Source organism: Lactuca sativa, chromosome 7 (genome assembly GCF_002870075.4).
Source record: "Lactuca sativa cultivar Salinas chromosome 7, Lsat_Salinas_v11, whole genome shotgun sequence".
NCBI classification, from domain to species: domain Eukaryota; kingdom Viridiplantae; phylum Streptophyta; class Magnoliopsida; order Asterales; family Asteraceae; genus Lactuca; species Lactuca sativa.
In genome coordinates, this window is record NC_056629.2 from 80,140,906 (window position 1) to 80,212,994 (window position 72,089).

At 36.1% G+C, this 72,089-nt stretch overlaps 1 protein-coding gene and 1 long non-coding RNA gene across 3 annotated transcripts; one reads left to right on the plus strand and one right to left on the minus strand.

Moving 5' to 3' along the window:
* The first annotated feature begins 35,098 nt into the window (after positions 1-35,098).
* On the plus strand, positions 35,099-56,840 carry LOC111914015 (homogentisate phytyltransferase 1, chloroplastic). Of its 2 annotated transcripts, none has more exons than XM_023909766.3 (12): positions 35,099-35,233; positions 35,515-35,774; positions 35,901-35,984; positions 36,087-36,161; positions 36,323-36,406; positions 42,508-42,600; positions 42,691-42,792; positions 53,701-53,802; positions 53,908-53,979; positions 54,188-54,283; positions 56,336-56,440; positions 56,593-56,840. In XM_023909766.3, the coding sequence occupies exons 1-12, from the start codon at positions 35,149-35,151 to the stop codon at positions 56,632-56,634; spliced, it is 1,200 nt and encodes a 399-aa protein (XP_023765534.1). In that variant the 5' UTR covers positions 35,099-35,148; the 3' UTR covers positions 56,635-56,840. The 2 variants fall into 2 exon arrangements, with proteins under 2 accessions (XP_023765534.1, XP_023765535.1); XM_023909767.3 differs by having other exon boundaries at positions 53,701-53,796.
* Positions 42,326-52,993, minus strand: LOC122194945 (uncharacterized). The gene is made up of 2 exons (XR_006184788.1): positions 51,714-52,993; positions 42,326-42,832 (listed from the first exon to the last, which is right to left on the minus strand). It is a non-coding gene; the product is annotated as an uncharacterized LOC122194945 (long non-coding RNA).
* Positions 56,841-72,089: the final 15,249 nt, after the last annotated feature.

The following is a 72,089-nucleotide window of genomic DNA, read 5'->3' on the forward strand; positions in this document are numbered from 1 at the left end:
CGTAATGTTTTTTATAGAGATTTAATAGCGTACAAGTTCTTATCTTTTGTAACCCTAGAATCCTCTACAGCGGAAGTTCTTTATCGAGCTCTACTGAGGATTGAGTTAATCAAAGCATTCGACACATTCAGATCCATACTTGTGTTTTTGTTTAACTGTTATTACTTTCTTATTCGCCTGTTTTAAAGATCTAATTAATCAAAGAGTTTTATAAACTCATCAATTGGTATCAGAGTAGGAGGCTGTGTAATTCATACACATCTCTTCTGTGAAAGAAGTGATTAGGGTTATTCCGTATTAACTGATATTTATTGAGCCGTCACTCCATAATTAGCATATCTCTTTATTTATTCGTTTTGCCCTAATATTACATATTACAAGTCTGATCTTTGAAACAGGTTAAACAATCAAGCATGGACGAGTCTCAATCTAATCCTATCAACATCTCAAACAGTATTGGATCAACGATAAAGATTCCTATTCTTTACACCCAGGATTACAAAGTTTGGGCGCATCATTTTGAAGATTATGTTATCGGATCTAAAGATAATGGATATCTTATTTGGGAAGCTATAGTGTCTGGACCATTTGCTCAATCAGGAACATCCAAGATCATTAAAACTCAGAAAGAGTATAATGATCTGCTAAAAGATGTAAAAGACGTTGCTCAAGACGAAAAGGAAAAGTTTCAATGCAACACTAAAGCATTGAGACTGATCCGATTCGCTCTTCAATCTGATACATTTAGGTTGGTGAGTTCCTACAGTACCGCTAAAGAAATCTAGGATAGGTTGCGTGAGCTGTATTCCACAGATGAAGATTTAGAGCACTCTATTCAGACTTTGCTTTTGTCTGAGTTTGGAGAATTTAAGCAAAATTCCGATGAAACCGTAACTCACACGTTTGATCGCTTCAATCATCTTCTTAGCAAGATGATCAAACATGATATCGAAAGGAAGCTGATTGAACAGAAGGTTACCTTCTTGAATGGCTTAAGATCTGAATGGAGAGCTGTCGTGTCTACAGTTAAAGCTCATGAGCAGTTCAAGTCATATTCATTGGCAAAACTGGTGGGAATTCTGAAATCCCAAGAAAAGATTGTCATGCAAGAGAAGAATGTGGTCTCAAGTTTGGGGTCCTTGGCACTCCTGTCTAAAAGCAAGAATGTGGTAGAAGATAAAGATCTAAACCTGGAGGACTACGATCTTACTTCAGAAGATTATGCTATGATGGTGTCCAATCCAAAAAGGTTCATCAAGAAGAAGTTTCCTACCAATAAGAACCAAAATTGGCAGGGAAGCTACAGTTCAGAAAAGGTAAGGGAGGAGCCGAAAATTGAGGAACCAAAGAAATAGCCAAAGGTTGAAGGAGATTCTAGAGTTAGCTGCTATTACTGTGGAGGAAAGAATCATTATGCCAAAGACTGTGTTCTGAAGAAAATGGTAGAGAAAGATGAGGAGAAAGATAAAGAGGCTGTCTTGAAGAAAAGGATGGAAGAGATCAAGAGGAAGAAAGCTGCTACTAACCCTTCTATGAATGCTCTTATTGTACAGGGTTCGGCAGAGGATGACGAGTTCGGTGGCATGCAGGTGTGGTCAACCGACTCAGAAGATGATGAGGTGAGAAAGCCTTCACATGGAAAGGCGTATGTCGCAAGAGACGGTGAAAGCAGTGGAAAGTGTCTAATGGTGACTGATGTATCTCACATAAGGGGATACAATACTGATGGTGGAAACGAGGACACCAAGGAGCGAGAGGACTTATGTTTCATAGCAAACCTCTCAGTGTGCAGATAAATGAGCTTGATGAATTGATCAAGAAGGTATAATCTCTTTTTATCTCGTTCAAAGTTCCACATAAATCATATGAAAAAGAATTAAATAACTTAAATTCAAGAATCTCAAATTTGGACAGTTGTTTAACTCAAACACGGGTCACCAATTCTAACCTAACTGACCAAATAAGCAGGGTGTCATCCAAGAGTGAGGAGCGAAGGATGTGGATTGAGCAGAAAGAGTCGGAGCTGATTAAGTCTAAGGATGTAAACATTTATTTACAAAGAGACAATTTGAAACTTTTAAAACAAAGAAATGTTTTTTGTTTGATTGCTAATAGACTTTATGCCAACATTACTCAACTGCATCTAAATTGTGAAATAGGGCAGAAAATACATCGCATGATTTTACCCTTCCTTGAGTTTAAGGAGGATGAAATCGATGCTGAAGCATACAACTGTGAAAGTGTTGTATCGTCTGATGATGTAAATCCGACTTATATGTATGGACTGGACAAAATAGAATCTTTCATAAAGTCCAAAGACCATAAGGACATGCTGAAAAATTCCTTGGATGAAAACCATAAGCTGAAACTAAGGACCGAAACCATACAAAAATTCGACTCACTGAGTGCCAATTTAAGTTCAGAAAATAAAATTGATGTTGAAAACGCATCTGAACTTAATGAGGACGATGATATGAGTGAAATTTCTGTAGAGGATGAAGTCGACTGTTCTGAGTTTGTCAAGAGAGAACCCGAAAACCACAAAAATCTTATTTCTGAAAATTCTGTGGAGTTCGCTCGCTTGTCCCAAAATAAGTCCCCGATTCTTGAAGAAAAGGTTGTTGTGTACCAAAAAGTGAGAACAACACCAAATCAAGTATATAAGGTCACAGGAGTAACCGAGCATCAAACAGCCAAACTCACTACCATAGTGAACGAAGATAACGCAGATGGTTGTGATGAGTTTTTCTGGTATGCTCCTATAGATAATGCCGACGAAACAGTTGGACTGTCAGAGCGGACGTCCTAGAAAACCAAAGGAAGATATGTACCAGAGCCGCTGAACAAGCCTGACAACTTTGACGTGCCAAGCACTAGTGGCACAAAAGAAGTTCCTGTAGAAGAAGTCACTTCCACAAGCGAAACATCATCTGTGAAAAGTGAACCAGCTGACAAGAAGCAGAAACAAAAGGCTAACATCCACAGACAGCCGAAACAAGTGAAAGATCAAAAACAACAGAGGAATCTGAGATATAAAAAGAACCTCTCAGAGCGAAAGCAGTTTTGGCGATCTCAAAACGCCCATTTCTCCTATCATGATAAAAATTCAAAGCAAGAGAAAAAGACTTTCAGGCCGCATGAGGAACAGAACCGAAAGGATAGGTTCGGTTCAGAGAGCAAAAGCAACCAAAAGGACAGGTTCGGTTCAGAGAATAACAACAACCGAAAGGACAGGTTCGGTTCAGAGAGCAAAAGCAACTGAAAGGACAGGTTCAGTTCAGAGAATAACAACAACCGAAAGGACAGGTTCGGTCCCGAGAGCAACAGCTACCGACGATCCAGGTTCGGTCCCTCTGATGACCATAAACAAAAGGGTCACTTAGAATCTAAAGTCAGGAAAGACTCTCAGTCCAAATTCTCTCATTCTAATTCCTCTCATTCTCGATCCTATTCTGTTCCCGCACGAAACTCAAAATCTTCAACGGATTTGAAAGGAAAATCAAAGGTTTCCTCTGTCAAGAATGACCGAAAGCAGTCTAAGGCCCAAATGCCAAAACCTGAAACCAAAACGACTGTAACTAACCCTAAAAAAATCAAAGTTTTCACTATTAAGAGGTAAGATGAAACAACATTAATAAAAAGAACATATCTTGTTGATATTTCTCTTACTATTCCTGTTCCTGTGAAAGGCTCACGTGGACCCAAGAAACTTTGGGTTCCTAAATCTGCTTAATTTTTGCAGGTTATAAGTGACAAGCAGTTCGACGAAGAATGATACATTGACAGTGGCTGCTCACGTCACATGACAGGAAGGAAGGAAGAGCTAAGGGAGTTTCGATCTCTTCAAAATGGTGGGAATGTCAAGTTCGGCAACAACTCCTATGGAACGATAAAGGGTTATCGGATGATAACTAATGGAGACTTCACAATAAGAAAGGTGGTGTACGTTGAAGGGCTACAACATAATCTCATCAGTGTATCTCAGCTGGTAGGAGGTACCGGACTTAAAGTTTCATTTGACGATGAAGGTTCAGAAATCATAGAGAAGAAATCAAAAAGGGTGATTCTCAAATCAGAACGCAAAGGCGAAATGTTTCCTCTCAATCTCAAACCAATCAAAGGAAATCCAGCTATATGTCTTTTATCTAAAGCTCATTCTGACGAAAGTTGGTTGTGGCACTGAAGCTCTCACATCCCAACTTCAAAGACATCAACAAGCTTGTCACAGGAGGTCATGTTAGGGGACTCCCATTGCTCAAGTTTGATCGAGAACATTTGTGTGCTGCGTGTGAAATGGGGAAGCAAAGTCGTCAAAGTCATCCATCTATTATAAACACAAAATTTGTTGAACCACTTGAGCTGCTTCACATTGACTTGTGTGGTCCATCATCAATCGAAAGCATTGGCGGTAGCAAGTATATTCTTGTTATTGTTTATTATTTCTCATGTTTTACATGGGTGTTCTTTCTGAAGCACAAATCTGAGGCTACTCTTAAGCTAAAGATGTTCATTAAGCAGGTTGAAGTGCAACTGAGAAAAGTCGTTTGCAACATCAGGAGCGACAATGGACTGGAGTTCAAGAATAAAGAATTTGAAGACTTTTTGGCAGAAAAAGGAACCAGTCACAACTTCTCAGCCCCCTACACGCCTCAATAGAACGGAATTGTCGAAAGACGAAACCGATCCTTGTGTGAGACGGCCCGAACGATGCTAAGTTTCGCTTCTCTTCCTTTATATTTCTGGGCTGATGCAATTGCTGCAGCATGTTTTACACAGAACAGGTCTTATCTCAACAAGCGCTTTTCTCTTACTCCTTATGAGATCATCAACAACAGGAAGCCGAATGTGAAATTCTTCCATGTATTCGGCTCACGATGCTTCATCTTCAATTCCAAAGAACATCGTAACAAGTTTGACGTTAAAGCTGATGAAGGAATTTTTCTGGGATACTCTCTTACTTCAAAAGCATACATGGTTTTAAATAAGCGCTCTAGGAAGATCGAAGAAACGTATTATGTGACTTTCGATGATAACTACGTCAAAAAGCTAAAGGCTACTGAAGAAGCAATTGGAGAGATTTTCACTCAAACAGGTCAAGTCACGGCCTCGATTGCTAATCTGTTCGATCAGTTTGTGGAATTATTCGATGAACCTGAGAAAGCTACTCTCTCGGAAGCCAAGGCAGCAGACAACAAAGTCGACCATCTGAAGCAAATTGTCAAAGAAGCAGCCAAACGAATGGGTGAAAAAGAACAAGTTCCAAACAAACCACCTCAACAAGGTGCTTCAGTTGAGGGGGAGAATTCACCTTCTTCAAAACAACCGAGCACACAAGTTGAGGGGGAGAACTCTATTCCTGTTACACCCGAAAGCTCAACTACACCCGAAAGCTCAACTGCACCCGAAAGCTCAACAGCACCCGAAAGCTCGTCAACGCCCGAAAGTCCTGTAGCACCAGAAAGTCCAACTACACCAGAAAGCTCATTAGTCGAGGGGGAGAACTCTGATATGTTCTACGATGATGATAGTCAATCTGAATTGGAAGAAATGGTCAATGCTAAATTAGATCCATCCTATGATCCAAATTACCCTCCTCTTGTTAAATGGACCAGAGATCATCTGGTATCTCAGATAGTGGGTAATGTCTCTGAAAAGGTCCTGACCCAATCTCAACTGAAGGCAAAACAAACATCTTTATTCTCCAAAGTAGAGTTCTGCATGTATAATTCTTTCGTATCAAAAGTTGAACCGAAGACAGTAAATACTGCTCTTGATCATTTTGACTGGGTTCAAGCTATGCAAGATGAACTCAATGAGTTCGAAAGAAACAAGGTATGGTGCCTTATTCCAACTCCTAAAGATGCCTCAGTTGTTGGTCTCAAATGGGTATTCAGAAACAAAATGTACAAGGAAGGTAATGTGATCTGAAACAAAGCTCGTCTCGTGGTGAAAGGATACTGCCAGGAAGAAGGGATTGATTATAAAGAAACTTTTGCTCCGGTAGCGAGGCTGGAATCTGTTCGAATATTTCTGGCCTATGCTGCACACAAGAACTTCGAGGTCTACCAAATGGACGTGAAATGCGCCTTTCTGAATGGAGAACTTGAAGAAGCGGTTTACGTGGAGCAACCTCCGTGTTTTGTTAATGAAAAGTACCCCAATCACTGTTATATTCTGGACAAGGCAGTTTATGGTCTGAAACAAGCACCTAGGACATGGTATGAAACGCTAACCAAGTTCTTAAAGATGTCAAAATTCAAACAAGGTTCGGTTGACCCAAACTTCTTTCGTAAGAAGGAAGGTATCCACCTTATGATAGTTCAAATCTATGTCGATAATATCATCTTTGGCTCAACGAATCCTAGCTTAACAGCTGAATTCAGAAAGCTGATGGAGACTAAATTTGAAATGAGCTCAATGGGTTCGATTAACTTTTTCCTTGGTTTAAATATTAGACAAGGACCCGAAGGCATCTTTATCAACCAGGAAGCATACACCAAGACACTTCTTGCTAAATTCGGCATGATAGGAGACTCAAAGGTTAAAGTTCCAATGACATTCGGCACCAAGCTCACACCATCCTTGGAAAAACCGGCAGTCGATATTACGTTATATCGCCAGATGATTGGTTCTCTAATGTATCTCACTGCTAGCAGGCCTGATATAATGTTTTCTGTGTGTTACTGTGCTAGATTTCAGGCGGATCCTCGTGAACCACATATGCTTGCCGTGAAAAACATTCTCCGGTATCTGAAACGAACCACCTCTCTCGGTTTATGGTATCCATCAAACTCAGGTTTCTTCATTCAAGCCTACTCAGATGCAGACCTTGGAGGTTGTGGTTTAGACAGGAAAAACACCACTGGAGGCTGCCAATTCCTAGACGGGAAGTTGGTTAGCTGGCAATCAAAGAAACAGACATGTGTTTCACTGTCTACAGCCGAAGCAAAGTACATTGCAGCTGCCTCCTGTACATCTCAAGTGATTTGGATCCAAAGCCAGCTCCGGGACTATGGACTCAATATGAAAAAGATCCCACTATATTGCGATTCAGAAAGTGCTATTAGGATCTGTCATAACCCAATGCAACATTCCATGACCAAGCATATAGCACTGAGGTATCACTTTATTAAGGATCATGTGGAAGATGGGAACGTCGAAATTCACTTTGTTCGAACCACTGATCAACTGGCTGACATCTTCACTAAAGCTCTTCCTAAAGCATCTTTCAATAAAATTCTACAAGGGCTAGGAATGATGGAATCGGAGTCAGTACCAAAGACTACTTCTCAAAATTAAAAGTTGGAAGCGAAATGTACCGAACGTTCGGGTTCGGGTCACATGTGTGCCGAAATGAACCGAACGCTCGGGTTCGGGTCATGTTCTGGTATACCGAAATAGATCGAACGCTCGGGTTCGGTCCTATCGTCTGATCTTCGCTTATCACTCAAAGGTAGTTTCTTTGGTCGTAAACCGTTTGTATCCTTTTCTCAAATTCATCTCTCTTATTTTCAAAGTTCTTTTCTTTTTCAAACTTATTTTTTTTTTTGCAACCGAAATAGACCGAACGCTCGGGTTCGGTTTCAATTTTTTTTTTAACCGAAATAGACCGAACGCTCGGGTTCGGTTCCAAAAATTTTTTTGTGTCTATTTTTTTAAATTTCTCTTTAAATCAAAAATTCCAAAATCCTTTTATTTTTTTAAATCAAAAACTCCACAAACATTTTTTTTTTATTTTATTTATTTGATCGATAATTTTTTTTGTTTTATTTTGTGTTTCATATTTTTGTGTGGATCTTTGTGGGAAAAATTCTTTCATTAGTTAAGTGTCCCTAGAAGCATGCTGCTGTATGTGTCCAAAGCCTCACCTGACTCTAAATAGTAGCCTTACTGACTTGGTACATACAAACCTTGTCTTCCCAATTAGGCTTTCATATTTATTCTAATCATTAGCTACCTAACTCTCTTCTCACATGAAATACGAGTTTTCTGCTTGGTCCTTATTTTAAACAGCAGAGGTACTTTGGTTTCTTTACACCATCTACACTACTTTTCTCCATCTCATTCGCTTCATAAACGTAACCCTTGAGACTCTTAGAAATTACCACTGAGGTTTATGGTTACACACTTTCTGTGTTTATGATCTTAGCTTCATGTCACTACGTACTAAGTGAAACCCACAATTCACTACCTTCTATGCATTGACGGTGAACAATCAACTTTGTTCTAGCAATCACTAACGAATTGACGGACTTATCCATGGGGATGGAAAGTAAAATCTCTAATTTTCTTTTGAGTCATTCCTATGAAATTGTTAAATCCCATAACATTTCTTCCCTTAGAATCCAGTTTTAATTTTTTTTTTTTTTTTTTTTGAGATTTTACATAAATTATTTTATCTTGCCACTTAAATTATTTCAAACCTACTTGTTCAACAGACTACATTGGTCTCACAAGTACTTCGTTCGATTTCTGTCTTATGTCAAGATCTGGAATTCTAAACTGAAGCGAAAGCCACCCAAATTAGCCTGATTAAAAAGAAGCCTTTCAACACTTCTCAATAAGTGTATGATCGTTATTCAACGGGAAACCACACAAACACTTTAAAGTCTCTCTTGACTTTGAAGGAAGAGATTTGTGCTCGGGATCCATTGTTTCGTGTCTTTATTGACATCACAAAATCCCTCATATGTGTTGCTTTATTTCTATTTCTTTTACACACTAAGCACGAAAATCTTTGATTTTCCAAAATTCTGGTTTCATCAGTTACAAGGCATAATTTTTAATGGGATTTGAAGTTATAAAAGGGTTGTGGTTAATATTGATCCACGTGGTCAATTTTGCTTTAAGATGACGTTTAATCTAAAAGGATAAGATGCTGACTCAGGCGGGAGTCTAATCGATTTGATTTTCAAACGGCGCTTGAAGGCCAGGCGTGCGAAGTGGAACCGTTTCGTTTATAAACGGCACCTGATGGGAAGGCATGTGAATCGGGACTGACATTCTCTCTCATGCGTAATCATCGGTGCTACCAACTGTCACACATCAATCACTTCCGAAAAACCCTTCGTATTTCCCTCGAAGATTTGGGACAGATTCTTCTCTCTCCTCTACCCACAGTATAAAAGGTAACTGCAACCATTGTTTACCTCTTTACTGCACCCAAATTTCAGAGAGCAAGAAAACCTTCACGTATTCTACTGTTCATCATCTCTCCCAACTTCTTCACAACAATGGCGGATTCATCATCAGTTCATGCCACTTCCCACATCTTGCCGATTTGTCCCCAACAGATTTTGATCATCGATCTTACTCCCCAGGTCTACGATGCCTTCATGTTCCCAATCATCGAGTGCCTCAAGTACTCGCCGCTTGCACCTGCACTCACCAAAGCTGAAGCAGTTCCTATGGAGTTCTTATCTCAGATTTTCGCCATTGCTCATTACGACAAGTCAGTCGATAGGATCTTCTTCGACATGCTTGATCACAAGGCATCAATCTCCAAGCAACGATTTTGCTCACTTTTAGGGTTTGAACCTGATTCATCTAGGGTTAACCCTAAATCGGTTCCGGTGGGTCACATGTTCTCAATGTTCTACAATATGGGGTATACTGAGGTGCTGACAACAGTCACGAAGTTCAAGAAATCGTTCCTGCCTCCTCAGTTGAATGGGTTGTTTATAGTGCTGTTCAAGGGGTTGTCTGAACGCAGTGCTGGATCGGACGGAGCGAGTCGTCTGTTCATCTCAATTCTCTATGGGATCTACAATGGTATCAACATGGACTATAGGTCGGTCCTATGGCAGCAGCTCATTCAGAGTCTGGCTTCTACTTCTCGGCATTCCGAGATTTCCTATGCTCGTTTTTGGACTCTCATTACAAAATGGGTGATGGACAAGTACCACGTCCCCATTGTCGTTGGTTCTCCAATGTCTTCGATTGGTACTTTCCATACCACGAAGATCATTGTCTCTGATGCCTCAAAGTTTCAATTCATTGGCTCTATCCCTGAGTCGATGTATGGAGATGTTCCTGCCGACAGCCGGATCATTAAAACCTACAAGGAGTTTCGTTGCTCTGGCCCTCGAGAGCTCACTCCTGAGATGATCAAGTCCATCCATGAAGCTGACAAGCCTGCTCCAAGGGGAAAGAAGACTGAAAAAGCCAAAGACAAGCAGGTTGGCAAGGGAGCGAAAGGCCCTTCTCCCAAGAAACGAAAAACCACCAAGGTTATCCAATCCCCTCCACTGAAGAAGAGAAAAACCCAACCAAGGCGAAAGCTGATAATCGCTTCCTCCTCAAGCGAATCTGAGGAAGAGAGTTCTGACTCTGACGACTCTCCTCGTGGTAACACTCCACCACGACCGCCTACTCCAGAAGTTCATGTTTCCACTTATCCAATCTCTTCTCCACCTGTCACCATTCCTATTTCCATTCCCCCCATAACCTCCACCACTCAAATACCATCTACCTCCATCCCAGTACCCCCTCCCATCTTTACAGCAGCAACCACAACAACTGCAGAAGTAAGAACCAACATATCTGATATGGGGGCTCCTACTGACGCACCCGAACCCACACCAACTACCAAACCTACTTCACAACCCGAACCTACTACAACTACCGAGCTTCCACCCTCACCACCACCCTCATCTCCTGCTCAGGCAGCAGAGGACGAAGAACCATTCCTCGGTGGGGAGGACATGACCTTTGATTCGGTCTATTATAGTCCGTATCAAGTTCAGAGTGATGAAGATGATGATGCTCCGGTCAAAAAGAAGCATCTCAAGGAGCTTCACGACAAGATAGATTCGCTCATCGCCTCCTCTTCTTCATCCAAGTCTACCATTTCTGAAGCGGCCATTCAGAAGATTGTTGATGCTTTTTCCAACGCTCATCAAGTCTCTCTAGACTCAGCCACTGTAGCAATTGATGCATCCACCAAAGCCTGTGAGGCTGCGACCGAAAAAGTCGAAAAACTATTTTCTAATGCTTCCTCTCTGTTACAATCTTTACAGGAAACTGCCGAAGCCACCAAAACAAAGCTGGAACCAATTGTCAACCAGCTGACTACTTCGGTTGCATCAGAACTGAAGTCGTTTGCTTCTCTTCGTCAAACTCTCTCAGACGACAACTCAGCTTTCAAGACGACCATTGAGGAGCGACTCACCAAGCTTCAAGAAGATCTAGCCGCTGAGAATTTCCTCATGAACGCTCTCGCCAGAAAGACCACTGCTCTGAAGGTCAAGAGACTTCAACTCTCCAATTCTCAAAAGGAGATTGAGTCTCTTCGATCTGAAAGAGAGGTGATTTCATCGTGTGTTTCGGATGTCCACATAGCCATATCAAACATCCTGGAAGCACATGATCCAATTCTTAACTATTCTGTGAGGCGAGATCTGGCAGAAAAGCTTGCTCCTGCCCTCTCTCTCCTGAGCAAGATTGAAGGGCTCCTTGATTTCGTGTCCATTCTTAAACAAGGGGGAGAAAAAGAAAATGTGTCTCAACCGCCTCCTACTTCAACAGCAACAAAAGCAACCGAACCTCCTTCAACAGGCCAAGCCTCAGGTTCGCGTGTAAAAGACAAGGGCAAGAAAATTGCTGAAGAGAGCGACGAAGACAAAGAGACGATTGCTGATCTCTTGAAAAAGCAAGGCAGAGACAAAGATGCCGACATCAGCGCTCGTGTGGCTAGAGAAGCTGAACTAAGACAGAAAGAAGCTCACGACCTTCTCGAGAGCAGGAAAACTCTTTTTCCTCCTTGGACTCTTGAGAAGTTTCTGAAAGAAGCAATCGAAACACCGAGCATCTTGTGGCTAGAACCAGTGATCTCTCTAGATCGTAGTAATTCTGTCGATTCGCAGTTCGACATGCCACTGACCCGAAAGGCGTTTGTTTTCCATGCCTTTGACAACATTGCTGAGTTCCCTCATCCTCATCCAAAGTTTGACAGGGACTTAGTCGAATTCTATCTGAGGGCCGCTCAACCACAATATCAAACATGGAGCGCTCAGAAGATTATCAATGTTCGGGTTCTAAAGCCGTATAGGGAAGGAAACTTCACCAACGCTCGGTTTAAGGTGCTGAGAGGATCTGCCAAGACCGAACATGCCATCTCACTTGCTGATCTTCCCAACTTGAATCCACACGACTGGATCATTTTGCACAACATCCTTCTTACAAATGAAGCAGAATATGGTCCGGTCATTGACCACTTCAAGAGGATGCTTGTCTGCTACATCATGGAAGTCGCCAAGATGGATTAGGAGATAGCGAGCGTATTGAAGAAAAATCCTACTATATCTCCTGTTGGCTCTGCCAGTGATCTCAACATGATGCAGATGGGGAAGATAGACCCGAAGAGAAACTCAGTTATGTTTACCAAAAACGAAGGCCAAAAATGCCTGTTCGCTTTGGCAGACAAACATCTCTACACTACTGCATGCCTGGAACACATCTTAGGGATCATTCATCGGTGCAAGCAAAATTCAGCGGATCACAAGAAGTACTTTGATGATATGATTCAATGGTACATTCGCTTCAGACAGACTATTCTCGCTCTTATCCCACGTTTGTTTGATACAACCAAGAAGGTTCTGGCAGCTGGTCCAAGCAAGAAGAAGTAATAGTCTCGCTCCAAATTAACGCAAAGGGGGAGATTGTTAGGTCCAGTTTAGTGTTGCGTCTCTTGGGCTCGTTAGCTAGTCCAAGTTTTGTCTCCGGTATGGGCCTGTCCATCCGTGAGTTCCGTATAGGGTTTATTATATATAGATGCTTGCATGAATTCTTGAACGTAATGTTTTTGATAGAGATTTAATAGCGTACAAGTTCTTATCTTTTGTAACCCTAGAATCCTCTACAGCGGAAGTTCTTTATCGAGCTCTGCTGAGGATTGAGTTAATCAAATCATTCGACACATTTAGATCCATACTTGTGTTTTTGTTTAACTGTTATTACTTTCTTATTCGCCTGTTTTAAAGATCTAATCGATCAAAGAGTTTTATAAACTCATCATTTCCATATAAATCAGATGTGATTAGATACATATAATCACATGTGATTAGATGTATTTAATCACATATGATTAAAGTTGACAAAGAACAATTACTAAATCGAGAATGTGATAATGAATCTTATCCACAAAAATCATATGTGATTAGATACATATAATCATATGTGATTATATGTATTTAATCATATATGATTGATGTAGACAATATTTATTTTTGCGGTTTCAATAAAGTAATTGGTTTTGTGTATTAAATCACATGTAATTATATTTATATATAATCACATATGATTTGAGGTGGACAAGATTTATTTTTACCTTCTCGATTCAATAGTTGTGCTCCTGTACTTAATCGCATGCGATTATACATATAATCACATGTGATAAAATTCATGAGAACAACTATTGAACCGGAAAAGCGAAAATGAATTGTGTCCACATAAATCATATGTGATTAGATCCAGATAATCACATGTGATTAGATGTATTTAATCACATATGTTGACTGTGGATAAAGATTTGTTTTCGCGTTCTTGATTCAATGTTTGTTATCGTGTATATAATCACATGTGGTTATATGTATCTAATAACATATGATTAGATACATAAAAATGAATCTTATCCACATAAATCATGTGTGATTAGATACATATAATCATATGTGATTATATGTATCTAATCACATTTGATTTATGTGGACAATATTCATTTTTGTGTTCTTGATTAAATAGTTGTTCTCGTGTATTTATTCACATGTGATTATACGTATCTAATCACATATGATTTATGTGAATAAGATTCAAATTCGCGTTCTCAATTGAAAAGTTGTTATCATTTATTTGATCAAGTTGCTATTATGTATTTAATCATATTTCCTTTTATGTATTTAATCACATACGATTAATATAGACAAAGAACAACTATTTAATCGAAAACATAAAAATGAATTTTGTGCATATAAGTCATATGTGATTAGATTATATAATCACATATGATTTAATACACGAGAACAATTAACAAATCGAGAACGCGGAAATGAATTTTGTCTGCTTATCTCACTAGAGAACAAAATACATTCTGTCTTTCCTTGTTCACTCTACCGGATTATGGTATCCGTGGACAATAACATAAAAATAGTAATGCATACATAATATGAGAGTTAGTGTAACTCACCTCCTTGAACTTGAAAATTAGCTAGCGTGAGCTAGTTGGATCATTTCCTTTCTGAGAACCTACACAACAATTATAACATTATTTAGCTTATGATTTGTTGTATTACTCTTATAAAGCTTATGTACATATTTCCTTATTTTCTCGTTGATTGTAGTGATCTCTTTGGGATCTGTTTTCTTACCTTTCAACCCATTCTTAAAATTCAATAAAATAATATTGGTAAATATCTCATTCTAACGATTTTTGGTTGATTTTATATTAAATTTACAAGTTAGTAACTTTAAGTTGTCACTTTCTGGACAACTCAACACTCTTGGAATAAACTGTATCAATCTACTAAGAATTACATCAGTTCCTTTATATGTAGGAAACTATACATCCATATAGGCTTTGGAATTTTAGCATTTGAAGTTATGATGAATTTATTATGATTTTTGAAGACAATGCATGAAATCTGTGACAACATGGACCAGCCTGAGAAGATTGCCAATTTTACCCCTCAAGGATTTGGAATTTCCAAATGTTGTTCAGAGTTTGAAGAAACTAGACACACTAAGATTTCCAAAAAACTAAGTTTCATGATTTTTAGATGTTCTTATTGACCTGCACATATTTTAGAAGTTGGAGGACAGATTTGGGAAAATTGATCATAATAGCTTCTAAATCACTTTTGGTGTTCTATTAAGTACTTAATGGTTAAGCCTTAAATTTATCACTTTTAACATGATTTTTGGTTACTTATTAGGCTATAGAGATGTGAAATTCAATTTAAACTAAGGGCCTTAATGTTTGGCTTAATGAGGGTTCAAAGTTAAGGATTTTCACATAAAATGCCACTTTCACACTTATTAGGTTCTTTCATACAATATGACAAACACCTGGTGTGCATGAAATCCTACAGTGACCATGAACTCATTAAATAGACTCCAAATCATCCCTTAGAGCTTACAATTTTCAATAAAAACAATCCTACTGTACATATAATTCCTCACATAAGAAAACAAATGAACAAGAAAGTTCGTAATTCATCAACAACAGGAAAACATAAGGGAATTTTTCAAGTAGAACATCTTTTATGATATGAAATCAAGTATTAGACATCGATTAGTCGTTCATTATAAGCTTAATTTTATGAATTTCGTGAGAAATCGAGACAAATTATGTTGATAAAACACATGTGTATAGACTGAAAAATTACTACCTGGAAGCTCTCATAGACCGCCTTTGTAGAGATCAACTTCACTCTCGATTGAGACTTGCGGAAGAGATAGTTAACGATGAGCTCCTTTAATGGTGATGTTGGTTCAAATTACCCAGAAAGATGTGTCGAGAGAGAAAGATATGTAAAGAGAGAAACGGGAGAGAGATATGCAGAGAGAGAAATAAAAGAGAGATATTTAGAGAGAGAAAGATATATAGAGAGAGAGAAATAGGAAAGAGATACATAGAGGGAAAAAGATGAAAGAGATATGTAGAGAGAGAAAAAAAGAGAGAAAATATCTATAAAAATTAAAATAAAGCTCTAATTATTTTTTAATAAAATTAAAATATTTTTTTTAACATATCATTAAATTTTCAACATTTAAAAATTAGTAGTCAAAATTTGTCCTCAAATGTTCTCGCAATAAGAAATGTTCTCGATTGAATATATATACATATATATATATATATATATATATATATATATATATATATATATATATATATATATATATATATATATATATATATATATAGGTAAAGGTTCAAATGAGAACCAAAAAATAATAAGAACTCTAAGAACCTCTAATTTTAGCTTATAAAGGGCATTTTTGTCACAAACACATTATTTCATCTAAAATTTAAAATACCAGATCAAAACATCAGATCTGGAAAAGCTCATTCTCCCTCTCTCTCTCTCTCTCACCAAACATCACTTCCTCTCCCTCTTACCTCCCGTGACTTTCCACCACCACCTGCTACCTCCGATGCCGCCACTAACCACTGCCACCACCTACTTTCGGCGGAAGAAACATCTACCACAGCAACCCAACCACTCTTATGATGTTGCTCTGGTTACATATCTCTATCCGCCTTCTTTTTTTTCTCAATCTCCTTGAAACACCACAAAAATTGTTCAGATCTGGTGCACCACCACCTCCACCTACCATTGACACGTGTCTTCGACCTCCAAAAGCTTTCGTTTTCATCAGATTTGTGTTGATTCTTTATAGATCTATGATCTCCAGCTGTAGATCTATGATCTTTGACAAAATATCTCTGATTTTTGCTTAGAAATCTATGATTTACACCTCCAGATCTTATGTGTCGCCTCCTTCCCCTTTATTACTCGTTTTCATCTCTGTCTCTCTTATTTTTGGTCAAAACACCACCAAATCGACATCTGATATGATGTTTTTGTCCATTTTCAGGTTAGATCTGGTGTGTGTATGGTGTTTACATTGATTGTGTTTACAAAAGGAAGTTCTGATAAAAAAGATACACACAAGGTGTTTGATGAAATGCCTCAATGAAATTTGGTAAGTTATTAAGCTGTGAATTAAGTTGTGAATGCATATTTTTTGTATATTAAACTATAAAGTTTGTGTATTTAGCTGTGATATTTGTGTTTAAAATTGCGAATTGAATGCATTAAGCTGTGAATTTGTTGTTTAAACTGTAAATTGACTATATTAAGCTGTGAGTTTTGTATATTTAACTATGAATTAATTGTATTAAACTGTGAATTGATTGTATTAAATTTTTTAGTTGAAAATATGCTTTTGAATGCATATTTTTTTGGGTATTAAACAGTGAATTTTCTGTATTTAACTATGAATTAAAAGTTTTAAGTTGATATTATGTTTTTCTACTTGCATTTGTTGTAGATCTCTATTATATTTTGGTTTTCTTTTTTTTCTTTTTTTTTCTGTTAATGTGTGAATTTGATATTTTAATCTATCATTTGTCATATAATTTTGTTAATCTTAGTTTTAACTGCTATTAACTTGTGAATGTATAAACTTTTTTTAATTAAACTTTAAACTTATTATACTAGTTTGTGAATTTTATATATTAAATTGTGTATTAATTGTAATAAGTGTTTTAAGTTGATAATATGGATGTGAATACTACTTTTTGTGTATTAAAATGTGAATTTAGTCTACTAAGCTGTCATTTTTGTGTTTTAAACTGTGAATTGATTACATTAAGCTTTGAATTTTCTTTTTAAACTACGAATTGACTGTATTAAGCTGTGAATTTTCTATTTGAACTGTAAATTGACTAGATTAAGTTGTGAGTTATGTGTATGAAACTATGAAGTTACTTATATTAAGCTATGAATTTTGTGTATAAACTTTGTATTGACTATATAAAGAGTGTTAAGCTGAAAATATGGTTATGGATGCATACTTTTTATGTATTAAACTTTGAATTTTTTATATTAAACTATGACTTTTGTGTTTTAAACTGTGAATTGACTGCATTAAACTGTATATTTTCTTCCTAGACTATGAATTGACTATATTAAGCTGTAAATTTTGTGTATTAAATTATGAGTTGATTGTATAAAGCTGTGAATGAATTGACATTAAGCTGTGATTATTTTATAATTTTTTTGTTTGCTTTTGAATAATGTAAATTTTATTCACGACTTAATATATTAAATTCACAATTTAAAATATTAATGATTTATGTATAAATTTTTTTTTCTGAATATATTTATTTGTTGTGTTGTATAAGTATATAAGAATACATCAGTTTTAATAATAATTTTGCATTAAATTCAAAATGAGTGAAATAAATGGTTTTATTAGACTGTGACTGCAATATTTATGTTATTAATACATGACTTTGTTTACAGATATAATTTAGAAGAAAATAATGGTTGTGATGCTGGTATAGGTGGTTGGTGGCAGCGTGTGGTGGTGGTAGTAGTAGGGTTTGAAATTTTGATTTCTTTAAGTTTGTGGTGAATTAGTATAAAATGGTTTGTATTACATTGTGAATTTTGCGAATTAAATTACGAATAGACTGTATAAACTTGTAATTGATGAGATTAGAATAACCTTTAATCTATGAAGATCGATTAGATCTTGAACAAGTATGTAAATATAAAATTATAAGAACATGAAAATAAGAACGAAACAAGATTGGATCAAACGTGTCGAATGATTAAACAAAATCCTCAGAAGAGCTCGATTAAGAACATCAACTGTAGAGGATTGGTAGGTTACAAGAACGATTAAAGAAACCTGTAATACTATCGTTATGCTCTAGATGAATCGCTAAAATCGTTACTCTCTCAAATCGTTAACCTAATATGCATGCAAGCATATACTTATATATTAAACATAAAAGGCTCTCGGTTGGACAGGCCCAAACCGGAATACAAAATAACTATACTATCGAGCCCAATCGACGCAACACTTCAAAATAATCTTCAGCCCAACAATCTCCCCCTTTGCGTCAGTTTGGAGCGAGACCTTCACTTGTTACTTGGGCCAGTGGCTGAAGCAGGTACCTTCTTCTTCACGGTGCTAAACAGACATTTGGTGATAGAGAGAATGGTCTGTCTAAACCGAATGTACCATTGGATCATGTCGTTGAAGTACTTGATGTCATCAGCCGAATTCTCTTTACACCGTTTGATGATCGATAACACATGCTCCAGACAAGCAGTGGTGTAATGGTGTTTGTCAGCTAAAGCAAAGAGACATTTCTGTCCTTCTGCTCTAGTGAACATAACCGAGTTGCGTCTCGGGTCGATCCTGCCCATTTGCATTTGGTTGAGATCACTGGCCGATCCCACAGGAGCAATCTTCGGTTTCTTCTTGAAGACTGTGGCGACCTCCTGATCCATAAGGGCAACCTCCATGATGTAGCAGGCTAACATCCTTTTGACATGATCTATAATGGGACCATATTTGGCTTCATTAGTCAAAAGGATATTATACAGGACAATCCAATCATGAGGATTTAAATTCGGTAGATCTGCCAGGGAGATAAGATGAGCAGTTCTTGCAGATCCCCGAATCAACTTGAACCGAACGTTTATAAAACGACCTTCGGTGTAAGGTTTCAGCACCCGAACGTTCACAATCTTCTGGGCGCTCCAAGTAAGGTATTGAGGACGAGCAGCCGCCAGATAGAAGTCAATGAGCTCCCTGTCAAGCTCAGTGTTCGGGTGAGGGACTTCAAAGATGTTTGAGAAGGCGTGGAAGATAAACGCCTTTCGAGTCAGCGGCATGTCGAACTGCGAGTCGACAGAATTGCTGCAGTCGAACGATATAACCGGCTCGAGCCATAAGATGCTGGGAGTATCTATGGCCTCTTTAATCAAGCGCTCCCTGGTCCAGGCAGGGAAGAGAGTCTTCCGGCTCTCAAGGAGATCGTGGGCTTCCTTTTGCTTGCGTTCGGCTTCTTCAGCCTCTCGCGCCACACGACTGGCATCATCATCAGCATTGCGACTGTTCTTTCGTTTTAACATGTCAGCAATGGTCTCCTTGTCTTCATCTTCATCTTCTTCCTCAGCTATGTGTTTCCCTTTGTCCTTCACACCCGAACCCGAAGCATGACCAGTCAGAGGTGGTTCGGTTGTGTGAGTAGCTTTGGAGGAAGGAGGTAGTTTCGATCCTGTCTTCTTCTCATCTCCCCCTTGTTTCGGAATGGACACGAAACTAGGTAGGCCTTCGATTTTGCTGAGAAGGTCCATGGCCGGAGAGAGCTTTTCAGCAAGGGTTCGCCTCACTGAGTGGTTGAAAATAGGATCGTGTGCTTCTAGGATGTTGGATAATGCTGTGTGTACATCCGAAACACAAGTTTTGATCACCTCCCTTTCGGATCGAAGAGCTTCCAGTTGTTTTTGTGAGTTGGAAAGTTGCGTGCTCTTGACCTTTAGGGCGGTTGTTTTGCTCGCCAGAACGTCCATCAATGAATTCTCGGCTGCGAGATCCTCCTGTAACTTAGTGAGGCGCGCATCGATGGAGACACGAAGGGCCGAGTTGTCGTCGCTTATAGTTTGGCGAAGTGTAGCGAACGAAGTCAACTCCGTTGAAACAAATTTGGCCAATTGTTGAACAACTGGTTCCAAAGAAGTCTTTGTGGCTTCGGTGCTTTCCTGTAAGGACTTCAACAGGATGGAAGCGTCGGAGAATAGTTTATCGACTTTTTCGGTCGCAGCCTCACAGGCTCTGGTTGAGGCGTCAATCGCAGCAGTTGCTGAGGCTACCGAATCATGTTGAGCCCTGGAGAAGGCGTCAATAATTTTCTGAAGGGCAGCTTCAGAGAGAGAGGACTGCTGGTTGGAAGAGGAGGCGAGAAGTAGGTCAACCTTCTCATTGAGCTCTTTGAGATGCTTCTTTGTCACTGGAGCATCATCCTCCTCATCACTCTGAACTTGAAACGGACTATAGTAGACCGAATCAAAGTTCATGTGTTCACCACCAAGGTAAGGGTTGTCTCCATCAGAGGCATTTTCGGGAGATGGAGGGGGTGGTGAAGCTGGGGGTGTTGTGGTTTTGGTAGGTTCAGGTTGAGTGGGCGTGGGGTTAAATTTGGGTGGTGGTTGAGTATGGGTAGGTTCGGTTTGTGGTGGTTCGGTTACTGGAGGGGTTTCGGTTACTGGTGGTGTTTCTGTGGCAGTTGTGAAAATGGGTCGAGGTATAGGGAAAGAGGTTGGGGGAATAGTGGGGTTTATGGTCGGAATGGAAGTAGGAATGGTTGGTGGAGGTGAAGAAACTGGGGAATTGTGAAGTTCCATTTCTGGGGTAAGTGACCGAGGTGGTGTGTTGCCTCGTTGAGGGGATTCGTCTCCTTGAGAGCCGTCCGAACCCGAACTCTCGCCCTCAGAATCACTGGAAGAAGAGGGAATAACGAGCTTGCGCTTCGGTTGTGTCTTCCTCCTCTTCGGCTGTGGGGATTGTGCAGCCTTTGTCTGTTTCCTCTTCTTGGGAGAAGGACCCTTGGGAGCTTTGGTCGCTTGCTTCCCTTTGTCAGCCTTTTTGCCCCTGTTCACCGGTTTGTCTGCATCGTGAATAGAGCTGAGCATATCCGGTGTAAGCTCCCAAGGACCAGATGATTTGAATTCCTTGATCGTCCGGATCAGCCTGCTGTCAGAGGGCACGTCTCCATACATTGTTTCCGGAATGGATCCAAAGAAAGAGAATTTAGATGCATCTGAGACGATGATCTTATTGGTATGAAACGTACCAACAGAAGACATCGATGCATCTGCAGCAGTGGGAATGTCAAACTTGTCCATCGCCCACTTTGTTATCAAAATCCAGAACCGTGCCAACGACACCTCAGAGTGTCGTGATGATGAGGAAAGGCTCTGGATGAGTTGTTGCCATAGGACCAACCCATAGTCCAGGTTAATCCCGTTGTAGACCCCGTACATGATCGACAGGAAGAGGCGACTGGCACCGTCGGATCCTGAGCTCCGTTCCGACAAGCCCTTGAAGAGGACTGTAAATAAGCCGTTCCACTGTGGCGGCAGGCAGGACTTTTTGAACTTAGCGATGGAGGTGAGGACCTCCGTGTACCCCATGTTGTAAAACATGTTATACAGATGGCCAACCGGAATCGTCTCCGGATTAATTCATGATGGGTCAACAGCAAACCCCAACATGGTGCAGAAACGTTGGCGAGAAACTGATGTCTTGTGTTCTGCAATTTCGAAGAACACCCTTTCGACTGCCTTGTCGTAATAGGCAGTCGCATAAACCTGCGATAGGGCCACCATGGGCACCGACTCGATCCTGGAGAGAGCTGGAGCGAGTTGGGAGTACTTCAAGCACTCAATAATCGGCGACATGTAGGAATTTTACGCCAAAGGGTTGAGGTCGATCACCAGGCATTGCTGTGGACGGATTGGAAGGATCTGTGAAGTAGCGTGAACGGAAGAGGATTCAGCCATTGTTGAAGGTATGAAGAAGAAGATGAACAGTGAATTTTTGGGAGTTTTTGCTCTTTAGAAAATCTGGAGGCAGTAAAAAGGTAAATGAGATTGTAGACGGCCTTTTATAGTGAGGGATTGGAGAGAGAAAAAATCATTTCAGATCCTCTCTGCGATGATCACGTAGGAGAGAGAGTGTCAGTTCCCTAGGATCACGCCACCCAACAAGCGCCGTTTCATAAGAAAAACGGTTCACATCCGCACGCGCCTTTAACTGCCAGAAGGATGTCGCTTGGATTTCGCACACGCGTCCTTAATGTCAGTAAAAGCATGGGCGTTTCAAATTCATACGCGCCCCCTTTTTACCGTCGTTTGAATTTCGATCCTTTTAACTCCCGCCGAGTCAGCAACCTTTCGTCTTATCCTTTTAAACGGCATCTTTTGAATTAAATGCCCATGGGGATTGTTTTTGACCACAACTTCATAATTTACCACCAAGTAATAATACAGCCTGTAAAAGTTAGTAACGGAATTTTGGAAAATCAAAGATTTTCGTGCAAAGAGTGTAAAAGAAAAAGAAATAAAGCAACTCTTTTAAGGATATTCTGTGATGTCAATAATGACACGAAACTGATGATCCCGGGCACGAATCTCTTCCTTCAAGGTCAAGAGAGACCTTAAAGTGTTAGTGTGGATTCCCGTTGAATTACGATCAAACACTTATTAATAAATGTTGAAAGGCTTCTTTTAATTAGGCTAAATAAGGGTGGCTTTCGCTTTGATTCAGCAATTCTATTCTTGAAGTAAGAAAGAAAGTGGCCAAAGTACTTGTGAGACCGGTGTAGCCTTTTGAACAAGTAGGTAGGAATTTATTTTAAATTGGCTTGGAAAATTATAAAATCTCAGAAAAAAAATTAAAAACTGGATCCCAAGGGAAGAAATGTTATGGTGTTTAACAATTTCATAGGAATCACACAAAAGAAAATTTGAGATCTCATTAGGGTACATTCGTCAATCCTTTGGTGAAAACTTGAGCAAATTAATTGTTCACCGTCAATCCATTAGGTGTTGAATTTGGGGTTTCACTCAGCTCGTAGTGACACGAAACTAAGATCATAAACACAGATGTTGTGTAACCATAAACCTCAGTGGTAATTTCTGAGAGTCTCAAGGGTTACGATGATGAAACGAATGTAATGGAGAAGTAAAATGGAGATGGTGTAAGAGAGCATAGTACCTCTGCTGCCAAAATAAGGACCAAGCAGGAAACTCTTAACTCATGTGAGAAAAGAGTGAGGTAGCTCACGATTAGAATAAATGTGTTAGCCTTATTGGGAAGACAAGGTTTGTGTATACCAGGTCATGAAGGCTATTATTCAAAATCTTATGAGGCTTGGGACACATACAGCAGCATGCTTCTAGGGACACTTAAGTAATTCATCAATTATACCCCGATAAACGAATGAACATACAAGAAAAAATAAAAAATATTTTTGGAGTTTTTGAGATTTATTAAAGAAATAAAAAGAATAAAAGATAATAAAAAGAAAAAAATAAGTAAGAAAAAAATAAGACTTAAAAAAAACTTTGGAAAAAATATGAAAAACCGAACCCGAACGTTCGGTTGGTTTCGGTTGGGAAAAAGTTGAAAAACCGAACCCGAGCGTTCGGTTGGTTTCGGTTCCAGAAAATTTTGAAAAACCGAACCCGAGCGTTTGGTTGGTTTCGGTTCAGGAAAATTTTGAAAAACCGAACCCGAACCTTCGGTTGGTTTCGGTTCAACAAAATTTTGAAAAACCGAACCCGAACCTTCGGTAGGTTTCGGTTTTGGAAAATTTTGAGAAACCAAGGAATTTAGACATGCAATTGGAAAATACTTTTAACACAAGGAAAAACAAAATTGTACAAGAAATATACAACCTAAAAAAAACTACCTTTGAAGTGATGAGCGAGTCAGATGGTTTAACCGAACCCGAACGTTCGGTTGGTTTCGCTTCTTACGTTTGAGGTGGAGAGGTAGTGTGAGGTACTGACTCTGATTCCATCATACCTAGCCCTTGCAATATTTTATTGAATGATGCTTCAGGAAGAGCTTTGGTAAAGATGTCAGCCAGTTGATCAGTGGTTCTTACGAAATGAACTTCGACGTTTCCATCTTCCACATGATCTTTGATGAAGTGATACCTCAGTGCTATGTGTTTGGTTTTAGAGTGTTGCACTGGGTTATGACAGATCCTAATTGCACTTTCAGAGTCACAATATAGTGGGATCTTCTTCATATTGAGTCCATAGTCTCGAAGTTGACTCTGGATCCAAATCACTTGTGATGTGCAGGAAGCAGCAGCTATGTATTCCGCTTCAGCAGTAGACAACGACACACACGTTTGTTTCTTGGACTGCCAGCTGACCAACTTCCCATCAAGGAATTGACAGCCACCAGTAGTGCTTTTTCTGTCGAGTCCACATCCTCCAAGGTCAGCATCAGAATAAGCTTGAACGAAGAAGCCTGAGTTGGATGGATACCATAGACCTAAGGAGGTGGTTCGCTTGAGATAGCGTAAGATGTTCTTTACTGCAAGCATGTGGGGTTCGCGTGGGTTTGCCTGAAATCGAGCACAATAACACACAGAAAACATGATATCAGGCCTGCTAGCAGTAAGATACATTAGTAAGCCTATCATTTGACGATAGAGCGTGATATCGACAGCCGGTTTGTCTAGAGATGGGGTAAGCTTGGTGCCGAATGCCATTGGGACTTTGACTTTTGAGTCTCCCATCATGCCAAACTTTGCTAGGAGAGTCTTCGTGTAAGCTTCCTGATTGATAAAGATGCCTTCGGGTCCCTGTCTACTATTTAAACCAAGGAAAAAGTTAATAGGACCCATTGAGCTCATTTCAAATTTAGTCTCCATCAGCTTTCTGAATTCAACTGTTAAGGTGGGATTCGTGGAGCCAAAGATGATGTCATCGACATAAATTTGAACTATCATAAGGTGGTTACCTTCCTTTTTGCGAAAGAAGGTTGGGTCAACCGAACCTTGTTTGAATTTAGACATCTTTAAAAATTTAGTTAGCGTTTCATACCAGGCTCTCGGAGCTTGTTTGAGGCCGTACACAGCTTTATCCAGAATATAGCAATGGTTTGGATACTTTTCGTTCACGAAACCAGGAGGTTGCTCCACATAAACAGTTTCTTCGAGTTCTCCATTGAGAAATGCACACTTGACGTCCATTTGGAAAACTTCAAAGTTTTTGTGAGCAGCATAAGCCAGAAATATTCTAACAGATTCTAGCCTAGCTACCGGAGCAAAAGTCTCTTCATAGTCTATCCCTTCCTCTTGACAGTATCCCTTTACCACCAGACGAGCCTTGTTCCTTATAACGTTACCTTCCTTGTCCATTTTGTTCCTAAAAACCCATTTGAGACCAACAACCGAAGCATCTGGAGGAGTTGGAATAAGGCGCCAGACTTTGTTCCTTTCAAATTCGTTCAGTTCGTCTTGCATTGCTTGAACCCAATCAGAGTGATCGAGGGCAGTGTTAACTGCCTTCGGTTCAACTTTTGATACGAATGAGTTAAACATACAAAACTCAACCTTTGAAAATAAGGATGTCTGTTTTGCCTTCAGTTGTGATCGGGTTAGAACCTTTTCAGATACATCACCAACTACTTGAGAGATAGGATGATCTCTGGTCCATTTGGTAAGAGGAGGGTAATTTGGATCAAAGGTTGGGTCTAGTTCAGCATTGATCATTTCTTCTGGCTCAGATTGGCTATCATAATCAAGCGTCATATCATCATGCTCCCCCTCAATTGATGAGCTCTGAGTAACTTGAGGTTCAGGGGTTTCTTATGGTGCTGAGCTTTCAGGCGTTGAAGCACCTTCAGTTGGAGAAGCACTTTCGGTTGGAGTTGTAGAACTTGGCTCCCCCTCGACATGAGAGTTTGGCTCCCCCTCGACATGAGAGTTTGGCTCCCCTTCGACCGAAGTATTGTTGGATGGAGGGTCATCAGTAGTCGATCCTCCTTCATGCATTCTCCTTGCAGCTTCTTCGACAATCTGCTTCATGTGGTCAACCTTGTTGTCTGCTGCACCTGCTTCTGAGAGAGAAGCTTTTTCTGGTTCATCAAAGAGCTCCAGAAATTTATCGTATAGGTTAGCGATCGAGACTGTGACTTGGCCAGTTTGAGGAAAAATTTCTCCAGCGGTGTCTTCTTTGGCCTGTAGCTTTTTGACATAGCTATCGTCAAAGTTCACATAGTATGTCTCTTCAATTTTTCTCGAACGCTTGTTTAGGACCCTGTATGCCTTGGATGTGAGCGAGTAACCCAGAAAGATTCCCTCGTCGGCTTTGACATCGAACTTGTTGCGGTGTTCTTTAGAGTTAAAGATGAAACACCGTGAGCCGAACACATGGAAAAATTTCACATTGGGCTTTCTGTTGTTTAGTATCTCATAAGGTGTGAGCGTGAATCGCTTGTTGAGATAAGACCTGTTCTGTGTAAAACAAGCAGCAAAAATAGCGTCAGCTCAAAAATAAAGAGGTAAGGAAGCGAAACTTAGCATAGTTCGAGCAGCTTCACACAAAGATCGGTTTCGTCTTTCGACTATTCCGTTCTGTTGAGGTGTGTAGGGAGCTGAGAAGTTGTGACTTATTCCCTTTTCTGCTAGAAACTCTTCAAACTCCTTGTTCTTGAATTCCAGACCATTATCGCTCCTAATATTGCGAACGACTTTCTTCAGCTGCACTTCAATCTGCTTGATGAACATTTTCAGCTTATGAGTCGCTTCAGATTTGAGCTTTAAAAAGAACACCCATGTAAATCATGAAAAGTCATCAACAATAACAAGAATATACTTGCTACCACCGATGCTTTCGATAGATGAAGGACCACACAAATCGACATGAAGTAATTCGAGTGGTTCAACAACTTTTGTGTTGATTACAGATGGGTGACTTTGACGACTCTGCTTCCCCATTTCGCATGCAGCACACAAATGATCTCTGTCGAACTTGAGCAATGGAAGGCCCCTAACATGACCTCCAGTGACAAGTCGGTTAATGTCTTTAAAGTTGAGATGAGAGAGTCTTCGGTGCCACAACCAGCTTTCGTCAGGTTGAGCTTTTGATAATAGGCATATTGCTGGGTTTCCTTTGATGGGTTTCATGTTTAGAGGAAACATTTCACCCTTTCGCTCCGACTTGAGAATTACTTTCTTTGTCTTTTTCTCAATGATTTCAGAACCTTCATCATCAAATGATACTTTGAGCCCTGTACCTCCAACAAGCTGAGATACACTGATGAGGTTGTGTTGGAGTCCTTCCACATAAGCCACCTTCCTTATAGTAAAGTCCCCATTTGTTATCATCCCGTATCCCTTTATGGTGCCGAAGGAGTTATTTCCAAACTTGACGTTGCCACCATTTGCAAGAGATCTGTATTCCCTGAGCTCCTCTTTCCTCCCTGTCATGTGACGTGAGTAGCCACTATCGATGTACCATTCTTCGTCGAACTGCTCGTCACTTATAACCTGCAAAAATTAAGCAGATTTAGGAACCCAAAGTTTCTTGGGTCCACGTGAGCTTTTCATGGGAACAGGAACAGTAAGAGAGATGTCAACAAGATATGTTCGTTTTATGAGAGTTGTTTCATCTTTCTTTTTAATGGTAAAAACTTTTATCTTATTAGGATTGGGTGCGTTTGTTTTGGACTCTGGTTTGGATTCATTGACCTTCTGTTTGCCCTTTTGTTCAGCTGACGAATGAGATTTTTGAGAACGAACAGAATTAGCTTTAGAGCAAGATGGAGATGAATTAGTGGAAGTACAAGAATTAGAAGAACTGGAAGGAGTGGGTTTGGATTGAGAGGACTTCCTGGCTGGAGACTCTAGGTGACCCTTTTGCTTTTGATCATTGGAGGGACTGACCTTAGATTTTTGTTCTCTTTTAACTTCAGAACCGAACCTTTGCGTTCGGTTGGAATCGTTCTTTGAACCGAACCTTTGCTTTCGGTTGAAGTCATTTTCAGAACCGAACCTTTGGTTTCGGTTGGAATTCTCTTGTGGACCGAACCTTGGCTTTCGGTTGGTATTTTCTTGTGAACCGAACCTTGGCTTTCGGTTGTTGTCACTTTCAGACTTTTCGACAGGATTGCTTTCATACTTCAGATTCTTGTCTTGATGTGAGAAGTATGCATTCTAGGATTGCCAGAATTGTCTCCTTTCAGAGAGATTCTTCCTGTATCTTTGGTTCCTTTCTCTCTTCTTGTTCCTCATCTGCTTTGGTTGATGATGAACATTAGCTTTCGTTTTCGGTTTCTCCTTGGCTGGTTCCTTTTGAACTGAAGGAGTTTTACTTCGAGCCGAGGGAGTAGAGGGAATGTCTGAAGGAGTTTCTCTTTGAGCTGAGGGAGTAGAGGGAACGTCTTCTTTTGCCGAACTTTCATCCTCCAGAGGAATGTCTTTCGTACCACTGGTGCTAGGCTCGTCGAAATTATCCGGTTTATTTAAGGGTTCAGGTATGTATCTACCTTTACTCATCCAGGAGGTTCTTTCAGATAAGCCAACCGTTTCGTTTGCATTATCTATTGGAGCAGACCAGAAGTACTCATCACAGCCATCAGCATTGTCTTCGTTTACAATAGCTGTGAGTTCAGCTGTCTGATGTTCGGTTACTCCAGTCACCTTGTATACTTGATTCGGAGTAGTCCTGACCTTTTGATACACAACTGCTTTCTCTGCTAATATCGGGGACTTTTGTTGGGACAATCGAGCGAACTCTACTGAATTTTCAAAGATAAGATTCTTGTGGTTTTCAGGTTCGCTTTTAACAAATTCTGAGCAGTCAACCGTGTCCTCTACAGAAATTTCACTCATGTTGTCGTCTTCGTTAAGCTCAGATGCATTTTCAACATCAATTTTGTTTTCTGAGCTTACGTTGGCGTTTAAAGAGTCAAATTTTTGTATGGTTTCGTTTCTCAGTTTAAGTCTATCATTTTCATCCAAAAGATTTTTAAGCATGTCCTTGTGGTCCTTGGATTTAATGAAGGACTCAATTTTGTCCAGTCCATACATGTAGGTCGGATTGACATCATCAGACGATATCACACTCTCACAATTATAGGCTTCGGCATCGATTTCATCCTCCTTAAACTCAAGGAAGGGCAAAATCATGCGATGGATCTTTTGGCCTATTTCACAGTCCAAGTGAAGCTGAGTAATATTAGAATATAGACGTTTTGCAATTAAACAAAAAACATTCCGCTGTTTTAATAATTTTAAATTATCTCTTTGCAAGTAAATGTTTTCGTCTTTAACTTTAACTAATTCAGACTCCTTCAACTCGATCCACATTCGCCGCTCCTCACTCTTCGACGCCACCCTGCTTAATTGATCAGTTAGGTTAGAATTGGTGACTCGAGTTTGAGTTAAGCTACTATCTAGATGAGAAATTCTTGTATTAACATTTTTAAGTTCTTTCTCATATGAGGATTGTGGTACTTTAAATGAAACAAAAACCGATTGTACCTTCTTATTAGTTCATCAAGCTCATTGAACTGCTGGCTGAGTGGTTTGGCCGTAAAGCACATGTCCTCCTGCACCTTCGGTTCCTCGCTTCCACCATCGGTGTTGTATCCCCTCATTTGAGATACGTCAGACACCATGAAGCATCTTCCTCCACTGCTCTCCTCCTTTGCCACATAAGCCTTTCCGTGGGTAGGCTTTCTCACTTCATCGTCTTCTGAGTCGGTAGACCAAACTTCCGTGCTACCGAACTCGTCATCATTAACCGAACCCTGCACAATAAGAGCATTAATAGAAGGGTTAGCGGTAGACTTCTTCTTTCTCAACTCATCCAGTCTCTTCTACAACACAGCTTCCTCATCCTTTCCATCATCCTTTTCAGCCATCTTCTTAAGGACACAATCCTTAGCATAGTGGTTATTCCCACCACAGTAGAAACAGCTTACTCCGGAATCACCATCCACCTTTGGTTCCTTCTTGGGCTCCTCAACCTTCGGTTCATTGTTCACCTTTTCTGAACTGTAACTCCCCTGCCAGTTTCGGTTTTTATTGCTGGGGAATCTCTTCTTTATGAACCTCTTGGGATTGGACACCATCATAGCATAATCCTCAGATGTGAGGTCATACTCCTCCAAGTTGAGGTCTTCATCCTCCATCACAGCTTTACTTTTTGATAGGAGGGCCAACGAACCAAGGCTTGAGACAACGTTCTTCTCCTGCAGCACAATCTTCTCTTGGGACTTGAGAATACCCACCAGTTTCGCCAAAGAGTATGATTTAAACTACTCATGGGCTTTGACTGTAGACACCACTGCTCTCCATTCAGACCTCAGACCATTTAAGAAAGTGACCTTCTGCTCGATAAGCTTCCTTTCAATATCATGTTTGATCATCTTGCTGAGAAGATGATTGAAGCGATCGAACGTCTGGGTCACCGTTTCTTCGGCCCCTTGCCTGAATTCTCCAAACTCAGATAAAAGCAAAGTTTGGATAAAATGTTCAAGATCCTCGTCTGTAGAATACAGTTCGCAAAGTCTATCCCAAACTTCCTTTGCCGTCGTGCATGAGCTGACCAGCCTGAATGTGTCGGACTGAAGGGCGAATCTGATCAACCTTAACGCCTTGATATTGCACTGGAATTTGTCCTTTTCATCTTGTGCAATATCCTTCACATCCTTTAGCAGATCATTGTACTCCTTTTGTGTCTTAATAGTCCTGGACGTTGCAGAATGTGAAAACGGTCCATTAATGATGGCTTCCCATATGAGGTACCCATTATCCTCAGATCCAATCACGTAGTCTTCGAAGTGATGCGCCCATACTTCATAGTCATGGGTGTATAAGATTGGAATCTTTGTCGTCGAACCGATGCTATTGGAAATATTAATAGGGTTTGATTGCGACACGTCCATTATGATCGTAAAAACCTGTTCAAAGATCAGACTTGTAATAACGCAGATTAGGGCAAAACAATAAATATCAAGATACGTCAATAATGAGATGACGGCTCAATAAATATCGATAGTTGCGGAAAAACCCTAATTGAAATCTTTTTCACAGAAAAGATGTGTATCGATTACACAGCCTCCTGCTCTGATACCAATTGATGAGATTAGAATAACCTTTAATCTATGAAGATCGATTAGATCTTGAACAAGTATGTAAATATAAAATTATAAGAACATGAAAATAAGAACGAAACAAGATTGGATCAAACGTGTCGAATGATTAAACAAAATCCTCAGAAGAGCTCGATTAAGAACATCAACTGTAGAGGATTGGTAGGTTACAAGAACGATTAAAGAAACCTGTAATACTATCGTTATGCTCTAGATGAATCGCTAAAATCGTTACTCTCTCAAATCGTTAACCTAATATGCATGCAAGCATATACTTATATATTAAACATAAAAGGCTCTCGGTTGGACAGGCCCAAACCGGAATACAAAATAACTATACTATCGAGCCCAATCGACGCAACACTTCAAAATAATCTTCAGCCCAACAGTAATTTATATAAGTTTTGTGTTCAAATATGAGAGCATATAAGAATGAAAATATTATACTGCAAAAATTACAATTTTGCCCTTTTTGTATCGAAAAGAGAGAAAAAAAAAGGATTTTCACATGTTTAACAAGAATATCATGTAAATATTTATTAACTAACGGGGTTCTTAGGTTCTTAATTTTTTATGGTTCTCATTTAAACCACTCCCTATATATATATATATATATATATATATATATATATATATATATATATATATATATATATATATATATATATATATATATATATATCGGACTTCAAAATAAAATTTCTAAAGGGAAAATGATATATATTGAAAATAAAAGGATATTTATGGAAGATTTAATTGCTCTCTAGCTAGGATACAAACTTCTTGATGGCAGTCGACTGAAAACATAATTTTCAAGATTTTACTACGAACGAAAAATAAGAACACCATTGTAGGGTTACATTATACTATATAATGTTACTAGGTGTGAGACCCGTGTAATACACGGGTTTTTTTAAAAAAAATTAATATATTTTGTTAAGCATTACATGTTTTGTAGTATTAATTTAACATAAAGACAAAAATATATAAACAATAAATTAACTATTTAGAAGTATAAATAAATAAAATAAAAATGTATGTATTTATAAAATGATGATGACAATAATGTTATAAACATTAAACATTAATTAAATAAAAATTGCTAAATATAAAAAACAAAATGATGAATAAGTAGGTAAGATAATAAAAACAAACATCGAAATATTGAGACTTATTTTTATGAATTACAAATTTCCAAAGACTTCTTTGAATACAACACTAGATGTCTTATTGGTAAGTTTACCATCTTTATCTAAAATTAATATTTTTAATCCATCTTTACTCTTCACTCTCGACAATGCAACATACAACTGGCCATGAGTAAATACTGGTTGTCTCAAAAACAACCCCACCTTCGATAGTGATTGTCCTTGACTTTTATTTATTGTCATCGCAAAACATACAGCCAGCGGGAATTATCGTCTTTGAAATATGAAAGGAATCATTTTATCTGAAGGCGTCAAAGACATTCTTGAAAAGAAACATGAAGTGAATACCCTTGTAGATATTTTCATTGCCAAAATGAGAACACCTCAACATACAAAAGGATTCAAATAGTAGAGTTATATAATCAGGGACAAATGCAACAAAAAGATATATATATATATATATATATATATATATATATATATATATATATATATATATATATATATATATATATATAAACTTTGCATTGATTCAACAATAAACTTCTTTGCAAAATAAGGTAATCATTAAACCAAAATAATTTGCCAACCTTGTGAAGATGTTTCTGTAGTCGATTTTGATAATGCAAGAGTAAATGTTTGAAGAAAAACTATATGAATTCGAATTCAGAAAGTAAAACTAACAAAAAAAATTCTTTGAGACATTTAATCGAACAACTTATATGCAGTGAAATATTAGTAAATATTTAGTACATAAATCTCTAGAATTCGACCTTATCATGGAAAGGAGAAGAGGAAAACATCAAATCTTCAAATCTTCAAAGAAAAAAGAATCAAATAAAACTAATAAAAGGGTAATTAAGTAAAATTGTATAGGATGACCTTATCATGGAAAGGAGAAGAGGAAAACATTAAATCTTCAAATCTTCAATCTCTCAATAAAAGTCGACATATGAATGAGATTGTAGCTGTATATATTTTTCAAAATTGAATTTGGAAAGGATATGAATAATAGAATGAATTGAAATTTGATAAGTTTCTGCAATTAAAAATCAATTTGGGTGGTGATTTCCGAGAATTGTGTATGTAATTTAGGAAGAGATATTTGGATTTAATGTGTTTTTTGACAAAACCGTGAGGGATATTCAAGTTTCCTTTTTATTTGTATATAAGAAGACGCAGAGATGGTATACGTTTTTTTAGTAGTATTAATTTATGATATTTTTTAATTTCATAGAATACCAAAAAAATCCACAATTTGCCAAGTGGAAATAAATTTAATTGAAAAAATTATCAAAATGTCATGTGTCATATTGAATGAGAAGGTGACACATCGCAGAAAACCTTCATTTATTAAGGGAGATTATGACTTAAAATAGACGTCATATAGACATTTCATTAATCTTTCATTCTAAATAATTTACCACTCCAATAATTAAGCTTATTTAAATATATTTTTTTTCAAATATAACTAATTTACTCTTGTCTATTTAAAATGTTTTATAAAACCTTTACATTTAATTAGTTCATTTTTAAACTGAAATAGTATTTTAATACGAACGTTTAATTAGGAACATATCGTTTAATTATTTATATGCATAAATATGAAAAATTAGTGTGTTATAGTTATAAAAATAAAACAAAAAGATTGAAAATATTATATTATCATTATAAAATTTATATTTTACAAATGAGATGTCATTAAATATTTAATAGGAATAACTAGTTTGTAAATAAATTAAAAATATACAAAACTAAACTATAGGAGAAATTAAAGGTGTAAAATGAAATATAATTAAAATAGAAAGCTTATTCGTACAGGTTAGTAAAGTATATTAACCACTTAATATTGAGTGGTAAAAAAAAAAAAAAAAAAAAAAAAAAACATATAAACTATCATATCTAGACCGGTAGGTATGGGTTGGTGTTATAGCACTAAAAAACTGTTCTCTAAAGGCATCTTCAACCCACCCCAAACTCCATTTCTTTCCCATTTCTTCCCTTATTTTTCTTCAACCGTATCTCATTTTCATCTCTATTTTTGGAGATATGAATAGTATTCCCCCATATATGGGGGAATACTATTCATATCTCCAAAAATAAAGGTGAAGTTTGGTTGTCAATTTTAATCAATCTCATTTTTATTTTATACCATATTATTTATGTAGGAAATGGTGTTCATATGTTAACATGTTGAGAGAGAGAGAGAGAGACAGAGAGAGAGAGAGAGAGAGAGAGGCTCTGATCGCATTGCTCTCCGTGGTTATTATTAACATTTTTTACCCTAATGTCGGGGATGGGACGGTATTCATGGTGTTACCATGCGGTTTTAGGTTGTCACATCAATCATAATGGGTTTTTTTGGACTCATATCCAACAATTTAAGGATATTAAGTGGTAAATAAAAATAAATGTATATAAATACACTATAAAAAAACCTCCCAAGCCCTTATTATAAATCGGTAAAAAAGAACACGCCGACAATGACAACAGATATCTTGACATCACTTTGGGAAGGTAACAAAATTGTACGGAAAGGTAATAAAAAGATAAGTTAAATATAAAAATTGAAGCATCACTGAATCTTCAATTTGATTTTATTTCATAAACAATTTCGGTCAAAACTGGACAATTTCATGGCAACTAATGAACATCTATACAAGTTGAAGAATAGTAACTTTGACTTATTTACATTATCGTGGATGAATACATCTATCTATATATAACGTTTTGTTTGTTTCAAATAAAAGTTGAACATAAAAAATAGTTAAAAACTCTTTCAAGAGAGAAATATATGGAATCTCTAGCTATTGGATCACTTTGCAAGCCATCTGCTATGATTCAGTACTCTGGAGTCGTTAAGCCATCTTCTTCACTTGGTACATATACATCTATTTGTTACTTTGAATCCTTCATATGTCTCCGTTTTTATTTTCGTTGTTGAAATAGTCTTTTAGATTACTTTGTTAGAATGTAAGGGTCAAATTGGTTATATGGTTGATGATCAAATGAGTCAGTGTGACTCCTTTTGGATACATAGACTTGAGACTTCAACATCTATCAAATTAATTAACAGGGACTTGATCAAAATACACGTTCATGAAACTTGTCATCCTTCTAAACTAATTACCACTAACAAGAATCTGTGTATACTGTCTAGTTTTGAAGCATCAAGCATGTATCTTCGATAAGAATCGATACATGACATTTCAACAAAGGCATGTCAACTATCACATGGCAGCTGAGAGCTTCTACAAACGATCCATGCTCCATGGAAGACCCGAAAAGAAGTTCGAATTGGATGCAACATCTACCAACGATCCTGGATCTGATGCAGCTCATATGAATCCGATGCAAACCACTGTGAATTTCTTGGACGTTCTTTACAGATTTATAAGGCCGTATGCAGCACTTGGAACGGTTAGATTTTTAATAATATATTAAATTACAACGTCGTACTCGTAGGTTCATTATCACCATTAAATTCCAATACGAATAACTCCAGGTGTATAATATATTTAATATATTATATATCCCATTTAATAGGCTCTAAATGTAGCTTCAATGGCTCTACTTGCTGTTGAGAAGCTTTCGGATTTCACCCCACTGTTCTTCGTGAGATTGTTGCAGGTAATTTTCGATTGAACTTATAACTATAAACTTTTAGAAGCGTACTTCATAAACAAATTAATGTGTCCTAAGAATCTATGTTAAAAAAAATACTACTTTCAGGCTCTTGTTGGAAGCCTGTTGATGCAAATGTATGTCACTGGTTTCAACCAGATATGTGATATAGAACTCGACAAGGTATATTAAACATGCAACTTATACCTATTTGCTAGCCATATATATATATATATATATATATATATATATATATATATATATATATATATATATATATATATATATATATATATATATATATATATATATATATATATATATATATATATATTGTGTTTCAGGTTAACAAGCCATTTCTCCCATTAGCGGCAGGGGATCTATCTATGAGAACTGCTATTATCGTCTCTTCACTATCAGCAATTATGGTACTTAATTACTTATCTGAAATATCAAATATGTCTCCCCCGTTCTTGAGTTTTACTTAGGAAGGAAAGGAATTGAGTTTTTTTTTTTTTTTTTTTTTTTTTTTTTTTTTTTAGAACGGGGTGAAAAGGATAGCTATTTTTGTCTAGGAAGCTATCCCCCATATAGATATATGGGCTCCATGGAAGGAAATTTCCTCCCCTTTCTTTTTCCTTTCCTAACATCTCATTTCTTTGCCTCTATTCCATTCCTCCCGGTTTTAACTCAAGAACAAGAGTGTTAATATGACTTATTACTGTTTCATGATATAAAACTGAAATCACGAGCGCTTTCCACAATAAATAAAAGGGGAAATTGTATAAAATAAAGCAGTTAACTCCGACATTTTTCTTATTTTAGGTAACAAGTATATTTCTTCTTTGATTTATCTCAATGATATCAAATGTTACATTTGCTTCTTCAGGTTTGGGATTCAAGTCAATCCTTTCTATGACACAAATATAATTTAAGAATAAATTAGATTTGCTGTTTGAAAAAAAATAAATAAATAACGAAACTTTCACAAAAAAATTATGTAAAGACATGAAGTTTCATTCAAATATAATCAGCTCTATTTTTTTTCAAATTTGATTAAGTAATTGTTGCTGAAATATTTTTTAAGTAAATTAGTATTTTTTTTTCTATTATTTTCTAAACGGCTTACACATCTCCTCATCTACTCCTAAATCTTTATTTTTCGTTATAAACAATACTTGAATCCTCAATCTTTGGTTGAATCCTCAATCTTTGGATGAGGGACTCATATTTGTCAACTCCTAATACTGCAAGGAGGGGTCCTTTTAGGGTTATTCAAATTTGAAAATACCCCCTAATTTTTAATGTTATTAATATATAATTTTTTTATTAAATTACAATTTTAGTCTCTATGATATGCACCTTTGTTCCTCGCTTGGTCATAGTTTTGGAAAATTAAAACAAAGGTCATCATGGTTTCAAAATCGTTGAGTTTTGTTCTCGACTCCAACTAGAGTTGATACATATAAAAATTACCCTTTTTTTTTTTTTTTTTTCTCTTTCATATTTTTTATGTTTTGTATTTTAGATTTATTTTTATTATTAAATGAATAAACGGGTCTACCCACCCCACTCAACCGACCCACCCTACCATTCTCGAACCTGTCAGTGACACCCATTTTTCGGCACTAGTCGCCATATCCGCCGTTGAGTTACCACCATCGCCACAGTCTTAAAAAAAACAACTCCTCCCCCTCACCCTTTTCATATTCGGCGAGGAATCACCATCGCCACAATCATATGCAAATATATAGCTTATTTTATTTTGGTATTACATATAAGATAATTCAAACATAGATTTTTTTAATGACGGGTTAGTCGTCAGAACTTAATATCACAAAGTTAGTAAAAATTTGATAACATGTTTAAAACTTCTGACCTCCAATCTAAGAGACAAAATCTCTACGGCAAATGTATTACTCCCATATTAGGGCCTAAAGTTTGTTCAAACTCAAACCAGCTCAAAAGATAAACAATTTGGTTGCTTGTTATTTCTAATTGAATGCGTTTATAATGAAAAATAAATGATATATTTTTTTAATCTTTCTTATATTTGTCTCGAAGAGGTAATTTTTTTTCCCTTGTCGCCCCGAACCACGTATATGTTTGGACCGACCTTATTTTTCTATCATATAGTCAATAATGTAGTGCCCACATCGTTGAATATAACTAGCTTTTTTAATGGTAATCCTCATCTATTCTTATTATATATATATATATATATATATATATATATATATATATATATATATATATATATATATATATATATATATATATATATATATATATATATATATATATAGAGAGAGAGAGAGAGAGAGAGAGAGAGAGAGAAAGAGTTACGTTCAAATGTTTTCACTATCTATTGTATGCATGTATGATTGATTCTGGACCAATCATTTTAGTTATTTTAAAAAAGTAATTAATCATATTAAATGCTGAAGATGTAATTAATATTCATTATATCTTTAACATGTAATATATATTAATTACTTTTTTAAAATAATTAAAATGATTGGTCCAGAATCAATCATACATGCACACAATAGATAGTAAAAACAAATAACCTAACCCTATATATATATATATATATATATATATATATATATATATATATATATATATATATATATATATATATATATATATATATATATATATATATATATATATATATATATATATATATATATATATATATATATATATATATAAACATTCAAACCTCATGAAAAGGACATTTTACCTTACCGTTCCAAAGACGTTTTGGTATACCATAGCACCATATTGTTATTTATTCAAGAATATATTATACAATTATATTTTTATAATATTTATTTATAATTTTTTTATCGTTAATCTGCGATAAATAATATAGACAACTTTAGTTTTTATTTAGGTATGTATGAAAAAAAAACCCTTCAATCCCCAAAATCGATAAATACAAAATTGAAGAAAATCAAGTGATATATACATAATCTTTGAGGGGAATTCAATAATTTATAATTAACAATCCGACAAAACCTATTTAAACAGAAAACAAACACATGCTTCTTTAGGGCATGTTTGACAAAAATAGCTGGTAGCGGGTAATAGGTAACTTCTAGCTGATAGAGTTTTGTTAAACGCTACATGAAATAACATTTGGATTTGGGGCGTTTTGTTTAAACTAAATGCTAGAAACTTGTAGTGTTAAACGTGATTTTCTATTCAAAATGGGGCGTTTTATCAAAGGCAAAAAGCTACAAGCTCTCAAACGCTTTGTGCCGATCACGTCATTAGTATTTGATTAGACTAAATGAAATGTCTTGAATCTTAACTAATTGTCAACGGAAACCTATAACTACATCTATTTCTAACCAAGTGAACATTACATGCCTTGAATCTCAACAATCCAAATTGGGAATTCTCATCATATAAAAAGAATTCTTGTGATTTGAAAAACTCTAATTCCTTATCTCATTATATGAAATCGTCAACTAACCTCTAATAGTATACACTCAAAACCCTCCTTCATTCTACTGATTTGGTGCAAATTATGTCTTCGTCCCATTGATTTGGTGTAAAAAACGTGATTGGAGTTGATGACGATGACTCACTAATGATGCGAGGCACATAGATGATTTGACAGAAGTGTTTATGGACAGTCGAAAAAGGCAAACCGGGCCAAAAGAGACCCAACTTAAAACGAGCATAACTTTTGATTCGTAAGGTCATGCGATATATCAACGGAAAGATATTGACAGACCAGAACTCCTTACACTCCTTAGAGATCGACCCTCAAATTCCACTGTTTAGGTTCCGAAATCTCCATTTTCCTTAATTTTCAAATAATTATCATTTTAATTATATTATGTTTTAATGACAAAATATTCGTTTTCCTTAATTTTAGAAATTCCATTTCGTATTTAGAAGGTTAATTATTAGAATCAATTGTCAAATTTAGTTTTCGAAAATTGATTGTGCCAAATTTAGCATCATGCTTTATAAATATCTTGAATTTCAGTAATAAAATACTTAGGAGTTTCTATTTATTGTTTGCTTTCTTTATGTGTCAGACAACTAACTCGTGTTTCACTTCAAGAAGCTTTATGAAACAGAAGATGATCTGAAGAAAAAAATAAAGTGACAACTATAGACACAGTGGCGGAGCTAAGGACAAGCGAGTACTCAGCGCCCAACCTAAATAACAAAGTTCATTATAATTTCTAATTTTTTCCCTCGACTTCACTTAACTCCTTTTCTTTTTCAATCCATTACAGTTCTTTTTCTTTTTTTCATAACCCGATACAATTCAATGCAGCCAAAATCTAATGTATACGTTAACGCTACAAGATTACAACTTAAATACATAATTCACACACACACACACACGCACACACACACACACACACACACACACACATATATATATATATATATATATATCATTGTTTCTCATTATTTAAAAATATTACAAATATGATTGGACATGTACTCTTATATTTTAAATACTAAGTGTTAGACTAATGTATTGAATGAGTTAAATAAAAAAAACTAAATATCAAAATGTAAAAATTAAGTATTTTTTAAAATTAAATTTTAAAATAAGGAAAGAAAAAACATATTTATTGCAATTTATGATCATATTTATTACATTTAATACTTACTTATATAACTATTGTGACTTTTTTAATTTTAAAAATTAAAAAACCTAGAAATTGACATGTGGATACTATTAATTTCAAAAATACTACAAATAACAAGTGTCAAAACTTATAAGAGATTGACATGTGACAAAATGAATATTCATTTATTAGAGTAGAAGAAGAAGATTTTTTTGTTTCTAGTAAAAGAGTTTTTATTTTTTTTATTTTTTTTATTTTTTTTATTTTTTTAATTTGAGGACTCTATTACGTTATTTGGATAAAAATATATTTTAATATCTTGTTATGATATAAGCCCCACTTATTCTAAAATTTTGGCTCATCCCGTACGTAGACCATGATCATTTTACCTAATAAGAAAAAAAAAAGAAAATAAGAAGCTAGAGGATCTTATTTCTAGGATCTTCATCTTCATTAATTTGGGTTTTGATTTTTGTTTAAAGGTTTAAGGTTAGATCTTGGTTTCGATTAGGTGGTTTTGGTTAGAAATTCGTCCTGATGATTAGATTTTGGAGTAAATTACACGAATGACCCCTATGGTTTAGGGTATTTTGCACGTTTGATCCCTAACTTATTTTTTTAACTTGGAAGGTCTCTACTGTTTGTTTTTGTTACGCGTTTGGTCCGTGTCTTACCTAAAAAGATTATTTTGCCCTTGGTTTTTTAGTTTATTTAAATAAATGCAACCCTAACACCATCTCCCTCACCTTACCTTATCTACCCACCACTTTTCCCTATTTAAATAATAGTTTTTTTAGTAACATAGGGACCAAGCACGTAACAAAAACAAACATTAGGGACCAAGTGTGTAACAAAAACAAACATTAAGGACCTTCTGAGTTAAAAAAATAAGTTAGGGACCAAACGTGAAAATTACCCCAAACCATAGGGACCACTCGTGTAATTTACTCTAGATTTTGGGTTTCTTGTGTTGTTGGTCGGACGGATCGAAATGAGGTCGATAGTAAGGAAACATGAGATGATAAAAGAAATGAGATTCGGTTATGGGTCACCACCCTTAACATAATAATATACTCCATTATGAATACCAATAAAAAGTTAAAAAGGTAAAATGGTTATTTTGACAAATCTAACAATTTTCAGGTTAGATGTAATAATACTGCAACAAAATTAGACTATGGGGCAACTTTTGGACAAAATTTACAATTTTCAGGGGTGTTTAGTTTAGCTTTTCACAGCCAAAAGTCCTTTTTGGAAAAGAAAAAAAAGCAAAAGATATTTGGCAAAACTAGTTTTAAAAGCTACTTTTGGAGTTTTTATACAAGGAAAATGAACTTTTTGGAAAAGTGAGGAAATCCTGACTTTTTGTAACTTTTCCGAAAAGGACTTTTGGGCTGTGAAAAGCTAAGCCAAACACCCCCTTCATTTAGATACTTAGGACCAAATCTATTTGGAAAACTCCAAAGGCAACCATGGCGTTTAGCCTTTAACGACATATAAACCAGGCGTGGAGCTTCAACATTTGATTCGGGGGGCAAATATATAATATGTATAAAAATTGATAAGCAGAGGGGCCAATGTCAAAATTTTATATTTTTGGGTATAAAAAATATAAAATGAAACTATAAAAGCTATTTAGAACCAAAAAATCAAGGGGGTCACAGCCTCCCGTGGCCCTAATAATGCTCGGCCAATGATATGAACAAATCAAAAAGTCTTGGAACTACATCTGAACAGTTAAACAACATTGCCTTCTCTTAACCATTTAGAGGTTGGAACCATTGAGTTCATGATTTAGTACAATTTACTAAACAACCTATAAGACACATATGTAGAGTATAGGAAAAAAAACTTCGTATAAAGGTTTTCTATAAAAAGTCAGTGTAACTCTAACTTTGTATAATTTATCTTATATGTAGAGCTTATCGATTGCATGGATAACTAGTTCTGCGCCTTTATTTTGGTGTTTGGTTGGGTGGTTTCTGGTGGGGACTGCATATTCAGCCAATGTGGTGAGATTTTCATTAAGTTATATATGTTATTGTATTGAAATATCTATAAACAACAAAAGTAATTGCTCTTTGTATGGTTTACATTCTCAGCTTCCTTTATTACGATGGAAGAGGTTTCCTCTGACAGCGGCTTTATACATGCTAATGGCTCGAGTATTAATGCTTCCAGTAGGATGCTACATGCATATGAAGGTCACACTTTTCTACTTTTATCAATTTTTATATCTTCTTGCTGAAAGATGAAAGTAATACACAATGAACTAAAAAGTGTTAAAATATCTTAAATAAATTAAACACTCACAGGTCAAAGAAACAATATTGTTTGTTGTTTTGAAGATTAAAATTATTCTCTAAGCATATGAAAAGGGGTTTACATAAACTGATAATATACAAAACTCATCCTACAGCTACTCCACAACAGTCTCCTGATCAATGCCTTGAAATATTTTTTGAACTCTTTGTTGAGCTTGACTTTTTAAAATGTTTTTTTTTCTTACGATTGATATATATATATATATATATATATATATATATATATATATATATATATATATATATATATATATATATATATATATATATATATATATATATATATTAGTTTATAACCCGTGGGAACCACGATTACAAAATTAATTAAACTTGTAAAAAATTCAAAATTATTAATCACTTATTTTATATAAAATTTTAAATAAGTTATTAATTAAAAGATATTTTTATTAGTTATGTAAAATTATAATAATTGATTCAAATAATTATATGTAGTTAATTTTCCATGTATATTAGACAAATAGAATCACATTAATTAGGAGGTCTAATATTATGACACTTGGCAAAAGAACTACTCTTTTATTAGTATAGGATATATATATATATATATATATATATATATATATATATATATATATATATATATATATATATATTCTTTAAGTCTATCAAAAAGGGTTTTGCATAAACCGGTAATATAGAAAAGAAAAACTTAATAAATCAAGATCCTATTTAAACATACACTAAAGGGTATGGTCACCACCAACTCATTAGAAAAGTGATGCTTTTATATGCCACCTCATCTCTATTACATGTTCACTATCAAACCACTAGCTTTTAAAAATAGTTATCACTCCACATTATTATTAGTTTATTTTTCATATTTTTTTGACATTAGGTTAAATGAAAAACATAACTATTAAACATAAATAAATACTTTACAGATAAAAACAAATTATATTTTACTAATAAAAATCATTACATTATTTAAAAAACATAGAAATTTAAAATCTACATTGCTTAAAAACATAAAAATTACATTTAAGCAACATCTTTTTCTTAACTAGTATACTTAAACTTAGCCGAAAATAAAAACCAAGAAACCAAAGTTTACTCCAGAATTACTTAGGCCTCTTAAACCATCCTTAGCCAACAAAAAAATTAGCCTAATAAAAATATGACTACCTATTTAAATTTGACTAAGTCCAAACTTTTGATTATGTTCCCTATTTACTATTGTTCTTTCTTTCTAGTTTGCAGCCACATAATAAAATTCACAGGCGCCTCCTTTTTTCTTCTTCTTTGTCCGAAAATTAAAGTGTTTGTGGTTCTGATTTGGTTGAAATGGTTGAAGAAATAGTATTGGTGGTTATTTGTTTCCCTCAATCTTCTCGCATTTTTTGACTAGCCAATCAAAAGACTCGTCTTCTTTCGTGAAGGGCACAACACCACAACACACCTACGTCCGGTTGGGGCGGTGTTCACACGTAGAAACACTATGCCACGTCCACACGTGAAAAAGCTATCATACTAGGTAGCCTTTTACTAATTTACATGATTCTCAATGAAAATGGAAACAATTAAATTGAAGTAAAGAAAATAAATGTTGGAAATAAATTGATCAGACGAAGGCGGGCAAAATTATTGAGGGTATTACCGGATCACTTTGCTAAGTGAACTTGATCTGTGCATCGAAGTTGACATGTTTCGTGGATTTCGTGCCAACTTTATCAATCCTTTTTTTGGAAAGGGAACTTTCCTAACGAGGATTTCGTGCCAACTTTTGTGCACTGACTATTTATCATTCTTGTTCTTAGTAGATGGAGATTTAGCCTTTCTAATATATATATATATATATATATATATATATATATATATATATATATATATATATATATATATATATATATATATATATATATATATTGCTATCATGAATCCCTATAAATTATCCCTTCATACCCAATGAACAAGGAACTTTCTACGTACACTTGTTTTAAATGTTTATTTTATTTTTTCAAAAAACAGGTATCTTATGCTTCCACGAAACAGTTCGACAAAGGATAGGAATTCGATAATATTCACAAAAGTGGTGAATGGTTTCGTTTTAAGGGAGTGTTATGACATTGACTTATGGTTCTATGTTTATGACTGTGATCTTGACACTAGATTATGGAGGGAATGAGAAGGCGAGAAGGATAGGGAAGAAGGAAGTTTGTATCGTTAAGAAAAGATATAACATCCCATGCAAGCAACATGTGGTTGGACATGGTAATAAAGGTATATATATATATATATATATATATATATATATATATATATATATATATATATATATATATATATATATATATATATATATATATATATATATATATATATATATATCAACCCAAACTTTCAAGACTTTAGAAAACTTTTATTCTTGTATTATCTAACAAACTTCCTGAATAACATGAAGTCGGATGAAAATATGGCCGTTGTGTACGCAATATAGAAAGGTGTTAGATGTTTACATAGAACACAAATAGTCAAAGCTTGGGAAATGAATTGCGTTTGTGAGTTGTTTACATGGATAAGATGCATATGAATTTGAGAAGTCTTTATCAAGTTTTTGGATTGAGAGTTACCATGTTTTATGCTTAACATGCAACGCTTAATGGTCAAGACAGTAAACAATTCCTCATGTAAAATAATGGTATTTTACATAAGTTTGAATGTGGAGGAATCTGGAAGGCCGGGGACAAGAATTCTTAATTATGACAATGTGATAAACTACAAAAATGATCATGTGGGAGAAGATGGTAACAAATTGTACACAAAAAAGATCTCTATGGAACAAGCATGTCTTTTGAAGGTCCTAGATAGAAAGGTTATTGAAAAGAATTGTTTATGTATGTTTTACATTGGCTTTTATAACCATTGTACATAACTAAATACAAGGAAATGATCTGACTGAGAACTAATATAGAAAATTATTAAACTAATTGATTAAAAGAATAATTTAAATATGAAAGTTATTTTGTAGTTGTAGATGTATCTGTAATACACCCCCGCAAGATGGAAGATCCATCTGAGACTCCAATATTGGAACGTAGACGTAGAAATACTATGTGACTGAGTGGTTTGGTGAGAGTATCTGAGAGCTAGTCCGGTGAATTTTTATGTAACACGTGCAATAAACCATCCTATACCATTTGAGGAACAAAGTGGTAGTCTAGTGCAACATGTTTCATCTGGTAGTGATAGACTGGGTTGGCATAGGAATACATAGCACCGATGTTGTCACAAAAAGTGTGGGTTTATTGGAGGATGCCAAATCAAGATCATACAATAAACTTTGTACCTAGATAACTTCAGTTACAACATTTGCTAGAGCTTTGTACTCAACTTCTATGGGTGAATGGGAAACCGAATTTTGACGAGCTGAATGTCATGAGATGATATTAGATCCAAGGTATAAACAGGCTATTTTAGAATGACCGCTATTGGTTATTCCACCTCATTCGGAATCCAAGAAGGCCTTAATATCAAGTTAGGAGCCTTTTTGACGAATAAGCCATGATGGATTGTACCCTTTAGGCAGCGAAGGACCCGTTTTAAGGCTTGCCAGTAACTTTGTGTTGGTGAATGCATAAAAGAAGAGAGGCGATTCACAGCAAATGATACGTTAGGCCAAGTAAAGGCTAGGTATTGTAGGGAACCCACAAGTTTCTGGTATGGTTTTGGATCAACAGTTGGGGAGCCATCCATTAGGGTTAGAACAACTGATAAGCACAAAGGAGTAGCAACTTCTTTGGTACCATCCATGTGAAAATTTGATAAAAGATCCTATGGAGATGTTGAGATAGAAATGGATCGGTGGGAGTAGGTATGACTTTAATGCAAAGAAAACAGTGAAGATGGCCAAGATCTTTTATAGAAAAACAGTTTGCAAGTTTAGTACTGAAGTAAGGAAATATTTAGTCATTTCCAATGAGCACAATATCATCTACATAGACCATGAAGTAACATGTGACATTATCATGATTGTGGATGAAAAGAGAGGGGTCTGCCATGGATTTGCGAAAACCAAAGGTTATAAGAAATTACGTAAGCTCCACGTACCATGCTCTAAGAGCTTGTTTGGGTCCATATAGAGATTTTCGGAGCTTGCAAATGTGGTTTGGGAACCGAGGATGGACGAAGCCGGGTGGTTGGGACATGAATACTTCCTTGTGAAGTGTGTCATGAAAAAATGCATTTTTACATCAAATTGACGGAGTGGCTAATTTTTGGAAAGAATAATGCATAAGATGATACGCATGGTGATAGGTTTTGTGACAAGGCTGAGGGTTTCAAAATAGTGTTTTCCAAATTGTTGGAGGAATCCTTTGGCTACTAGGCAGACTTTATATTTGGCTACTGTACCGTCTAGGTTTCTTTTGACACGAAAAACCAATTTGCAACCAATGGGTTGTTGAGAGGTTTGAGGGACAAGTTCCCAGGTGCGATTTTTCCAGAGAGCATTGAATTCATGATCTATGGCTTCGCACAATTTGGGGTCTTTCATGGCTTAATTGTGAGTATGTGGTTCAAAGGTGGATGGTATGGGATGAAGGATGGTGGTTTTTATGAAATTATGTTTAAAGTATTTGGAGTTTAGTTTTGGAGCTCATCTTTTAGGAGGAGAAAACAGTAACAGAATAGGCGTAACAACGAAAATGATTGGTGAGGATGATAAAGAGGGTTGCGTAGTAGTAGGAGATGAAGATGTATGTGGTGAGGATGGTTGGGAGATAGGTGAGGATGGATGTGTAGGAATGGAGAAGCCGGTGGTTGTCTTGATCTGCGAGAATAAGTTATAAGTTAATGAAAAAATTAGAGTGGAGAGTTGTGGTTAGGTGGAATGGTATTTTGAGTGGGGTCAATGGTATTTGTGGGAGGTGGAAGGTATGGTATAGGTGGTGTTTGTGAGGGGTTTAAAGATGATTGGGTTGGTGTAGATGAGGAGATGGGTGAAGATAAGGAAGAGAAAAAGTCATCAGCTGTGGGTAGGGTAGATGATTGTGATTCGTAATGGAATGGAAAATCATCTTCAATAAATTGAACATGATGTGAGTAATAGAGATGGGTTATGTTAACATCAAGGAACTTGTAGGTGGACTTGGAAGTGCAGTAGCCAAGAAAAATGCATGGTGAGGAGCATGGTTGAAGTTTGAAGGTAGTATATGGTCTTGGCCATGGGTAACATAGACATCCAAACGGTTTGAGTTTGGAATAGTTGGGAGGCTGATGAAAGAGTGTTTGAAAGGGACTTTTGTTGTTTAAAATGGTGGTAGGTAAGCGATCAATAAGATGAACTGCATTCTGAAAGGCATGAGTCCAATATTTAAGATGGAGTTTGGCGTAATGAAGGAGGGATAGAATGGTTTAATGTATCTACGACGTTGTTCCGCAACTCCATTTTGTTCCAGAGTATGAGGTGGGGTGGTGTAATGAGAGATATCATAGGTGTGGAAGAAAGGAAATAAGCCAAGATGCTCATCCCCATTTTCAGTTAAGAGGGATATTATATGGTGGTTGAAGAATTTTTTAGCAAGTATCTTGAACTGTGGAAAGAGCTTGGCAACATCAAAATTTTGATGCATTAGGTAAAGCCAGATGTATTTCGAGTAGTACTCAACAAATATAACATAATATGTAAATTGATCAATTGATTTTTGAACAGGACCCCACATATCAGAGTAAATTAATTGCAGTGGTTTAGTGGCAACAAATGAATTTGGTCGAAAAGGTAATTTGTGACTTTTATTAACTGCGCATAAGGGACAATGAGTGTGGGAATTTGACAGGAAGGTAGACTTAGGGCCTAGACTCGAAATAATTGACTTAAAGACTTTGATGGACGAGTGACTAGGTTTGTGGTGCCAATGAAGAGATTTGTTGACTGTTGTAAAGTTGAGTTGCTTTAAGGTTAAAATGGTGACATGGTAGATGTCATCAGTGTTCTCCACCCTCATTAGACGCGGACCCGTGCGATGATCCTTCACAAAAAAATAAGAAGAAAAAAAAATCAACAAAAACATTGTTAGCTTTGCAAGGTTTAACTATTGAAATAAGATTGCGCTTCAGATTGGGAACACACAATATATCATGAAAGTTTAATGATTTTGTAGGTGTATGGATGTGTGTTGAACCAGTGTGAGAGATCGGTAATTTTCTACCGTTTCCAAGTAGAATTTCGTCTGGACCCCCATATTTATAGACATGTTGGAAGCTAGATGTCTCATAAGTCACATAGTGTGAGGCCCCTATGTCAAAGAGACATAATGGTGTGGTAGTGAAGGAACTGGTAATAGTGTTTAAAACCGGATTCTGAGATTGAAAGGCAGCAATAGAGATATTATTATCTCTTAGAAACCTGGATAGTTTACGACATTCCTTGGCGGAATGTCCCGAAATGTTGCAAAACTGACAGTAAGAGGTGTTGTGATTCAGATTTTGATTATAACCACCAAGTTGAGAGTGTGACCATTGAGGGCAATTTGGTCCTTTTTGTTGTGAGTTGGGTGTGAACTTTTGGTTTTCGGGAGAGAAGTTGTTGGAGGGTTGGCGATTTGGTTGACGGGCATGGAATCGGCAGTGATTATGGAGGATGTTGTTGTTTGGAGAATTTCCTTGAGTCCTCTTTCAAAATCAAGAAGTTTGTCAAAGAGTTATGGGTAGGAAAGAGGGGTCTCACATATTTTGATGGCTGCAAAAATGTTATTGTATTCATCTCCGAGTTGAGATAGAATGTGCACCATGAGTTCTTCTTCAGAGACGGGGCTTTGAGAAAGTGGAAAATCATCAACAATGTATCGTATGTCTTGGAGATAGTCAATAATAGATTTGTCTCCTTTAGGGTTTTTCACGAGATTCGATTTCAGAGAGATAACACGAGACCTGGAGGTGCTGGCGTAGCTTGAATTCAGCCGTTCCTAGGGTTTTAGGACAATATTTGCTAATGAGACGAGACGTTGAATGGATTCTGGACAACTCCCAAGAATGATACTGATGGGAATTTGGTTTTGGCGATACCAAGATAAGTATTATGGATTTGCTTTCTTTCTCTTTTTCTTCAATTAACAAGGTTTCAAGTTGTAATCCAATTAGGTTGGATTCAACTTGCTTGTGCCAGACAAGAAAATTTGTGGTAGTGAGTTTGACGGGGAAGTGAGTGGCGGAAATCAATTGAGTGGTGGTGGTTTGATTCACCATTGTTAGGTCTTGAATGAATAATGGATTAGGTTTGCTGTGAGAAGGGATCGAAGATTGCTTAGTAGAGCTTGTGGATCTCTGATACCATATAAAGGTTATTGAAAAGAATTGCTTATGTATGTTTTACATTGAGTCTTTACATTGGCTTTTATAAACATGGTACATAATTGAATAAAAGGAAATGATCTGATTGAGAACTAATACATGAAAGTATTAAACTAATTGATTACAAGAATAATTTAAATATGAAAGTTATTTTGTAGTTGTAGATGTATCTGTAATACTAGATTTCACTGATATGTTTCTTGGTGATGTATGGGATGTTAAGGTTATTGGATATTTGTATAAAATATGTTTAAATGAAGGTTTTAATGATATGGTCATGGGTTTGGTTTGAATTTAGAACAAGAAGTGCATGTACTAAATTCAAGCAACATCACAGTATCAAACATACGTCAAGGAGATTAAACTCTTGACAAATAACTTTGTTGTGAATGAGGTAATGATTTGTATGTAGTTTGATGGACTATCATTAGCTTCTTCGGTCCTAGTTCTTAAAAGAAGGTGGTTAGTTTATAAGGTTCGATTATATTACAAAAGGAAGATCAAGTGGAGAATATTAAAATAGGAAGTGGATGTAAAAAAGATCATTGTTTAATATTATCTCTAATCAAGTAATGGTTATGATTGAAAGGGTTGAGTATGTTGTAAAGGTTAGAGAAATATCAACATGGTTTCGAAATATTTATAAAGAAGATGATATAAATTAATGATGGAGAATGTAAATTTTAAAGTTAAAGAAGACATTGGATCATGAAAGTTTGGATTCCTTGGAAGAAGATAAATACGAGGAAACAAGTTATGTTCAATAAACTTTTGACCGGAACAAAAAAAAATGGTAGTAATGAAAAAGAAGACAGCGTCAATATTTTGGGTACTGATAAATGGATGGATGCAAGGGAAGTGACGATAAAAGTTGAATCAAGTGAATATATTGGTAGACATAAAGTCACGACTCAGAATCCTATAGTAGATAGGGATGTTATGAAGCCTTAAAAAGGATGTAGTAGATGTTTATGTTGTCAAATCCGAAGTTAAGCATGATGAAAGACATGCCAGCACCAAATATGGTATCATTCTTGTTGTTGGTACCTTGGATTCACCATCGAAGCCTCCAAGAAGATATCCAACGAGAAACAAAAATTTGAGTCTAATTCTAAAAAATGTTTTGCTTCTTTCGTGGTTTCTAGACCAATACATGATATATAACTTATAATACATGAAATTCAGATGTCATAAGGTTCTAGAACTTAATCATTGATTAACAATAAGCTCTAAACCCCCAAATTAACACACTAGAAGCTGAAAAACTTGGAAAATCTCGATAAACATAAATATAAGCATAATTATCTAACATGATCCTAGATTATTGATATAACAAATTAGTCTAAGCTATATAGAGTTTTCTGAATGACGAACTAGGAAGAGAATCAATTTTAGAAAATCTAAAATACAATATTTAACCATGGAGATTTCTATTTATATAAAACCCACAATCCCTAACCTGAACATGGAAAGAAGAGTTACAGATCAGGGACTACCTTCTAGATCTAGGAGATGGTGTGAAAAGAGTTAGATCTTCTGTTTTTCAACAAATGGGCTTCAAATCTCCATTGGAAGAGACAAATCTCCACTTATAAGATCTAAAATTTCTTGAGTTCTTTAGAAACGAGAGAGGAAAAAAAGAGGCACATGACTAAGTACTCAAACTTTGGAAAAGGGAAAAGAATAATCCTTCTATAACAAATGTTACCACTAATATCACCATTTAACTTAGGAAATAACTAGTAAGTTCACAATTTCCTCATTCAACCCTTCCCTATCATATAAATAATATTTCTACTACTAAATGCTCACATGGTCCGGGTCAAATCCTAAATTTCGCAAATTTGGCAATTATGGTCCCTCCACCCTAATTTCTCCCATTAATCTTCCCTTATCATTCTAACAAAATTTATAACCTCAAAATTCAATTAATATCATTTGTTTTTATTGTTTTATTACTTATTTAATTTATTTAAATTTAATTCTTTGAAAATTTATATTTTCACCAAAAATATTCCTAAAAGTTCTAGCCTTAAAATACGGATGATACAATATAAAATACAAATTTCAATATTAATAATCATTATGCATCTCCTAGAAAATGCTCTAAGATTTCCTTGATGATTTCATTAGAGATCGAGACGGAAATCAAGGTCATGAAAGGTCCTCTATAATCACATTACATGCATCTTGAAGTTTGTCGATACTCAATCACACTTTGAATAATTAGGGACTACTTAGCCTTATCTCAAAACATTAGACATTTGTTCCAATTCCTTGAATTCTTCTTTTTTCTTTTATAGATAATTTCTAGCTTCTCGTGGCCTTTTGTTGCTTAATAAACAAAATACACAATGCTAGACACAAACTAACGAATTCAAAACTTATGTACTATTTGTAAAACAATATTTTAGAACATTAAGTGTTAATGATAACTACTTTGCAAAAATATACGAACTATGGGAAAAAAAATATATTACAAGCGATTATTAAAATTGTGGTTGTTTAAATCATATGATTTTGTACAAATTTAGAAGAAATAACATGAAAGAAAAGAACTTGTAAAGCAATTTAAAGACGTTCACAAACATTTTCCCAAACTAAATTAAAGAATATTTATATACATTCAACATATATCTAGATTATTTTATAATTACAATTAGTTAAGGACTTAAAAAGATTCCATAATTGCGACATCAAAACATGGAGTTGAGATGTTGCCACTATTGGTGGTGTCGCCATGATATTTCTTGTAGTACAAAGGGTATTTAACACAATCAAGTGATAACAATGATGGAAAATTAAATAATTTAACAACTTACTTGTGACCCATTATTTAGAAAAACTGTTTAATAATAGTTTTGATCACCGACTTTGTTTTATATAATATATCTACAAATTGTTTGGAAAACCAAAGATTTTACCATATAAAGAGTCTCCTTATTTGCGAAAATTACCACATTTGCACCTATAAATAGTCCATCGTTTATCAAGCAACCAACTATACTTTCCAAAGTAAATTCCCTTCACACAGAACTCATAGGGTCAAAATTCTTCGGAGGTAGTACTTTTCTGTTTAGCAAAGTGTTTTGCGCAATATTGGTTGTCAACTAGAAAGTAAAAATAAGGTTATATTCATGCAATTAGCTTCCATCTTTGGTCATTTTAGTGAATTGAAACATGGGTCTAACACTACTTAATTTGAACTCATGCGTAGTTTCCTACTACGTGTTTTAGCTCCCACTGCTCGTTTTTTTATACTAACCATGCACATTTTATCTTTCACGTATTGCATGGCATCATGATATGGATGATGTGTCATCTTAAAAGGTCTTATTTTGTTTTTTGTTAAATATTATAGTAGGATGTTACGAAGAGTGGTATATATTTTATATTAAACATGTGTAGACCAATGTGCTTTAATACTTACCTATATATGGTGCTTTTTGCTTGATGATGTTATTTATTCTTGAAATTCTACAGAATTCTATCCATGGAAGGTCTATTTTACTTTCAAGACAAACACTCTTTGCTTTTGGAATACTTAGTATGTTCTCAATTGCCATAATATTCTTTAAGGTGAAAGTAATATACTATCTTGGCTTCTAGTTTATCTTATCTTGTAGAGCTAAACTTTTCTCTATAATATTGTCATTGGTTCTACTTCTAACTAAATTGTTGTTCTGATAGGACATCCCCGATATTAAGGGAGACCAGATGCATGGAATTAAATCACTTGCTTCACGTCTGGGTCAAACACGGGTAATTAGCTAACTAAAAAATCATAAGCAGAAACAAATAGAGAAATATTTAGTTTTGAATACCACATAAATACTTAATATGTGATAGAGTACTGATATGTCCATTTCATCTTTTGGTAATAATAACACGTAAATAATATATTGTTTTGTTAACTTCAGTTTTATCTATAGTAAGATTGTATGATTACATATGACTAAAACTTATGCAGATGTTCTGGAGTTGCATTTGGGTCCTTGAAATCACGTATATTGTTGTTGCCTTTGTGGGAGCTACGTCGAGCGTCACTTGGAGTAAATATGTAACGGTAATATATATCCGAGCAGTAAAATAATTCAAAATAGTGACAAAAACTTTATACAACAATTTTTTAGGATTGCGGAAACTTTATTAAATAAAAAAATGGGTACCAAAACGTTAGACAACAAAAGTACAAAACAAGACAACCACATAACAGTAATGGTCTTTCATTTTATGTAACTATGTTAATAATCAATCACTTAGAGCAATCTCAAGTAATAAAATATTAATTAAGGTTGTGTTTGACACTTATAAGGTAGTTTATTTTGTGAGTTTATTGTAATTTATTGTTTGGTGATAACACAAAAGCAGCATCTAATAACTTATATGCTAGGTTATAAGGTTGTTTTTTATATTAAGTTTGACTTATTAATAAACTAGCATATAAACTATAAGTTGTTTTCACCTCGTATGCCAACCTTAGTGTTTAATGGTTTATTGTAGCTTATAAGCTACTTGAGATAATTTATTAATAAGTTATCTTATAAGTTAAAACCTAGCTTCTAAGCTAGCACACCAAACACAACCTAAATATCATATCATATCATATCATATCATACTATATTATAAATGAAGCATTTTTTCTTTCACCATATTCATTTGAAACTCTCATACATTTTTCCTTTCACCGCATTCATTTGAAACTCTCATAACTTTTCAATTTCTTTATAATAATGATTATCAGTTTGTTAATTAAATTCAATAAATATCAAACCTAAAGTGAAATCATATATAAATTAAATTTCAATATTAAAAGAATATCTCCTTATAAAGTTATGTTTTTTTTTAACTTTTTACATATTACACTTAATTTATTAGTTTTAATATATTGTCGGATGTAAACCATTATCATTTTAAAGCTACAACTTTTGAACAATTTATATAAAATATTTAAACTATAAACTTAAATATAACATTACGCGACCAGCTTAAATATAAATTTTAGTTTAACTTAAACAATAATATTTTATAAATAGTTAAAAGTGATAAATTATAGTATCTTTCTAATAATGATTATAATTTGGTTAATAAGATTAAATAAATATCAAACCTAAAGTGCAACCTTAAATAAACTAAATTTCAACATTAAAATAATATCTTTACTTTTATTTATAAAGTTATGTCTTTAATTTTTAACATATTATACTTAATTTATTAGATTTAATATGTTGTTTTATATAAACCATTATCAATTTAAAGATACAACTTTGGAACCGTTTGGACAAAATACTTAAATTGTTAATTTAAATATAAACGTTATAGTGTCAACTTTAATATAAATTTATGTTCCACTTAAATAATCCAATGAATATTTTGTAAATAGCTAAAAGTGATAAATTATAGTGCTAAATGCAAAAATTAAATTATAATATCAATTTAACTAAAATATTTCCTAAAGATATTTGTATAATCGTTAAAAGTTTTCAAATAAGTAGCTTAAAATAACTTACAATAACAATAGTTAAAAATAACTCTATATAAATGATTATATTGTTATCTTTAAAATCAAAAAACAATGTCTGATATTTTAAATAATTATAATGATAGAAATTAAAACGTTAATTAAATAAATTTAAAAAAATTAATTATCAATAACAAAAACTATAAATAACATTAAGCCATATATTATATTTAATTTTATTCATGAGTAACTCGCATGTAGAAGTCGTTTAAATGGTTGAGATTATACAGTTATAATAGATGTGTATATTATCATATAATTCAAAATAATCAATATCTTATATCAATTTAGTATACGGATTATTATATCAAATTTAACAACAACATTATTGTTATATTTAAAAAAAAAAAAACATATATTTGTAAAAATTTCAACTATATAGGTGTAACGCGCGGGCATTCGCCTAATTGGTTCATAAATATAAGCATGTTTAAAGAAATATTCATAAAAGCACACTACATAGTTGCAAGACATATTTTCTATAAAATATTTGGTTTTAAGGACAATTTTGCATACACAAAGATGAGTATTTATATTGTAGAAAAGAGAGTACAACAATACCGTTTTGTAACGTTCATATCTTTTTTTTCTATGTAGATATTTGGACATCTGACGATGGCATCATTACTATGGATGCGTGCCAAATCTGTAGATTTGAAAAGCAAGGAAGACATACAATCAATGTATATGTTCCTATGGCAGGTTTGTATCAAGCTCTAAGTTCATAAATATATCATTAAAATTTGAGAAATATGGGTATCATTTCACCCATTAATAGAAAAAAGGACATTTGGCTTTCCTTCATCTAGTTCATTAGATTTACTTTGTGTTTGTAATATTGTCCTTTGTTGCAGCTCTTCTATGCCGAATACTGCCTACTTCCATTTTTACGCTAAACCAATAGTTTTACATTGAAGAACAATAAACCAATATCAAGTAAAATCAAGTTTCATATAGGCTTTCTACGTATGGAATTTTTTATTCAGGTTGTGATGATGATTAATGTTGTTAGCCATGAATTATCTGTTTATTTTTATTTTTTCTTTGACTAATGTATTATTTTTATTCCTATATGGTTCATTGAAAACTTCCAGTCCGTATATATTGGATAAAAATTATGTTTTATAAGTGATTGATTGCCATGATTCCTTTTGGAACTAATAATATGTCTTTAAAATATTATAGTTATGACACCATGTCCCAAACCACTACATGTTTACTTAGAAAGTGTTATGACACCACAGCTTCATACTATATCTTTATCTTTGCTACCACATCACTAACCTAGGAAATACCTTGATATATATATATATATATATATATATATATATATATATATATATATATATATATATATATATATATATATATATATATATATATATATATATATATATATATATATATATATATCCAATCTTTTGTGATCGACACATGCCTCCATCAGGGAAACATAATCTCGAACGTTCGAGATTGACATATCTCCATGTCTATGTTCATATAGATATCTTGCACAAATGAATATTTGATCATTTACCTAAGGGTTGTATCACAACTTGGAGTTGTGAATATGGAAAGTGCATTGGATGTCTCACTCTCTACTTATTTGTAACATCCCAAAAACCATGGCAAAGATTTTCATTTTTAAAAAACATTTCCAATAAAACCATACAAAATTTAACTATTTTTTTCAAATCAAATCCATAAAATCAGAGTATCAAAAAATCTCTCAAGCTAAACTAGCAGTAGGATGTTTACAATCACGTCTTTGCTTTGCCCCGACCATATGAAGCACCATAAAACATTGAAATCAACAACTATAAGCCAAAGTTTAGTGAGTTCTCTCAAAATACCCCACATAAAAATGCATATACAATGGGCCCATAACATCAGACTGGATTGCCCTTGAGCCCACAACATGAGACTGGGTTGCCCACTCCTGGCCTACAGCTCATGACTAGCTTGCTCTCGAGCCCACAACATAAGACTAGATTTCCCGCCCCAACCCTCAACTTATGACTAGATTGCTCCCGAGTTTGTTGGCTTGCAGCACAAAGCAGTACCGCCTCAACCCAACCATATTATGCCGACATATGCAAACAGATAAACAATAACCACCAATAGATGTAATCATACATATCTACCAATTTAACAGGTCACTATAGTATACCAACATCCTACACACAAGGACACATATTGCAGTACAAATTATAGTGAGAAAACTCACCTCGAGTATAGGAGATAACAATAATAATCACAGATCCGATAACCAGCTGTACAGGTCACTTATACAGGAAACATGGACCAAATCTCAATCTACATCCCAAAACCCTATGTTTGACCTAAAGTCCAACTTGTTCAAAAAGTCAACGGTCCAGTCAAAGTCAACACTCCAAAAGTCATTTACCGGTCGCCACGTCGTGACCACCCATTGGTCACGTCGTGGCATAATGGAGACAAAATGATTGCGGATCAGTCCCTCATCACGTCGTGACGACCAAAGTATCATGTCATGACGAACGCTCTGGACAGACTAAATCCTTAAGCTCTTAATTCTTTATGCCACGCAACCAAATCTCCCAGAAGGACTTCTCTATCTCAGAATACCATAAAAATCGTAGTTTTTATACATGCATGTCCCAAACACAAGCTAGGTCAAAGTAGAGGGAAAATAAGCTCTAATCCCATCCATGAAACCCAAAACTCACTAATATTCCAGATCTGGGTCAAAGGATAACAATGGAGTCTTGGGAACTCATAAAGTTGTCAACTTTATGGGACCCCAACACTCAAACTTCCATTAATGATGAGAAAGCCAAACACTAGATCTAATAATCTAAAGTTAAAAAGGTAGGAACTTAAGAACTTACAAGAGTCCTAATGCAATCAAAAATGATGATGGAGTGGCTGGCAAGCTGAAATGATGTACCAAATGTCTTTTCTTTTTCTTTAAGGCTTCAAATCACCAAAAAATGGAGCTCAAAGATCAATAATGGTAGATTAGGGTTTTTGAAGGGTGAACGAAGGTGATGGAGGACGAGGGTGAGCAAAACCATAGCCCTCACTTCCTTTAAATAGGGGGCCAATCCCCGTTTGGCACGCAAGGGCTGTCACGTCGTTACCCTCATGTGTTCACATTGTGACGATTAAATGGGATGCATGTTTCCTCGGGCATGGTCATGCCGTGACCAAGGTCTAAATCCTTAAAATTTTAATTAATAGTTAGAAATCAATGCCTACCTAGAACTGGGTGTTATAATTGTTGGATAAAGTGTGTAAGTCCATAACTATTTCTGGTATGTACTTGACCCGACCCGGCATGATCCATTTGGGTTGCATGACACCATGCATTGGATAAACTAAATGAGAGAAATAACACTTATGGTTTATTAATATATTATAAGTTCTAATATATTAATAATATTATTTAATTAGTTTGATCAAGAATTAATCTAGAATTAATTAAGTGATCAAAAGATAACTAATTAAATATATGGATTGATTATGTAAATCATCCATAACTTATATAGTGGGCTAAGAGGCTCCATGGATTATCAAGTTGGGTTCCACCCATAGGATGCTCCACGGAGTTAATCCATGGATCATGGAAATGAAGGGTCATGTTACATTAGGGTTTACCTAATGCAATACACTATATAAAGCTCATGTTTCTCCCAAAATCGGTTACACATGCATTCTTGAGGGCGATAGCCAATTCTAGTGTATTATACATTCTCTCTAAGTTTACTCCATAGCATTTGGTGTTGTGTGAAGCATTTGAGGCATCACACTTAGGGTTCTAGGCTCATAAGGTTTCAAGGAATCAAAATCAACAACAAGGTATGTTATTCTATCTTTCATTTAAGTTAAAATGTTCCCCATGTATGCTAGATAGGATCATGAACCTTGGAAATCAATTTTGCATGAATCTTAGACAAACATAGATCCAAGGTTTATTAGGGTTGCATGTACACTTAGGAAGTGTTAGAATGATCAAAACCCATCAGTGGTATCAGAGCCTAGGCTTGTTTGTTTGTTATTTGTGCAAAAATGTGTTAAAAATCGGAATTGTTTGCTGTTTGAATAGTGGACTCGCCGAGTCCATGGGGGGACTCGACGAGTCCAAATGAAAACTCATCCTACTTGTCGAGTAGGATCATGCACTTGACGAGTAGGAGGCCCTGACAGCAGATTTTCGACTTTTGTTGCTGGAAATGGACTAGAAACATTACCCTAAACTGTTTTGGTGTTTTAAAACTTGTTTTAGATGGTGTAATGTTTATCCTAATCCATTTTCAATGGCAATTATCAAAAATTACAAGTTTTATGAGTAATTTATGATTCTTGAAAAGCTCAAATTCATGTTCTTGAACTTATGAAGATTAGATGATCATAGGAATTGTTTGTAACCTACGTGGTAGTTTAATTCATGATCATTATGTGTTTTAATGGAGTCCATAACTTGTCCTCAAGTTATGGAAAACCAAAGGTCACACTTTAATAAAAGCCATTAAAAGAACACAAGAGTTATAAAAATGAAGAGTCTTCATTTTTAATACTCAATTAATTCATAAGTTATAAGAAATGAAAAGTTTTGAAAGTTTACAAAACTTGTCCTCAAGTTTTGGAACAAGTAAAGTCATGATTAAAACTTTAGTTCCAACCCTTAGAATTTTAAAAGTTAAAATTTAACCCTTATACTTTATAATATTATAAGTTTATATATATATATATATATATATATATATATATATATATATATATATATATATATATATAAGATCAAGTCGTCTTACCGCTAGTACGCCTCATTCACGAAGCCGGTCTATAAGGGGGTATAAGGTTGTTGCCTATAAAATGGCAACTTAATGGGTGTCCACTCTCACCCGCCGCTTCCTTGATCGGTGGAGGGTCGTTAGCCGAACGGGTAGGACAAGGACTTATAAATTCTCATTAAAAGTATAATGAATATTATAAAGTAACTAAATGTTTTAGTAAATTCCCAATCTTAGTTACTTTAGGAGAAATGTGAATAAGGTGCTAATCCATGAAATTACACTTTACACTTTGTTTAAGTCGTTAGTGGAGCGTGTGTGGTTAACCAGCACACTAAATTGAACTTAACAAGATAGATAAAGGGTGAATTAAAGCCTATTATAGGTTCGTGGAGCATGTGTGGTTAACCGGCACATCGATTGAGTAATAAGCATTGAGGGTACCAAGTGATTTGCATGGTTACTTCACACCTTGTTTTGTGATCCTCGGTATCCCAGTCACAAAACTTGGAGGGAACACTTGAGATTGAAACGTGCCTTTGAAAAGTTCATTGAATCTCAAAAGAATCTTGGAATTTCTAAGAACCAAATTAAAAACTTAATATATTAATATTTCATTTTTGGTGGAAATTGGTGACCTTGAAGAAATTCAAGAGTCAAGTGGTGAAGGAACTTCAAATTCTAGCACTCAACTTGAGGAGGAAACTCATGTTGAGCCAATTGACGAGTCTGTACCTCTGAGGCGTTCTGCGAGAGTTAAGAATGCACCTGAGCATTACTATGGATTCCATATTACTGCGGAAGGTGATACACTTATTAGTGATGAGACACTAGTATGGTTGGATGAACCTAACAGTTACGCGGAAGCCATGGCAGGCCCTGAGTCAACCAATTGGAAAGAGGCAATGGACAGCGAGATACAATCCATGTATGACAATCAAGTTTGGAACTTGGTTGAGAATGTACCAGGTCGTAAGACTGTAGGGTGCAAATGGATCTTCAAGAAGAAGACCGACATGGATGGTAATGTACACACTTATAAGGCACGACTGGTTGCATAGGGCTTCTCTCAAACTCTAGGAGTTGATTATGATGAGACCTTTTCTCCAGTAGCCAAGATTAAGTCTATTAGGGTTATGTTAGCCATAGCTGCATTTCATGACTATGAAATATGGCAAATGGATGTCAAAAACCGCTTTCCTTAATGGAAAGTTGGCTGAGGATGTGTACATGAGTCATCCAGAGGGTTTATCAATACATAGTACCCTAATAGAGTGTGTAAGCTTGAGAAATCCATTTATGGATTAAAGCAAGCACATCGTAGATGGAATGTTTGCTTTGATGAGAAAGTCAAAGAGTTTGGCTTTTCTAGGAGTGAAGATGAATCTTGTGTATATGTCAAGGCTAGTGGGAGTATAGTTAGCTTTTTGGTATTGTATGTGGATGACATACTACTCATAGGAAATGACATCCCAACTCTGAAGGAAGTTAAGTCCTAGCTTGGGGAGTGTTTCTCTATGAAGGACCTAAGAGAAGCTGCCTATATTCTAGGGATAAGGATCTTGAGAGACCGGAGTAAAAGACTAATTGGACTTAGTCAGAGTACCTACTTGGATAAGGTGCTAAAGAGATTCAGCATGCATGTTTCCAAGAAAAGAGAGTCACCTATTCAGTGTAATGCCAGATTGAGTAAGACTCAAAGCCCAAGTACCGAGGCTGAGATAGCATAAATAAGTCGATTACCTTATGCTTCAGCTGTAGGATCGATCATCTATGCTATGACGTATACTTGACCTGATGTAGCCTTTGATTTAAGCATGGTTAGCATGTATCAAGGGAACCCTGGCAAGGCACCATGGACTGCGGTAAAGAATATCCTCAAGTGCCTACGGAGGACTAAGGACTGGGTCCTTACCCTCGGTGGGAGTGATGACTTGAGAGTTGTAGGGTATAGTGATGTTGCCTTCCAGACTGATAGGGATAATTTCCGCTCTCAATCGGGCTGGGTCTTTACCCTAAACGGAGGAGCAATCACTTGGAAGAGTTCCAAGCAGGAGACAGTGGCTGATTCCACTTGTGAATCAGAGTATATAGCAGCGAGCGAGGCAGCAAAAGAGGCAATATGGCTGAAGAACTTCATTGGAGACCTTGGGGTTGTACCAGTTATAAAGGAGCCTATGGAAATTTTCCTGTGATAGTGAAAGTGTTGTTGCCTTAGCTAAAGAACCAAGAGATCACGGGAGATCCAGACACATTAACAAACAATATCACTTTATCAGACATCGCATAGAAGAAGGAATCCTCATGGTAAAGAGGGTATCATCATATGAGAACCCAACAGATCTCCTCACGAAGGGACTGAGTCGGGTTAAGCATCTTCAGCATGCTCGGAGCATAGGGCTAAAGGATGATATTAGTTTTAGTAGTGAGATAACTCTGGAAATTTGTAAAGTGTAATTGACATTTGATGATGAATAAAAGTTGTGTGTATTTATGAGTAAAGTGTTGCTATTTTCTGTCAATCGTTTACTAGAATTTCTTTTGCATGTTTTGACTTCTAGAATATTATGTTTTGTTTTACATATTATTCAAAATTTTCCGTAGTCGGTCATATATTGGAAGTAGATATGAACTAAGACTGTCATGAAGTTAGTTGTAGGTGTCAAGTTTTAGGACAACACTTCATGAGTACTCATAAGTTCTGAGTATTGGAATCAACCCACGCTCATTGGTATCACTTCATGGAATTTATCTCGAGTGATCGTGAGACGGTAACATCGTATAAGTTTTCAAACCTAGAGATATGATTTGTTGCCTATGAGTTGGTTATGCATTGATTGTACGAAAATGCATTGGTAACTCGATGATATAAAACGTGCTTTTGTGTATAATTCAACAAGTAGTAGAGCAAACATCTGAGTCGAAGCTTATCTGTTCCTTCTTAGATTAGAGCTGATATCTGGGCCCATCGATGATTTTGTTTTGACCTTTGTACTGGGCCCGATCAGAAATAAGTTGATATGTTCAATTAAGTTCTTTGTCAAACAAATCGGAAATCGGGAAACAAACTGCTGGACAATAAGAAAGACACTATTCCTCGAATTTGTCCAGCTGATATCTAGAACAGAGGATTATATGATCACTTATCATAAATGGCGTATCATCACCTTCTCAGTTTCGAGAGACCTTGAAAGAGCTAGGATTGCCGATCGGTTCCTGAAGTCATACTTGCAGTTATAGTGATTAGACTTATCCAAGTGGGAGATTGTTGGATAAGGTGTCTAAGTCCATAACTATTTCTGGTATGTACTTGACCGACCCAGCATGTTCCATTTGGGTTGCATGGCACCATGCATTGGATAAACTAAATGAGAGAAATAACACTTATGGTTTATTAATATATTATAAGTTCTAATATATTAATAATATTATTTGATTAGTTTGATCAAGAATTAATCTAGAATTAATTAAGTGATCAAAAGATAACTAATTAAATATATGGATTGATTATATAAATCATCCATGACTTATATAGTGGGCTAAGAGGCTCCATGGATTATCAAGTTGGGTTCCACCCATAGGATGCTCCATGGAGTTAATCCATGGATCATGGAAATGAAGAGTCATGTTACATTAGGGTTTACCTAATGCAACACACTATATAAAGCTCATGTTTCTCCCAAAATCGGTTTCACATGCATTCTTAAGGGAGAGAGCCAATTTTAGTGTGTTATACATTCTCTCCAAGTTTACTCCGTAGCATTTGGTGTTGTGTGAAGCATTTGAGGCATCACACTTGGGGTGCTAGGCTCACAAGGTTTCAAGGAATCAAAATCAACAACAAGGTATGTTATTCTATCTTTCATTTAAGTTAAAATGCTCCCCATGTATGCTAGATAGGATCATGAACCTTGGAAATCAATTTTGCATGAATCTTAGACAAACATAGATCCAAGGTTTATTAGGGTTACATGTACATTTAGGAAGTGTTAGAATGCTCAAAACCCATCAATAATTCCCCCCCCCCCCCCCCCCCCCGCACTTGAAGTAGATTTCATCCTCGAAATCCTCTATTACACATAGATCTGGATAGTGCTCACATATCTCTGATTCGGGTCCCATGTCCACTCGGAACCCTTCTGATGTTGTCACTAAACTTTTACTATGGGTAACACCTTGTTGAACAAGGTCTTCATTTTCCTACCCATAATAGCCAACAAACTCTCCACATAATTCAGGTGCTCATTGACATCATTGTCATCTAACAGAACCACCGCTGTATCATCAACCAAGCACTTCTGAAGCTGAGAAACATGGAAGGTGTTATGAATTTGACTAAGCTCCTCTTGCAGATCCAACCATTAAGACACCTTGCCCACTTTGACCACCACTTTACAAGGTTCAATAAATTGAGGGCCCAAATTTCCCTGCTTCCTGAAGCGTATAACACCCTTCCAGGGTGATACCTTCAGCAGAACCATATCCCCAACCTGAAACTCCAACTCGGGATGACGTCTGTCTGCGTAACTCTTCTGTCGACTCTATGTTGTCTGTAACCTCTGCCTAATATGCTAAATGAGCTGTATCGTCTGGAGAACCACCTTAGTCCTCCCCATGACCCTATTGCCGACCTCTCCCCAACAAACTAGGGTTCGACACCCCCACCCATAAAGAAGCTCATACGGAGGTACACCAATGCTGGAATGATAGTTGTTGTTATAGGAAAAGTTAGTTAGGGGGAGGTAGGAGTCCCAACTACCACCAAAATTGATGACATAAGACATCAACATATCCTCGAGCATCTGGATAGTCTGCTCCCTCTAACCATCTATCTGCGGGTGATAAGCAGTGTTGAACTGCAATCTCGTACCAAATTCCTCATGAAACCTCTGCCAAAACTGAGAAGTGAATCACACATACCGGTCGGATACGATGGAAATCGGTACACCGTGGTGAGAAATGATCTCGTGTACATATACATCGGCCAATTTCTCGGCTGAAGAACTCTCCAAAATGGCAGGGAAATTACCACTCTTGATCAGACAGTCATCAATAAACCATATGGCATCAAATCCCTTGGCCTTCCTCGGTAAGTTGGTGATGAAATCCATTATGATCTGCTCCCATTTCAACATGGGAGCCTCCAAAGGCTGCAATTTGTCGTGCGGTCTCTGGTGCTCTTCCTTGACCATCTGGCAGGTCAAGAATCTCTCTACATACCATGCTATCTCTCGCTTCATTCATAGACACCAATAGCTAAGTCTCAAGTCTTGATACATATTCGTGGCTCCATAATGAATCGAGAACCTGGACTTGTGCGCCTCCTCCATTAATGTCTGTCGGACCCTACCAGGATCTAGGACAAAAAGCCACCCACACTAGGTCATAAGCCCGCGACTATCAGTGGAAATCTACCAATCTGGCCCTTGATTTTCTTTTTCTTCTAATTCTCTCTCCTAATTCCCTTGGCCTGTGCCTCCTTAATCAAATCTAAAAGTGGTGAGTCGATGATCATCCTCAAAAAGAGCCTTAGAATAGAAGCATTAGCCGCCTTGCAGTTCAAAGTGTCGGCGACCACATTGGCCTTCCCTGGATGATAAATGTGACAACCCGATATTTCGAGACAATGTAATGTAAAACCAATCAAATCTAGGTAAAAATATAACTTTCCTAAAATCTTATTTGGGTTAAATAAAGTAGTAGGAATCGTATCAAGGTTTTCGTATATATAAAGAACCCTAAAATCCGAGTTATAACGAAGAAGTTATGACCAACCGAAGATTCTCGGCAAAACCGGCAATAGCGATTAAACGAAAAACGCGAAGTTTCAATACAATAGTTTTTAGCCTTAAGTATCTAAATGAAAGTTATAGATAACCTCAAACCGTGAGCGTACATAAAAAGAACGTCCAAATCTGACTTCGGATGAGGAAGTTATGAATTTTTGAAGAAATTCCTTAATCACGTCATTTTAATAAATAAATAATAAAAATAATTTCGGAATTTGCCAACGGAGTCTAAACGAAAGTTGTAGAGCGTAGTCTCACCTACGCGTGGATATAAAGAACGTCGAAAACGGAGTTCGTATGAAGGAGATATGAATTTTAGAAGTTTATTTAAAATAAATATAAATTTAAATATAAATTCTTGGTAATATCCGAAGGGGAGTCAGCAGATAGGACCGGAGTACGCCCTGCGTACCCCCGTACGCCCCGCGTACTCGAATTAAGGGCCTCGGATCGTCCACGTCGCCCTATGCGAAGCTACCGACCTGCCCCATCCGACCCGCCCCGTCCAACCCGCCCCGTCTGATCCGTCCCATCCGAAGTCGAGGCAGTCGAGGACTCGCTCATGCATGACGTACGCGTACGCGCTGCGTACAAGCGTACGCCCTGTGTACTGAGGCGGTTCAGCACCCCTATAAAAGGGATGCGAGGGTTTCCGAAAAACTTGCCCATTTCTTCTCTTTTCTCTTACGTTTTGCCTCGTTTTCCGTGCCCATTCAAACCCGAAGCCCTGGTCATTTTTCTCAAGTCCCGAGGGTCGATTTTACTCCCGAGATTCCCGAGAATCCCGAGAAAAATCCGTTTCCCAAGACGAAACTCTGCCCGGTTTTCCATCTCGCTATCTTCAAACTTTCAAGTGAGTTCATACCCCCTTTTATCAACCTTTGAAATGATTTTAAATGTTTTAAATACTTATGGGGGGGGGGGGGGAATACAAGTTAAATACTTAGAGTTATTGCTTCAATCAAATGTGATTGCATTAATCACATGTGATTAATAACTAGGGAAACCAGTGATTTTATCACTGTTCAAACTGTCTATCAAACTGTTTTACTTCAAAATGTGTTACAAACCCTTTTACTTTCAAACTTATTTACAACTGTGATTCAAACAAATGTTCCTTATACTTAAACTGTTTTATCAAACCTATGCCTTCAAATTGTTTTATAGATTGACATCAAGTCGATCTTTTCTTAAAATAATACTTATGTTTCAAATGTCTTATAAAAACTTATTTATGCTTTTATATTATAAATTGCATGCCCATATATGTATAGATGTATAAATAATATTTAAAGGGCTTAGAAAGGCCATCCGCCCTATTTCCTTTTCCTCGATTTGGATGTGGTCTGGTGGGATTTCGGGTGACCATCCGAAGGTCGTTTCAATATTAATTATATATCAAATATACATATATAGACATAAAAGTACTTCTATATTCATACGTACTAGACACACCATTAGTAAGTTACTGTCGGGGTAACACAAAATCATACTATTACGACTGCTAGATCAATGAGTCAGTTCATTCATGAGTCCATATACAACTATACTAGGAAGAGAACATATACAACTATACTATGAGAACATATACAACTATACTATGAGAACATATACAACTACACTAGAACGAGAAACATTACCCTTACATTAATACGTTAACAATTGTGATCCACTGTATCGGAGCATGCCTTAAATGTCATGGCCCGAGTTGTAGCCAGAATTCTCTTGGAGTGAGAGCGTTGAGTTTGCGTATAGATCTATACTGGATTGACTATCCTACACCTTGCTGCTAGCTAGAGCCGGACCTGCAGGTCTGCGGGTGCCAAACGTCATTCCATTATTACGACCATTCGTATGTCGTTGTTACCAGTCGATAGCATGGTGCAATTATCACATTTTACCTTAATACAAATCCGGTTTAAGGTAGTTAGTACAGCAGTAGTTACTATAAAACTAAGCTACAGTACTACAATGATTTACCCATTACATATTTTTAGTGATAACCTCACTTGAACTTTAATGTACAAACTATATTTTGTTAAGAGATAGTTGCACTTGGGAAATTACACACTTTTACAACAAACGGACATACAAAACAGTTAAGCCTTGGTAGAAGGCTACTTTATTGGAAAATATAGGTTTTTCTGAGAGATTCAAACTTTTACAAACACTTACATACATTTCACAAACTTATACTTGAGGCACGTTCAAACGTTTTTGATAACAAACACCGACACTAAAATACTTATGAACTCACCAGCTTAATGCTGATAAACTCTTTCAAAATAACTTGTATTCTCAGGTCATCAGTAGACAGGTACCGATTCCAGCTTTTGAGGAGATGGAGCGCATTCAAGACTCATCATATTATTATTTTGATTTACCTTATATTTTTGGTGTCTAAAACTGTACAGAACACGCTTGTATTAAAATTATATATTTAATGCAATGGATGATGTTGTTTGCTTATTTACATTTACTGTGTTGTGATACTTTACATGACGTCCTCCGCCCCAGAACGTTTCCGCCGTTCTTGGTTTTGGGGTGTGACAGATTGGTATCAGAGCATTGTTTATAGTGAATCAAGTATATCAACCCATAAAAGATATACTAAACTATAAACCCATTAGGGATTAAAGCACTCTGACCAAGAGTCTATACTTTAAATATTAAAATATTTAATTAAGTATACTAGTCTGCATTCATACTAAAATCAGTGTCACAATGACAAGAACCAAAGTATTACGATTGTTAAATATCACAAGTGAGCTCGGGGATGTATGGTCAGTCCTGGAAATGGCATAGCCTGATCAACTATGCTGGTCCTAGGAGTGATTAGCATATGCCCTAAAATGGTTGTGATAGGTTAACAAGTCTAAAAACTTACCAACAATACCACAAGAAGATTAGTAGAACTTAAACTTAAATACTATAGGTGTATTTTGTACTACTAGTTACACGTATACTATATTCTTATACCTCTCTTCTCGCGTAGATCTAAATGGCTGGATTCCATCACGACGATCCGTACTTTCCAAATGAAGGCAATGCCGGGTGGATCGATGAAGAGCCCAAAGATGAGCATCCAATCCGTTTGGATGATCACCTCGCAGAAGGCTTTTCTGATAGATCCGACTCCGAGCCTGAAGTCAACAACCTACCACTCGTAGGTCAAGCCCCGAACAACAACCCTCGACCAGCTTTTCTAGGTCCTACTCCCTTGTGGGCAAACAACTTGAATCACTGGAGTGATGAACAGGGTCAACCCTTACCATACTTTGGGGACCGAAGCTTTTACAAAGTCAGCGATGGTGGCTCTGCTGACCGAGCTCTGCCTGTCATTATCCGCAGAATAGCTCGTAATGTCGAGCAAGGTCGAGCAGCCATCGACCGGGTCATGGATATTGATGCCAACTCAGGTGTCAACACAGCCCGCATCCGCCGTCTTGAAGAAGACATGGAACTAGCGGTGTCAATCGGGTAAATTTTTCGGGTTTCGGGTAATTCGGGTCGGGTAATTTGGGTAATTCATGTTAAAAAATTTACCCGTTACCCTACCCAAACTAAATTCGGGTAATTCGGGTATTGGGTCGGGTAAGGGTAATTCGGGTATTACCCGTTTTTTTTTTTTTTTTTTTTTTTTTTTTAATAAATTAATGGGACCTAAAAATAAATTTAATGAAATAAGTATATCGTGCTAAAATTTTAAACATTGAGATTTTTTACTCAATAATATTTGAGATATATACTTCACTTTTTTCACTGTTTCATTAGAATCACGTGCCTGTCTTGATTTATTTTCACATAAATTTTCTTGTTATTATTTAGTACAAATAGCAGTTTTTGGAAGGTTAAATTTCCATGAAATCTTGAATTGACAATCCACTTGTTTCAGAATCATAATTCAGGTACAACAAGATAAAGAATATGTTGATACCATGTCATTTTGTAATCAGAATATTTCAATAGTCTTTTTATATTTTGGAACCACAGATTGCCATTCTTAAACTGTGTATGTAATTGTAAATGCAATGCATGATATGTACTCTTGATACTACTAATTCCATCGAGTAGTCATAAGTCATAACCATGGGTGTATTAGGTATTAACAAATGAGTGGTTCTTGTCCTGCTTAATCAATCTAACATATATGTTGTGTTGTAGGTCCTTTTAATTTTGAGAAAGATAAAACTGGAGGCTTGCCAAAGCTTCATCTCAATCCATATGCATGGAACAAGGTTTATATATACCAATATTTTCAACAGTATCAAAACTAATTTGATAATGGGGTTAAATACCAGAATTTTTTTCCCTTGATAATGTTACTAATTACATTATAATCAGGAAGTTACATACCAGAATTCAAATAGAAACAAAAACAAAACAAAAGCACGAGCCAGATTTCAGGTGAACAAAAACAAATCAAATAATGATTTCAGAAATCGGTGGTTATCACTTACATTCAAGCTGATTTGATCTCGATTCCAGACTGAAGAGGATACCGCGAGCTGCGAGGCTGTGACCGGTGAGGACTGAGGCGACGACGGGGACGACCGGCTGGAGTAGCGAACTTGATCTCGATGACCGGCGACGAGACTTGATCGGTGAACACAGAATGAAATCGACCGAGGCTGTGACCGGTGAGGACTGAGGCGGCGACGGGGACGACCGGCTGGAGTAGCGGAGTTGATCTCGATGACCGGCGACGAGACTCGATCGGTGAACACAGAATGAAATTGATCGAGGGTTTTTTTAGGAGAAAATAGAACGACGGAGGTAGGGAGCCGGGAATGGCCAAAAGGGATTTGGACTTTGGATGAATAACGTGTGATAATAATAAAAGATACTGGCCATTATTTGTTCAATAAATTTTCTGGTAATCGGGTATACCCGAAACCCAAAATATTTACCCTTTACCCGACCCCAAAAAAATCGGGTTGCCCAAATACCCAAAAAAGGTTACCCGATACCCGATTTACCCAACCCATTTTACCCGATACCCGAAAAAATCGGGCGGGTAATTCGGGTAACGGGTATTTTTGACAGGGCAACATGGAACGGACCCGGAGAACCATTAAAACCCTGCAGCAGCAGCTGGCTGCCTCACGAGCTGAAATCTTGGAACTTTGAGCTCGTCAGAGGGCTCAGGATCGACACCTTCAAGAGGTGTTTCATCAAGTGTCCGACCTCAGGGCTCGCCCGAGGAATTCCCATCGCCGTTAGATGATGTTTAGTACATCTCTGTCTTTTGATTAAAGAATAGCCTTTAACATCTGTGCTCTAAGTAGCACTTGTCTGTAAAATATTCCTAACTTTCAGTACTCTAATTAGGAATCTAAGAACTGTCAAACTTTTCTATATGGTATGATGTAAGACCTACTGTTAGGTCGATTTTCCCTGAACTTATTACATCAGTAATACCAATATTATTGAAATCTATCTAATCTGTGGGAAAAATCTATACACTTGTGCTTTCCTACTAATATTCCTTATTGTGATTTCAAACACTCATTCAACTGTTGGGCTATGGTTAGTTAGTCCGTGTGTCACTCTCACGTTGCTTACAAATTGATTCTTACCATTTTTCTTATCTTTATAAACTTATAGCTGAAAGATGCCTCCTCTCAAATCTCCCAGGAATAATCCTGCACCACCACCTCCTCTGCCTCCGGTCATCGATACTGTAGCCCTGAATGTTGCCGTAGCTGCAGCAGTGGCAACTGCCATGGCTCAGTATCACTCTTCTGATGCCAGCAGAGGTGGAACCCCTATGGAATCAACCCCGGT

Bases quoted from the DNA above. Each gene is read 5' to 3' on its own strand.
- LOC111914015 (XM_023909766.3), top strand. From the start codon at position 35,149: ATGGAATCTCTAGCTATTGGATCACTTTGCAAGCCATCTGCTATGATT. The intron at 35,234-35,514 runs GTACATATACAT...TATACTGTCTAG, and splicing joins TAAGCCATCTTCTTCACTTG to TTTTGAAGCATCAAGCATGT. The intron at 56,441-56,592 runs GTTTGTATCAAG...CCTTTGTTGCAG, and splicing joins TGTATATGTTCCTATGGCAG to CTCTTCTATGCCGAATACTG.